This window comes from Pipistrellus kuhlii, unplaced genomic scaffold (genome assembly GCF_014108245.1).
Source record: "Pipistrellus kuhlii isolate mPipKuh1 unplaced genomic scaffold, mPipKuh1.p scaffold_m20_p_16, whole genome shotgun sequence".
Lineage (NCBI taxonomy): Eukaryota > Metazoa > Chordata > Mammalia > Chiroptera > Vespertilionidae > Pipistrellus > Pipistrellus kuhlii.
Genome location: NW_023425471.1, coordinates 19,449,443 through 19,521,531, shown reverse-complemented (window position 1 = coordinate 19,521,531; position 72,089 = coordinate 19,449,443).

The window sequence follows — 72,089 nt, the reverse complement described above, 5'->3', positions numbered from 1 at the left end:
AATTTATTTAATATTTTCTCCTTAATGTTCAAAGCTCTGATGATATGCTTTGAAGTAAACTGTCTTTTATGCAGCTGTGATATCCCAGGCACACATCAAGGAACAAAACATGAATTCTTTTATTTCACTAAAAACAGGCCCCACCCACTTGGGGGTAAAAACATGTGCATTACCATGAGAGGAAAACAAGATGCAAAATATCAACAGTGAATATGCTTATTAAAGAACAAAGCCCTTTGAGTGCTATGATAAATAAGTGAGGAGAGAGTAATTTTAACCCATTTTGAGAATTTTGAACTTAATAAGGAAGTGTATTACTGCTTGGGAATCTTCTCTCTCTCTTTTTTTTTTTTCTCGCCTCGACTCAGCACATGTATAGAAATGAAAATATTCAGGTATATCTATTTTGGAAAAAAAACACAAAACTTAATTACTTCTTTTTAAGATAATTTTCTGATTTAGTATTGAAAGGAAACAGAGTTTTGCCACTCCCAAATATGTCTCTTTTTTGGATATTGATTATTTTCAGCTGGTTATTTTCAAGAAACAAAAGACTCAAGAAGAGCCTTTTACTCTCCCCTTACCTGCTTAAAGTTAATTAAGATGGAAGGAAACTTATTTTCCCTCCCCTATAGTATGAAATATTCACTTCTGGGCATATTGGAGCTATTAAATATTGTTTGTAGAATCACACTACAGGGTGTCCCAAAAAATGTACACTTTAATTGCCAATAGCTCAATTTTGAAAATAAAATGTATTTTAATAAACTCTGCCTTTATTCAAAGTGTATGTATACATTTTTGGGACATCCTATATAGGTAATAGACACAGCAAGAAGACAAAAGTATAATCAGACTCTTATGCATTATTTACTTAGAACTCACACTACCTTTAGACAATAAAATTATTTGTCCCATGAACAAATGGTCACAAACTAAATTTATTATTGGTCATTTGTTAATTCCACTGATATTTCATTTTTTATTGATTTTTTTACAGAGAGGAAGGGAGAGAGATAGAGACCTAGAAATGTCGATGAGAGAGAAACATCAACCAGCTGTCTCTTGCACACCCCCTACCAGGGATGTGCCTGCAACCAATGTACATGCCCCTGACCGGAATCGAACCTGGGACTTTTCAGTCCGCAGACAGAGGCTCTACCACTGAGCCAAACTGGCTTCGGCTCCACTGATATTTCAGTTGAGGAAATAGGTGTCCCAGCCAGCAGGGCTCAGTGGTTGAGCATTGACCTATGAGCCAGGAGGTCTTAGGTTTGATTCCCAGTCAGGGCACATACTCAAGTTGTGGGCTTGATCCCCAGTATGGGGCTTTTAAGAGGCAGCTGATCAATGATTCTCTGTCATCATTGGTGTTTCTATCTCTCCCTCTCTCTTCCTCTCTGAATTAAATTATATATATATATATATATATATATATATATATATATATATATATAAATATAAATATATAAAGTGGTTAGGTGAATGTCAGAGCAGCAAGAGTACTGTGATTCTGAGTCCATATATTTTTCTGAATTCTCCTCAACTACACCAACTGTCAGGGCAGGTTTCTTCTTGCCATACTAACTGTTGGGTCTGAGTCCTTTGCCAGGGCTGGACCTTCTTGGATGCCGGATCTTAAACAAACAAGTTGTTGATGTATATAAAAAAGCCTTTATTGTAGAAGCCAGTGGCCATATAGCCATCAAACAAAACAGTTCTTTACAGCAAACTTCCATACAGAGAGTTGCACACTGGCTGCTGAACAAAATACATCTTTCCATAAAAACAGCAGTATATTCTGTACCCACAGCTATTGTCTGAGCAGCTGCGTGTGGCTCTAGACCAGTGGTTGGCAAACTCAGTCAACAGAGCCAAATATCAACAGTACAACTATTGAAATTTCTTTTGATAGCTAAAAACCGACTTCTGCACATCGGCCACGAAGTTTCAATTGCACTGTATGTGAGCACCCGCACGTGGTATTTTGTGGAAGAGCCACACTCAAGGGGCCAAAGAGCCGCATGTGGTTCGTGAGCCACGGTTTGCTGATCTCTGCCCTAGACTCACCGCCTTACAGTAGCGGCACCTGAGCTCTCAGCTCTTGCCTCTTTGGCTTCTCCTCTGTCTCCAGCCTTTCTTGTACTCCTCTCACAGCAGCAGCAGCAGCAGCAGTACACTTGCTGGTCAATAATGTATTATACAACTTAGACAAAAGAGGCCAGTTGCCAACAGTGACATCAATCATATGGGCTACAGACAGGCATGTGTGTGCAGAATACTGTGAGATTGTTGTATCCTTGCACCTGTGTATGTCATCTTAGCCTTGAACATTCTGTTTAAGATTCCCATGTTCAGAGTGGCCTTGGCCATGTGGCAAACTATCAACAAGTCCTTTCACACTCTGTTGCCTTGACTATCCAGTGACTCTGGCATGGTTCCCACAGTGAGTTTTTTAATGATACTTGGCTGGTTAATAATAAAGTTAAGCTCAAATGCTGACTAATAATTTTAATATTGCTACTGTTTGGGTAATTCATAGTAAATTATTACTGTGCCATTTATATTGCATTATAGTAGCTTTTCTCAAGTAGGTTTTTTTGACATTATTAAGCCTTACATCCACTGAACGTAATGGATAAAATTATCTTCTATATATAGAAAGACTGATGCTGTATCATCTTTGGGAGAATTGCTAAAATATTAGTAACTAAAATAATTTTCTGAAGGACTTAATTCTTTTAAGCAATCCTAGTTGAGAAAGGCTGTTGGATTACAGTTCGAGACTTTGATAAAGAAAAGCAACACATGAAAAATCTTACTGAAACTAGGGCTCCTAGGCTCCACTTATGAGATTTTGATTTATTAGGTTTGATATGAGTCCTAGGAATCATATTTTAAAAATTGTACTTTAAAAATTGTCTCAGATCATTATAACTGAAACTCTGTTTTGTTTTGTTTTTTGGCTTAAGATAAATTTATTTTCTCACATTTCTGGAGGATAGAAGTCCAGGATCAAGGTGTTAGCAGGTTTGGTTTCTTTTGAAGCCTCTCTTTTTGGGCTGCAGGTATCCTCCTTTTTGTCTTTACATGATCTCTCTTCTATATGCTCACATACCTGGGGTCTCCCTGTGTGTCTACACTTTCTCCTTTTATAAAGAAACCAGCCAGATTGGATTAAGGCCCACCCTAAATGACCCATCACCTCTTCAAAGGCCTATCTATAAATACAGTCATTTTATAAGGTTCTGGGGATTAGGAGTTCAACATATTAATTTGGGGATGGGACACAATTAAGCCCATAACACCTGGCTAACTCCAATTTGGTTTTTATATGTCAGTTTCAAAGCCACTTCCTCTGGTAAACCTTACTATCCCCAGACTATACTAGATCCCCTTGTTATTACCTTTCATAGACTTTATCATAATTGTAATTATGCCTATTATCATCTGTGCCAGTCCCTCCTTCTATCCCATTCACAAACTATACTGAAAGTTCCATGAGGGCAGTGGACAGGTCTGTTAACTTCTGAGTCCCAGAACCTATCCATTTGCTTAGACACCCATAGGCACCAAAGTATATGGAGTGTTGGGTTAATGAATGATCTCCAGAAATGGAAGAGATCCTGGAGGTCAAATCAATGCCAATTATTTATTCAATGATGACTATGTAAAGAAGCCTTTATAAAATTCCCAAAGGTTTAGGAGAGCTTCCAGGTTGGTGAACAGGTGGGGGTGTAAGAAGAGGGAGTAAAATCTCAACACTTCTCCCCACATAACTTTCCCTAATTAAGTCTTCCATCTTAATGTTCAGCTGCATCCTTTATTTTACATGTTCTTTTATAACAAACTGTAAACAGTATGTAAACATTTTTCTTGAGTTCTGTGAGCCTCTCTAACAAATTAATTGAACCCAAGGAAGGGTTCATGGGAAAGTTAAATTTATAACAGTTGGGTCATAAGCATATATGATACTGAAGACTTGTGATTAACATTTGAAAGGGAGGTCAGTCTTGTGATGCTGAACTCTTAACCTGTGGGAAATGACTATCTCCAGGTAGATAGTATTAAACTTGAGTTTAATTGTAGGACACTATCTGGTGTCACAGAAAATTGTTGGATGTGAGAAAAAAAAACACAAACCCACCCACTTTTGGTGAACAGAAGTGTGGGAGTAAAGTAAAAGCAAAGGAGAAAGACACATAGGAGGGAAGAATTAAATTTTTTCCTAATATTCAGTTGGTGGCAGCAGTTAATTTTTTATTCATAATTAAACACATCCATCACCTCAAATAATTGTTATTTTTTTTTTTTGTATGTGTGGTGAGAACACTTAAGATCTACTCTTTTAGCAAATTTCAAGTATATGAACTAGTATTCTTCACTATAATCTCCATGCTCTACATTAGATGCCCAGAATTTATTCATCGTTTAACTGGAAATTTGTACCTTTTGACCAACATTTCCCATATCATTCAAACCCCAGCCCCTGACAACCACTATTCTATGCATTGGTTCTATGATTTTGGTGTTTTTATTTTATTTTTTATTATATATATATATAATTGATTTCAGAGAGGTAAGGAGAAGGGAGAGAGAGAAAGATCAATAGAGAGAATCACTGATTGGTTGCCTCCTGCATGCCCCACACTGGGATCAAACCCACAATCTGGGCATGTGCCCTTGACTGGAATTGAGCCCAGGACCCTTCAATCCGAAGGCTGATGCTCTACCCACTGAGTCAAACCAGCTGGGCTTCGCATTTTTAGATTCCACAAATTTTGCCATCTACTGTCCTAAGTGTTATATGTCTTAAATAGAGGCCTGGTGTATGAAATTGTGCATGGGAGGAGGGGGGTGTCCCTCAGCCCATCCTGCACTGTCTCCAACCTGGGAATTCTCCAGAGATGCCCAACTGCCTGTCAGGCAGTCAGACATGCCTCTCACAATCCAGGACTGCTGGCTCCCAACCCCTTGCCTACCTGCCTGCCTTCCTGATTGCCCCTAACTGCTTCTTTCTGCCAGCCTTATCACCCCCTAACCACTCCCCTGCCAGCCTGATCGACTCCTAACTTCTCCCCTGCTGGCCCAATTGCTCCCAACTGCCCTCCCCTGCAGGCCTCACCAACCCCAACTGCCCTCCCCTGCAGGCCTGGTCCCGCAAACTGCCTACCCCTGCAGGCTTGGTCACCCCCAACTACCCTCCCCTGCAGGGTTGATTGTCCCCAACTGACCTCCATTTCAGGCCTGGTCCCTCTCAACTGCTCTCCCTTGTAGGCCTTGTCCCTCCCAACTGCACTCCCCTGCTGGCCATCTTGTGGTGGCCATCTTGTGTTCACATGGGAGCAGCCATCTTTAACCACATGGGGGCTGCCATCTTGTGTGTTGGAGTGATGGTCAATTTGCATATTACTCTTTTCTTAGATAGGATTTGTTTAATCCACAGAACACTCATCTATGTAAATTACCATTAATGATGAATATAAATTAGCATTCATGAGGAAACAACAACTAGTGGGTAGAATATGAAATGTATATTTTTCTCAGTGTTTAGTTAGTTATGCTGTTGGTTAATGCTGGGCTTTATTTATACCAAAAATGAGAGAGCAGGAAGGTATTTAAAAGCATCTTCATCTCCTAATTTACAGGTAAATAAACTGATGTCCACAGGTGACAGGTAAATCACAAATAATCACATAAAATTTCTGAATCAGCTGGCCCAATTGTGATACATTGTTGTAAATTTTATGTAACTTATTGTTTGTCTCATCTTATTTATACAGCCAAGGGTTAAGAAATAAATAGACCAGTGAAATCATAACAGCTTAGAACTAGACCTGCATGTCAAAATGTGGGATATGACAAGTGGAGGTAGCATTGATTGCTTAGTTCAGAAATTCTTAAGGTTGGTCTACAGAAACATGGGGATCTCTGATACTTCTTCAGGAGGTCTGTAAGGTCAGAAACTCTTCTAGTTAAATTTATAAATAAATAATTATATGATTTTATTTTACATTATACTGGGGCCCAGTGCACTGAGGAGGGGTCTCTTAGCCCAGTCTGCCCCCTCTTATCTACTGGGAGCCCTCAGGGGATGTCCTGCAGATGACTTAAGCCCGCTCCCCATTGGGAGGGGACCCAAGCTTCAGTCTGGCCTCTCTTTGCTTGAGGTGACCAGGCTGATCAGGGGAAAGCGCCAGCCCCATCACCCCACGCTGCAGCCACTTCCAGTCACGGTAGCCACCAAGGTATTTTCATCAACACAGACTCTAGTCCCTTCACCATGAAAAAATTACAACTTTCTTTAAGCATTTTTAAGATGAGTCTTTCATAGGCTATGACATTTCTTTCTTTATTTTTCTATTTATCCTCACCTGAGGATACATTTCCATTGATACTTTTCCCTTCCCTCAGATCCCAAACTCATCCCCTTCCCAGGCCTAAAGCCTCCACTCCAGGCTTTAGGCTTGGGAAGGAGTTCCTCCCAGCACCTCCCCAAGCTTAAAGCCTCGACCCCAGGCTTTAGGCTTGGGAAGGGGTCCAACCCCAGAACCTCTGATCACAGGCTCAACCCCTTCCCACACCTAAAGCCTTTGCCCCAGGCTTTAGGCATGGGAAGGGGACCTCCATTCCTCCAATCGCAGGGTTTGCCCCTTCCCAAGCCTAAAGCCTCTGCCTGATGGTCGGCTGGGAGTGACCTGGGTGCTGAGGAGGTTCCCTGGACCCAGGTATGTATGCAAATTAGCTGCCATCTTTGTTGGGTTAATTTGCAGACTCACTCTGATTGGCTGTGGGCGTAGCAAAGGTACGATCAATTTAAATGTTTCTCTATTATTAAGTAAGATTATAAATATTTCTAGAGAAAACCCACATGGACAAATGATTTTTAGTTTTCACAATTAAAAAATATTGGGACTTGCTGAGACCAAAAATTTTGAGTTCTGGCTTAGCGATGCATTGATTAGTTTGAGGAGAAAAGATTGGTTCAGTCTTTAAAGAGAAATAAAACTAGACTCTACATGGAATTTACAAAGGAAAAGACTTACAAACACAAATATGACTATGTGTTTTATAAGCAGATTCAAGATGTCAGAGTAAGTGTGTGTGTGTGTGTGTGTGTGTGTGTGTGATGAGATAATTTTTAAAATTTGCAGGGAACTTAGCAGTGTACTTGGATTCTTATTATTGTAGAATTTCATTTAGGGATGGCTGGAAACAACTGAGTTAGCAATTCCAATTCCTCTGCCCATTGACTTTAGCTATGCTCCAGTACATGAGAACATATCAGAACAGTGGTCCAAGGTAGAAACATTTGTCCTAATTCCCTGTAGCAAATGAAAGGCAGTGCAGTTTAAAGGCCTGATAGTACTTAGCTTTCTTTATTGCTCCTAAAGTGTTTTGTAAAAATTTATTTCTATCATCTGATCATGTTAAACCTGTTTCTATTCTACCCTAAACTAATTTTTCTATTATTTTTATTGGCATAGCTATCATTTTTATTGTCTTCTGTTTCATTGGTTGATTAATTGTAAAAGCTTTATCAAGGTTTAATTGATATACAAAGTGAAAGCTTTGGAGTGGGCTAGGGTCATGCACCTATGATATAAGGCCATAATGTATCAAAGGAGATTTTTACTCCAGGCACCTGGGTGCAGGTGGGCTGGGTCTGACCAAACGGAATCAGGTAAGAGAGCAGGGAGAGATAGGTTTTTATTAATCCTTGCTGGCAATAAGCCATTTTGCTGACATAAGGGTCTGGTCTGTCCTTGGTTCCTCCCCGCATCAGATGAATAGTGGTTATCTGAGCTATGCAGTGCTCAAGGTTGTAAGCTTTCTTCAAGATATCTGCTAAGCACAATAAGATTTCTCTGCCCTGTTTTATTCTCGTTAACCATTTCACAAAGAACTGCACATATTTAATGTCTATAGTTTGATAGATGAGTGGATTCGGATATATGCAAATACCCATGACACTATCACCACAATAAAATCAGTAGAAATATCTTCTTTTTTTATTTCAAAGAAGTCCCATATTTGTGGAAATCATGTAAATTAGATAGCAGAGAGGGCAAAAATTTATAAATAATAAAAAATAAAAAGTACTGATTGAGAAGGGAGGTACAACTGCCCATTTATTAACCGAAATAACCACTTTTAAGTGATCTAGACATCCTATATAATAAAAGCCTAATATGCAAATTGTCCCCTCGACCAGGAGTTCAACCACTCGCTATGATGTGCGCTGACCATGAGGGGGTGGTGTGGAACATAGAGGGTGTCAGCGACGCAGTACTGGCAGCGTGCAGCGTGGAGCTGCTGCCAGCCAGGATGGGCCCCAGTGACTGTGGGACTGCAGCAGGATGGTGGGACAGGTGAGTGGTGGCACCAGGCCCAGATGGGTGCAAGCAGGATCAGATTGCCCTGCTGATCGCCTTGCAGACAGTGACCAGTGGTGGCACTGAGGGAGCTGGGCGGGGGCACAACGATTCAGGCAGAGGTGGTTGTGTGGGGACTCGGGGGCCCAAGTGCTGCCCAGAACCCAGAAGTCAGTTGGGACCTGTCCGTCCATGCCAGACACTCATACTTTGATTGCAGGCCAGGCATAGGGACTGCACCTGTGCATGAATTTCATGCAATGGGCCTCTAGTTTAACATAACTGTCATATATACCCAGTAAAGATTTATGAAACTTTCTTTAAAATTTTTAAAAAATATATATTTTATTGATTTTTTTTTTTAACATAAAGGAAGGGAGAGAAAGAGAGTTAGAAACGTTGATGAGAGAGAAACATTAATCAGCTGCCTCCTGCACACCCCCTACTGGGGATATGTCTGCAATTAAGGTACATGCCCTTGACTAGAATCAAACCTGGGACCCTTGAGTCCTCAGGCAGACTCTCTATCCACTGAGCCAAACCGGATAGGGTGAAACTTTCTTTTTAATAGCACATGATGCAATGTTCAATCTCAAATTAATTGGGAAGGGTTTGTATCTACCTATGAAAATTTTGAGATACCACTAAATTACTTCCTAAAATCACAAATACAGATAAAGTTTTCTTTAGATTATGTCTGAGATATTTCCTTTTTTGTCATCAATTATCATAAATTCAGTTTAGAAATAAGATAATATTAATCAAGAAATATTATGAAGATAAAAAACAGGATACAAGCCGGGACCGGTTTGGCTGATAGAGCGTCGGCCTATGGACTGAAAGGTCCCAGGTTTGATTCCAGTCAAGGGCATGTACAGTGGTTGCAGGCACATCCCCAGTAGGGGGTGTGCAAGAGGCAGCTGATCGATGATTCTCTCTCATGGATGTTTCTAACTCTCTACCCCTCTCTCTTCCTCTCTGTGAAAAAATCAATTAAAAAAAAAAAAAAAACAGGATACAGAAACTTAGTTTTTCTGACAAAACGAGATGAGCATATGGATTTTTAAAATATATATATTTATTGATTTCAGAGAAAGGAAGAGGGAGAGAGAATCACCGATCAGCTGCCTCCTGCATGTCCCACACTGGGGATGGAGCCTATGATCCAGGCATGTGTCCTGACTGGGAATTGAATCGTAACCTCCTCGTTCATAGGCCAATGCTCAAACACTGAGCCACGCAGGCTGGGCATGGATTTGTTATTTTTGGTGGCATGCTCCAATATCTGAAATAACTTAAGAATTTGAACAATATAACCTGGTTTATCTATGTTCATTCTAAAGTAGATTGTGAGCAGCTCAGAGACAGAGAGGAGGGCCTGTTAGATTTTATTTTTCTAGTGCCTAGTACAGTGGTTGGTATGGTTCCAACAACAGCAAAACACTAGTAAATATTAGTGGAATGAAGGAGAGAAGGAAGGAAGGAAGGAAGGAAGGAAGGAAGGAAGGAAGGAAGGAAGGAAGGAAGGAAGGAAGGTGGGTAGGAAGGTGGGAAGGAAGGTGGGAAGGAAGGAAGGTGAGAAGGAAGGAAGGTGGGAAAAAAGGTAGGAAGGAAGGAAGGAAGGAAGGAAGGAAGGAAGGAAGGAAGGAAGGAAGGAAGGAAGGAAGGAAGAAAGGAAGGAAGGGAGGAAGAGAGGAAAGGAGGGAGGGAGGGAGGGAGGGAGGGAGGGAGGGAGGGAGGGAGGGAGGGAGGGAGAGAATACTATTGCTATTGGAACAATTGGTCACATAACCCCATGGTATGTGGTGAAAGGTATAGCTACATTAAAGTAAATTCCCACATTTGTAGTAATTTCTCATAGGTGATTTCTGGCAAGGATACTGATGAATTGGCTTGTCAGTGGTTCTTAAACCTGGCTAAACTTTAGAGCCACCCAAGGAGCTTATACTGAATAAAATTTATAATTGAATAAAATTTTAATCTGACAACTTACCAATATCCCAGATTTATGGCTTTACATGAAACATGTCCACTTACACCCTCAGAAATACCATGTGCATGCTTCCAAAACACAAAGGTTTTCTTTTTTCTGCAGTACTTATATCAGAATTCTAAGATTGGGCACCAGGTATTGGTACTTTTCAAAGATTTCCAGGTTACTCTAGTGTGCAGCCAGGTTTGAGAACCCAGAATTATGAAACACCCTATAAATGTTTTGTTGCATTTTACTTTCTTACTTTCTCAAGGGTGTTCATCTTATCTGACATAATTACTCCCTCAGAAATCAGCAGTGTTGGTGTTATCTCTACTCTCTGTGATATGTCATCTCAGAAGGTCTTGGTTCATCTTCATTTTCTTGTTTCAAAGGCTGTCTGATTTTTCCTAATCATCTGTTTCAGAACAAGAATTTCCTGTGCTCTGTCCTTTGCAGAGAGGTGAAGGGTGATATATATTCACATAAAAAAAGAAAATGTCACTTTCATCAGGATCCCAAAACATGAACTAAACCCTCCTTTTTCTCCTGATGCCTGGGAAGAAGCTATCCTGTCAAGTTCATCAGAGAATCATACCCAAGCTTGCAGTTACAGAGTCTGAAGATCTAAAGAGTGGAATTCTCCCTCACACATAATTTGTCTTTTACCATATGAAGACTACTTTGATTTCACTTTGCTAAATGGAAGCATGCAGAAAAAGGAAAATCTCTATGTTTTGGAAGCATGCACATGGTATTTTTGAGGGTGTAAGTGGACATGTTTCATGTAAAGCCATAAGTCTGGGATATTGGTGAGTTGTCAGTTTAAAATTTTATTCAATTATAAACAACATAGCCATGGAATAAATTTGAAATATAGAAAATTTTATTCTAAACCTAACAAATACACAACTTAAATGCTAGATGATAAAATTTTATATCTTTATATAGAAATGTCTTTTTTTTGCAATGTGGTATTTTTCTTGTATTATTCATTTAAAATTTTGATTCACCAATCAAAATTATGTAAAGACATTTGCTGTATGTAATGACATTTATTAGAGTATCATAGATAGCTTTCTAAACCCATCAGAACTAATGCCTCAATTTTAAAACACATTTTTTCACCTTAACATTCTGAGGTAATAGAATCTAATTTTAACATAATTTTGTATGTATATTAATACATGAAGTCTAACATAAATACCCAAATAAATTCATAATAAAAATATTATGTTTCTTTCCCCAGTGCAACCAGACTGGAAAACCTAATGATTGCAGCCAGATGTTTATTTTTAGACTGAGAATCACTCTATATAACCATCTTTCCTGAAACAGTTGTGTTGAATTAATTATGATTGCCATATTCTTGGATGACATAATTATTTTAAAATAGTGAACCACTGTGCACTCTATTTCTTTGATAGAGGCTATATTAAGTTCTAGACTCAGATAACCAGAAACTGAATTTTTACTTGCAAGAATGCCGGAAGCCAGTTCCAGCATGCCATAATTACAAGTTTCATCAAAAGGTTGATGGAACTTGGGGACTCAACAAGGGCTGAGTCACATATGTTATTGCCTGTTGGGAATGGCTAAAAGCATTTCCCCAAATCTGAAAAGGATGATTGCTTGGTGCCAGACAGCTAAGGCATCTTAATCTACATGTTATTGCCTCCTGTTGGCCAAACACCTGAACAGCTGAAGGCAATTCCCCAATCTGACAATGGATTCTGTACATAACACTACCCTTTGAAGTGTATATCTCCACATTGCCTTAGGACAATTTGTATTAATAAAAATCAAGGGATCCTGAGACAAGGAGAACTTGGTTTCTTTAGCCAGGCTCCTGTGCCTCCCCCTTACACCCCCGCAATGCCTTTCAAAATTATGCTTCATCTCTGAACTCTTATTTAATTTACATACAGCCCCTTCTCCAGATTGCTGGACCCTTCTAGATGCCTGATCTGATCAAGACCCACCGGAATCACTGTGTATTACCATGTTTCCTGAAACAGTTGTGCTGAATTAATTATGATTGCCATATTCTTGAATGACATGATTATTTGAAAATAGTGAACCACTGAGCACAATATTTCTTTGATGAAGGCTATATTAAGTTCTAGACTCAGATTACCAGAAACTGAATTTTTACTTGCAAGAATATTCAGGAAGATGATTTAAATTCATGAAGAGAATGTGAGAAGTTTATGATGTGCATGTCTTCCCAGTGCACAGCATTGATGATTATTTCCACTAAATATCAACTGTACTTTCCAATCATTCTAGCAACAAAAATGTCATTACAACATTTTCCAAGCACCTCCTCAAGGTGATACCAATACTATTGGAAGTCATTGATGTATCTTTCCTTTTATTTCAAATGAAGAAACTCTGGTTAATTGAAAGTCAAATTAGGTTTAAAATGTGAATATGAAGGTATCTCAAAAGGCTATGGTCCACTTTAAATATAGAAAACTGTTCAACATGCAAGTTTCTCTTGCTCTCATGTTGTCTTTACTTGTCTTAAGTTCCTATTGCACTACATTCAATGACATTTCTTATGTTCATTCCTGCCCATGTCATTTCTATGTCATTCATGAGTCCCAATCCTTTCTTGGCCTATGTTCAAGTCCAAAGTCTCCCACTTTTTATTTTTATTTATTTATTTATTTATTTGTTTGTTTGTTTGTTTGTTTATTTGCTGTTTAGCTTGGACATATTACTTAACCTCTTGAATCTCAGTATACTCATATACAGAGATAACAGCAGTACTTATTTCATAGAATTTGTATGAAGACAAATATGACAAAAAGGCTCCAAAGAGTACAACTCAAAAAGATAGGGAGAGCAAACTTTTATTTTCCCAGTCTAGGCAGACAAATTCATCCGGATTTACTTTATCAGCTTGTTGTGTGGTCACTTTTCTTCCTTCTAAACTCCTGGCAACTCTCATTTGATTTTGTCTTTAAACTCTAGAGTTTGCTTTCAACCTTCTCAGAAATCAGGAGGGTTGGTGTTAGTTTACTCCGCTGTCTGTAATATGTCATCTCAGAAGGTCTTGTTTATCTTCATGTTCTTGTTTCAAAGGCTGTGTGATATTTCCTAATCATCTGTTCCAGAACAAGAATTTCCTGTGCTCTGTCATTTGCAGTGAGATGAAGTGTAATAAATATGCAAAAAATATAAAATAAGTACTTTCATCAGGACCCCCAAACATGAAATAAATCCTCCTTTTAGACAGAGGAAGCAGACACCTGAGAGATGACTCCCTAGTAAATAGACATGCATGAGAAGATAAACAAGAACAAAATTATCAAACCAGAGAATTATCAGAACACAAAAAAGTAGTTATATACTATGTAGTTAATGGCATTCATCAGTTTGAGTTAGTCATCAAAATAATGGGCTTGCCAATGGGACTTTAATGGCTCATATTCATTGGCCAAAATGGTGTCTTCCCTGGATATAGCTTAGATAATCTTTGCCCAAATTGGTCTCTCCTTGCTTTACACATCCATTATTGACCTGCTCCACCTCTAATTAATTCATATTCTCTTTATTATGTACCTTTGAGTAATATTCAGAGGACCATTATTATTTCCCTTATTTTCAAGGAGTATTTTCTGCTTCTCCCCATACACTGGTTACAGGTATCATTGCCACTTTATTTATAGGAGAAAATAGAGGTTTAACATCTGAATCTCAAACTCCATTCCTTTAGTCTTTCAATTAAACTGTATTAATTTCTAACAATGACTCTCATTTCTTTAGATGATGCTGTTGCTATTGGTCTGGGGAACATATTAAAAAAGCACTATACTATCGTCTGAGAGTAGGGGAGTTTCATTATTTAACAACCTTTCAGGTGCAATCATAGTACCTGTGATTATTAATCTGTGTTATAAGAAACTCAGTATGGATATTTCTGTATAAAATGGGAGCACCTGGCAAAGTACCTTAGCCAATTGAGAAATAATTAGCAAAAGCTTCTGAAGAGTTGGTATTGTGTAGAGATCTGAGGGTTAAAAAAGTTGGTCAAGTATTAATATGAGGAAAAAATGATAAGAGGGCACTATAGAGAGCTACCATAAGTAGTGAGCCTGATGTTGGGGAAGGGTAAAGAGCTTATGAATGACATAAACTCACACATAATGCAATGCATATGATAAAGGCACACTACTGGGAAATGTTTCTTATTACACTATAAATATTGATAGAGAAAACCCACATGGAGAAATTTAATGTAAAACATTAAATCAAGTCCAACAGAAATTAGGTCAGAGAAGGTGAAAGGAAACACTAGAGCTTAAAGACAAAATCAAATAAGAGTTACCAGAAGTTTAAGAGGAAGAAAGGCTACCACATAACAAGCCAATAAAGTGAGTCCAAATGAATTTATGTGACTGGTAGTTGCTAAGGCACGTTTAGATATTTGCTAAACACATTTAGGCCTCTATCACTCAAAGGTGACATTTTAAGCTTTGAGAATCTGACAACTTCTATTATTAACATTTGCTTTGTGGACTTTTGGGGAAGGCAGACACAACCAGGATAAAAATACAAACATTATGCCATTTTCTGACATCTTGTTAGTTGGACTCTTGAAGATCTGACAAATGTTAAAAATTCTACCTTTTTTGGCAAGCACAAGAAACTTTGGCTTTCTGTTTAGACAGTTTGGATTAAACATTAGGCTACTGAGAAGGAAAAACATGGTTTCATACATTATAAATTAAAATGTATGACAAGCTTAAGTAACAAAAATAAACCATCCTTTACAATATGCCACCACCCCTGAGTATTAAACAGGAGCTGTAATTGTACTGAAATATGAGTCAAAACTGGAACATGCCACAATAATTTGCTGAACTCTGGAAATATTTTTGAACTGTGTACTAAACTTGGAAATTAAAAAAAAAAAGCTTTGTTACTTGACCCTGTATTAACTAGATTTGAAACTATATTTTATCTATGCTTATTAAAATTTTTAAAACCCCAAAATAATGTCCTAACTAAGCCTAGAAAGAGCTAAAATATGTTGTGCTTGAGTGCCTAGTTTATAAATACATTTTAAATGATGTGAATCTATAGTAGATATAAGTTCAGTCAGGTAGGAACTACTAATGTCTTAGGTTCCTTGCTGAAAAATTAATTCTATCCTCTGAATGGCCCATTGCAAGGCACTGTCTCCAAAATGTTCCATGCCAGGGAAAGTTTATTGTTCATGGTAATAAATAAAACCCCTTTGATCAACTAATGGACTTTGAATAAAAGACTGTACAGAAACAGACAATCAGATGGATGGCTCATAGTCTCTCTTCATGGGGACATTTTTTCCTTTCATACATAGCTGGTTTAAGTTTCATTATACTATATTTTTCTTATCCTCCCTAGTCCTTTATTTCATCAGGCAGTTTCCCTTCTTCTTTTTCATAGGTCCAGATTTTTATCAAACCCCAGAATTAGCCTACCGTGATAGCTACAGGATAATATGTAGTAGTGGTAAAGGGAAATGGAAGAGGTGAGATAAATAGGCTGCTATATTTTGCTGGTATAGAGACAGTCAACAGACACAAGAGTATCTCCTTGCTTCCCACTCCCATTTCTCACTCAAGTACCCTTATCAAAATGTTTCTGTGCCATTACACTGCAATGCCAAGAACTAATTAATTCAGTTGTTTTTCTACTTAATGTAGTGAAATTATAGTTCAGTATTTTAATTTCCAATAAAATATAAGTTTTTACATTTTTCTCTTTAAATTTAAGCTTTAGAGGACCAAGGATAAGAAGAAACACTTTGGCAATCTACAACTACTGATGGCTTAGGGCAGTGGTCCATATACTCATTAGTTCAACAGAGTCAAATATTAATAGTACAATGATTGAAATTTAAAATATATATATATATATATATATATATATATATATATATATATATATATATAATTGATTTTTTACAGAGAGGAAGGGAGAGAGATAGAGAGCTAGAAATGTCGATGAGAGAGAATCATCCACCAGCTGCCTCTTGCACACCCCCTACCGAGGATGTGCCTGCAACCAACATACATGCCCCTGACAAGAATCAAACCTGGAACCTTTCAGTCCGCAGACCGACTCTCTACCACTGAACCAAACTGGTTTTGCTCAGCGGTAGAGCGTCGGTCTACTGCTAACTTTTTAAAACTTAAACTTCTTCTAATGCCACTTCTCCAAAATAGACTAGCTCATGCTGTGGTATTTTGTGGAAGAGCCACACTCAAGGGGCCAAAGAGCTGCATGTGGCTTGAGAGCCAGAGTTTGCTGACCACGGGCTTGGGGTATAGGGAACAGTAGATCATTCATTGGAAATAGTTGACAAAATAAAAGAAACTAGGTATTTAGGAAGCCAGTTAGAAGAGAGGGAAAGTAAGCTTAAGCAGACTATTCCATACTAATACTTCTCAAAGTTTAATATGTACAGAATGCATTTGTCTCTTCTTACAGCCTTCATTTTGAAGTCTATTTTCGATATCTGAAGTCAGATATGAGTATTGCTACCCCAGCCTTTTTCATTTCCATTCCTAGAACATTTCCCCCCCATCCTTTCACTTTCATTCAGTGTGATTCCTTTGTTCTGAGGTGTGTCTCTTGTAGACAGCATATATATGGTTTATGTTTTCCTATTCATTAATCAACCCTATGGTTTTTGCTTGGAGCATTTCAGCCATTTACATTAAGATTATTATTGATAGGTACTTATTTTATGCCATTCTTATTCTTTATGCTTGTGTTTTTCTCTTTTTTTCTATTTATTCTTCTTACAACATTCCCTTTAGCATTTCTTGAAGTGCTGGTTTGTTGGTAGTACACTCTTTTAGCTTTTTTGTCTGCAAAGTTCTTTATTACACCTTTGATTTTGACTGATAGCCTTTTTGAATTCCTTTGTTTTCATTACTTTGTATACTTCATGCCACTCCCATCTGGCTTGAGGTGCTTCTATTGGGAAATAAGCTGACAGTCTAATGGGAGCTCCCTTGTAGGTAACTTTCTGTCTTTCTCTTGCAACCTTTAAAATTTTTTTCATGACTTTAATACTTGTCATTTTTATTATCATGTGCCTCAGTGTGAGTCTTTGGTGTTCATATTGATTGGGACTCTGTGTTTCCTGAAATTTAGTTACTTTTTCTTTCAAAATATTAGGGATTTTTCTGCCATTCTTTTTTCAAATATGTTCTTTATTCCTTACTCAGATTCTCCTCCTTTTGTTATCCCTATAATGCAAACATTGTTATGTTTTATGTTGTCCCAAAGCTCCCTTATATGCTCCTCCTTCTTTTAACTTTTTTTCCATTTTCTGCTCTGAATGGGTGATTTCTCTACCTTGTATTCCCGAAACTGTTTTCCAAAATAAAGTTGCTTATGTCTGCAAAAACCGTGGTGAGATTTTAATAAGAATTGCATTAAACCTATAGATCAATTTGGAGAGAATTAAAATCTTTACGAGATTTTAAATTCATGGACACATTATCTCTCCATTTATTTAGGGTTTCTTTAATTTCTTTCATCACTAGAAGAAATTAAAAGTAGATTGGATGAAGCAGAGGATCAAATCAGCAATTTGGAATACAAGGTATAAATAAATGCCCAAATAGAGCAGCAAATGTAAAACAGAATTAAAAAAACAAAACAAAAAAAACAAACACAGGAAGATAGCTTAAGGGATCTGTGACAACAAGAAATGTAACAATACCTGTATCATAGGAATACCAGCAGAGAAACAAGATGAGCAAGGAACAGAGAACCTGTTTAAAGAAATAATGAAAGAAAACTTCCCCAACCTGGTGAAGGAAAATGATACAAGTTCAGGAGGCACAGAGAGTCTCAATCAAGATGAAACCAAAGAGACACACACCTAGAGACATAATAATTAAAATGGCAAACGTTAAAGACAAAGACACTATCTTAAAGGCGTCAAGAGAAAGACAGAAAATTATCTACAAAGGACTACCCATTAGAATATAAGCTGACCTCTCAATAGAAATACTTCAGGCCAGAAGGAAGTGGCATTAAATATTTGATTAATGAAAAAGAAGGATATACAACCAAGATTACTCTACCCATAAAAGCTATAATTTAGAATAGAAGGTCAGAAAAAGAGTTTCCCAAACTGCAAAAAGCTAAAGGAGTTCATTACCACCAAACCAGTATTACATGAAAAGTTGAAGGGTATTCTTTAAGAAGAAGAAGAAGAAGAAGGAATCAAAACATCAAAAATATGAAAATAAAATGACAATAAATACCTATCTATCAACAATTGTATCTAAAAATAAAAATAAATGAATCTGAAATCTAATGAACAAAATAAACTGATGAATAAAATAGAACCAGAGTCCAGGAAACATGGAACAGACTTATGAATCAGTAAGGGGAAAGGGATGGTGGAAAGAGATTATCTAAGGATTTTATATGCATATATTTACCTACTGACACAGACAATAGGGTGATAAAGGTATGGGTTAGGGTGGGATTTGGGTTGGGTGGGGCAATGGGGGGGGAGTGAGACATCTATAATACTCTCAACAATAAATGCTTCAAAAAATATAAAAAATAAATTAAATTAGTAAAAAAAAATAATATAGTTACAAGTCTCCATTTGTGTGTGTGTGTGTGTGTGTGTGTGTGTGTGTGCATGTTCCTGAGTACATTGAGTATACATATAGCTGTAAAGGAAAACAGTGCTAACAGAAGATCTATTAGGTTATCTATACTAATAAAAGGGTAATATGCTACTTAGACTAGACATCTTCTGTATTTCTTTCCGGACATCCTTTGGACAAAGCTGCAGCAGCTGCAAGAGCCAAGGACTGGCAGCTGTAGTGGGGCAGCAGAGGCAGTGGTGCCACAGGTCTGGGCTTGTCCCACCCATGCTGTGCATCCTCTCCTTCTGCAGAGGTGGCGCTGGAAGCAGCAGCAGACCCTCCTTCTACAGAGACAGTGCTGGGAGTGACATGCCAGTAGATCTGAGCCAGTCCCACCTGCAGAGGTGGCTCTAGGAGAGGTGGCGGTGCCACAGTCCACAGCCTCTGCAGAGGCTGGATGAGGTGTAACTGTGATGCCTTAACCTCCCACAGCCCCTATCCCAGCCAGCCTGGTCCCAGATAGCCCCTACACAGAAGTGGGCAGGGGGCAGGGCCAGTGCTAAGAAGCGAGGGCCAAGGGTCCACAGCCATGGCAGTGGCTTTGGTAGCAGCAGTGGGGTGATGGGGCTGTGACTTCCCCAGATCTTCCAGGTCACCTCCCACAGAGGGAGGCCATCAGTAGGACAACTTCTGAAGGCTCCAAAAATGTGAAAGGGGGCAGGCCAGGCTGAGGGAAACCTCCCTCCAGTGCACAAATTTTTTGTGCACCAGGCCTCTAGTAAGATATATTTGTTCTCCAAACTGTATGGTTAGTGTTAAAGACTGGATAGATCAGGGGGAATGCATAGAGATATAGTATACCTTAATTCTTTCAGAAATCCTGATGAAATTTCATTATTTCATGGACAATGTGGAAAATATGCTGGCAGAAAGAACAACACATCCAGTTAACCTTAAGACTGATTGAGCAGCAAGATTGAGAAATGTTCACCCTGGAGCATTCACCAGTGTTGTATATCCTTGAAATGGTATTAAAAAGACAGATTGCAGAGTTGGTAAAAGTCAAGCCATGGGGAACATATTTGGGCGGAGTAGTGTCAATGATAGTGAATAGCATGAAATTTTACCCTACTTACAATCTGACAAGTTAGTATGCCACATTGGCATAAATGCTGGCAGAAGATAAACTAGTTTTGGACCAGAGACAAAGAACTTACTACCCACAGCTCAGTAACCAGCATGATCCTTATGATTATATTGATCCCCTTTCTTCCCCAAGTCCCATTGGATTGATGTGGAATGGCTACAGTGGATGCTGCACACACACACACAATAGGACTGTTCCACAGCTAAAGAACCTTTATAGAATCCTTTACAGAAAACTGCCAACAAACTGGCCTAATCTTTGCTCCAAGAGAGACAATATCTTTACAGTTGTAGATAACTAAAAAATATGGCTATGGACCAAGAGATGAGACACTATGTCTGTCAACCAAGGCTGTTTGCTTATACAAACATCCTTGAAATGAGAGTCCAGGGCAAAATATCTCAGTGCTTCTGTTCAAATGACATGCAGAAATGTAAGAGTTCCATGGAAAGTTGTTTTGCAACAGGTGGCTCTGCCATCAGTCATTCATGAATGAGCATATATTGCTCCAAATGAACTTCCACTAATTAGACACCTTTTAAATTTTGCTAGGCCATAGAATGGGATCTAACAGCTAGTATCTGCTTTCAGGAGCACTTGTCTAAAAACAATAAACCTTAAATCCTGCATATTACTTCACAAGCCCTCACAAAATCCCTCACAAGCTTTAAATGCCCATGCCCATCATTTTTACAAGTTCCTCATTCTGCACTGATAATACAAGAAAAGGAGGAAAAAATAAAAAATGTTACTTCATAATCATTTTATTGTCTGGTGGTTGTATGAATTTAAATATATATATTATTGAGTTTTTACAGAGAGGAAGAGAGAGGGATGGAAAGCTAGAACCATTGATGAGAGAGAATCATTGATCAGCTGCCTCTTGCACACCCCCTACTGGGGATGTGCCTGCAACCAAGGTACATGCCCTTGACCGAAATTGAACCTGAGACCTTTTGGTCTGCAGGCCGATGATGCTCTATCCACTGAGCCAAATTAGTTTTGGCTAAAATATATTTTTATTGATTTCACAGAGAAAGGTAGAGGGAGAGAAAGAAACATTAATGATGAGAGAGAATCATTGATTGGCTAACTCCTGCATGCCCCCTACTGGGGATTCAGCCCGCAACCCAGGCATGTGCCCTAGACTGGAATCAAAACCAGGACCCTTCAGTTCGCAGGCTGACACTCTATCTACTGAGCCAAACCAGCTAGGGCCGGACTTTTTTTTTCTTCTTTTTTTTTTACAGAACTTTTTCTGACAGCAAAGATGGAGCTAGGGTAGGTCACATGGAGTCAATTATCTGGCAATTTTTTTGGAGGAGGAAGGGAATTTAATCTGCTTTGATGTGTGAAGGATCTGGCATACTTTTAACTTGATTGCAACATGGGTTTACTCAACTTTTTTCCTTGCTTATTTTCTGTGTCGGGAGGTATTAGGGGGAGCAGCATAATGAGGGAAGAGTTTTTCCAAACTAGCCAGGGAATCAACTCCCAATATAATCATCAACAACCAGATCTGCTTTGGTATTACATACAACAAAATTGGAGTTAGAAGGCATTCAGAGTTGAAAATAAGTATTCCATCCTTGAAACAGTGGTTTATTAAAAGTTTCCTACATATTTTCTGATTTTTGGTTCAAGGGTTAGAATTCTTAATTATTTTCCTCTGACATAGGAGCAATTAGTTTACTTTCCAACTTAATTATAGAGGAGAGAATTCATATGCAAAAAAAAAAAAGTGACTCTAAAGGCCACTTGTCTTCTGATAGTATTTTTAAATCTTAAAAACTCTCTGCTTATCATTATAGAGTATTAACAAGCAAGAAAAACATTTTTTAAAAATATATTTTGTTGATTTTTCACAGAGAGGAAGAGAGAGGGATAGAAAGTCAGAAACATTGATGAGAGAGAATCATTGATCAGCTGCTTCTTGCACACCCCCTACTGGGGATGTGCCCGCAATCAAGGTACATGCCCTTGCCCGGAATCAAACCCAGGACCCTTCAGTCCGCAGGCCGATGCTCTATCCTCTGAGCCAAACCAGTCCCGGCAAGAAAAACATTTTTTTAACTTTAGCAGAATATAGCATCAAGGAAGGATTAAGTTGAAAGTTCCCTGCCTTATTTCATTCTTCGCTCTTCTCAGTGAGGACATGCTTAACATTATCCTTATAACTTAAGGGGGAGATAGGGATATTGCTTCATTACTAAGTCATAAATCACATATAAGGTATGTTTTTTAAATTGTCATTACTAGAGGAAAATTGGAAATGGGGTGGGGAAAGCAGGAGATGGTAAAGGGGAATTATTAGTGATTGAAAGAGATATGACTTGAGGTGATGAACATACAATACAATGTACAGGTAATGCATTATAGAATTATATACCTGAGCTCAGCCAGTATGGCTCAGTGTTGAGTGTTGACTCATGAACCAACAGGTCACTGGTTTGACTCCTGATCAGGGCACATGTCTGTGTTGTGGGCTTGATCCCCGATGTGGAGCATGCAGGAGGAAGTCAATTGATGATGTTTCTCTCTCATTATTGACGTTTCTATCCCTCTGTCCCTCTCCCTAAAAATCAATAAAAACATATGCCCTAGCAACTTTGGCTCATTGGAAAGAGTGTTGGCCTGTGAACTAAACAGTCCTGGGTTTGATTCCAGTAAAGGACATGTACATCAATTGCAGGCTTGATTCCCATCCCTGGTCAGGGCAAGTATGGGAGGAGACTTATTTATGTATCTCTCTCACATGGATGTTTCTCTCTCTGTTTCTCTCCCTCTTCCTTCCAATCTCTAAATATCAACAACAAAAAAGGATTAAAAACAACAAAATAATAAAATTTAAAAAATTGATAAAAACATATTTTAAAAAGGGATTGGACACCTAAAAACCATATAATTTTATTAACAGTGTCATCTCAATAAATTCAATAAAAAGAAAAGAGGGTTTATAAGATCATGAAATAGGTAAATGTTAGTACTCGCCACCTCTCACAACCACATCAAAATTACAGTTAAAATACAGAACAACTGTAACACAGAACCATCTGGAAACTGGTTGAATGAAAATTCTATAACTAGAGAAGTAAAGAAGAAAACACATTGAGACTGGTAGAAAGGCCAGAGGCACAAAACAGGATGATCTGGCATCCACATATAGCATTGTTTTTTAATTGGGAGGGATTTCTCGGCTGAGTAGGTCTCCCATGAGGATCAAGGGGTCCCATAGAAGCCATCTGTAAATCACTCTGTAGCTTGTGCCAGATGGCTCCATATAGAGCACAGACAGTGGCTGACTTTTCACCTTCTGGGGAGCAGGGTGGGGGGGCGGGGAGACACAGGACCAGTGGACAGCTTTAGAACATGCCAGATTATAACTCTACACATCCACAGGTGACACACTAAAGGGGCACTCTCATTGAGCACCAAAGACCCAGTGAAGCAAGCCCTGCTCCATAGGAGTGTTTCCTGAATAGCAGCTCTTCCATTGTAGTCACAGCTGGTCCTCACAGCCAAATGGCCTGGAGGTCAATTCCTCCCAATTATACCAACAGCAGTCACAGCTCAACTACAACAAGACTGTGCACACAGCCCACACAGGGGTGCACCAAAAGTACCCAGCTCAGGTTACTGGGGAGGCTGAGCCACTGGACTTTATAGAACACCTACTATGCAAGGCCACTCTAACAATTCCAGGAGGCATAGCAGTTCTACTTAATACATAGAAACAAACACAGGGAAGCAAAGAAAATATAAGACAAAGGAACATGTCACAAATGTAAAAACAGAAGAAATCTCCAGGAAAATAACTTCATGAAATGAAAGTAAGCAAACTACTAGATAAAGAATTTTAAAAAAATGGTTATAGCCAAAACCGGTTTGGCTCAGTGGATAGAGTGTCGGCCTGCGGACCGAAGGGTCCCGGGTTCGATTCTGGTCAAGGGCATGTACCTTGGTTGTGGGCACATCCCTGGTGGGGGCTGTGCAGGAGGCAGCTGGTCCATGATTCTTTCTCATCGATGTTTCTGGCTCTCTATCTCTCTCCCTTTCTCTCTGTGAAAAATCAATAAAATATATTTTAAAAAATGGTTTTAAAGATTCTCAAGGGAATTAGTGAGGCTTTCAAAGATTTAGTAAGAATTTCAAAGACATGACAAAAGGACAAGTCAGAAATGAAGGATACATTAACTGAAATAAAGAATAATTTACAGGGAATCAACAATATAGTAGAGGATGCCAAGAATCAAATAAACCATTTGTAATATGAGAAAACAAAAAACACCCAATCAGAACAGCAAGAAGAAAAAAAGTATCCAAAAATATTAATATAGTATAAAGAGCCTTGGGGACAACTTCAAGCTTACCAACATTTCATTATGGGATTGCCAGAGGAGAAGAGAGAAAGCAAAATATTGAAAACCAATTTGAAGGAATAATAACAGAAAATGTCCCCTACCTGGTGAAAGAAATAGACTTCCAATCCAGGAAACCCAGATAGTCCCAAACAAGAGGAACCCAAAGAAGCCCACACCAAGACACAGCATAATTAAAATGCCAAGAGTTGCCCTACCCAATTTGGCTCAATGAATAGAGCCTGCGGACTGAATGGTCCCAGGTTCAATTCCAGTCAATGGCATGTACCTTGGTTTCAGGCACATCCCCAGTAGGGGGTGTGCAGGAGGCAGCTGATCGATATTTCTCCCTCATGGGTATTTCTAACTTTCTATCCCTCTCCCTTCCTCTCTGTAAAAAAAAAAAAAAAATCAATTATATATATATATATATATATATATATTTTAAATGCCAAGAGTCAAAGACACAGTTAATATCTTAAAAGCAGCAAGAGAAAATAAGTTAATTACATACAAGGGAGCACCTATATGACTGTTAGCTGATTTCTCAACAGAAACTTTGCAGGCCAGAAGAGAGTGGCAAGAAATATTCATAGTGACAAATAGCAAGGACCTACAAACAAGACTACTCTACAGAGCAAAGCTATCATTTAGAATTGAAGATCAGATAAACAGCTTCCCAGACAAGAGAAAGCTAAAGGAGTTCATCATCACAAAACCAGTGTTACATGAAGTGTTGAAGGGTATTCTTGATGAATAGGAAGAAGGAGGAGAAGGAGAAGGAGAAGGAGAAGGAGAAGGAGAAGGAGAAGGAGAAGGAGAAGGAGAAGGAGGAGAAGGTGAAGAAGAAGAAGAAGAAGAAGAAGAAGAAGAAGAAGAAGAAGAAGAAGAAGAAGAGAAGAAGAAGAAGAAAAGGATGAAGAAGAGGAAGAAGAGGAAGAAGAAAAAGAAAAGGAGAAAAAGAAAAAGAAGAAGAAAAAAGAAAATATATGAATAATAAAATGGCAATAAATACATATCTATCAAAATTATATCTAAAAATAAAAATAAATAAACAAATGAACAAAATTAACTGATGAATAAAATAGAACCAGAGGCATAGAAACATGGAACATGCTGATGAATCTTAGAGGGAAGGGGGGAGGAGGGCAGGAAGAGATTAACCAAAGATCTTGCATGCATTCTTAGAGGGCCAGGGCAGAGGTCCCTTCAAACAAGCCTGTGCCCTCTTGCAGTCCATGAGCCCTCAGGGGATGTCCAACTGATGGCTGCCTGCAGTTGGACCTCCTTAGCACACTGCCATGGTGGTGGGAGAGGCTCTTACTACCACCACTACACTTGCCAGCTTCTGGATGAGCAGGGCTCCCCCTATGGGAATGCATTGACCACCATAGGGCAGCTTCTGCATTGAGTGTCTGCCCTCTGGTGGTCAGTGTGCATCATAGCGACAGATTGTTCTGCCACTTTGTGAATTTGCATATTAGTCTTTTATTATATAGGATATGCGTTACCTATGGACACAAACAATAGAGTGGTAAAGTCTTGAGGTAGAGTTGGAACTGGGTTGAGGGGCAACTGGTAGAAAAAGTGAGACATCTGGAATATGCTCAATAATAAATGATTTAAAAAAAAACAAACAAGAAATCTGCAAATGCCAAAAAAAAAAAAAATCACATTTGGAATACAGAGATACTTTTGCATCTGTGTGTGTCCGTCTTTCATATCAATTAGCTCTTATGTGTTAGATTCAAGCTAAGTAATTTCTAATGTGGCCAATTACTGGAAGATTTACTTTTAAATGACATGTAGGGAGTTCTAAGTTGTTTTCTTGACTGGTGTCTTGACTTTATATTGGTACATGCTGCTTTCAGAAGGACAAGACCTCTTTTTAGAAGATGATCTTCATAATCATTCAGTTAATCTTGCTTAAAATCTATTTTACACATGAAGATAGAAAGTATCCAATATATCTCAGTTACAAAAAAAAAACACACAAAAAAACAAAACAAAAAATGAGAGCTAAATATTTATTGAATTTCAAGATATGAGCACCCTGGATTTATCTAAATTTTTAGAAGCCTCACCCCATAGCACCTGAAAGTGTTCATCTTTGAAAATAAGTACTCATCTCTGTTTGCTTCATGTTATCACTGTGTGATAACACAAAAAATAGAGAAAACTGGGTAGAATTATGTTTTCAGGGTTTTTGTTTTGTTTTTTTGTTTTGTTTTTCTGTTTTTGTTTTGTTTTTGCCAAATAACAAATTCAGGAATAGATTATTAGACTGAAACAGATTTTCTGTGTGGTTTTGTGAAACTCCTCAAGTGTTTTATTGTCCTCATCTACCAGCATAAACCAAGTTATCAAATTGGATTTGGGGCATAAGGCTGGGATTTAGCCATATTTTGTTGTCAACCTTAGATGTAAATACACTGTGTAGTTGGGAATATTGATGAAGTTTTGCATGAAAAAGGTAGGGAAGTCTGTATCCCAAAGGCACAGAGTGATTAATGGACTCCTCAAAGTCTATGTAAGCAATTCTGCTTTATATCTACTCAAAATTTATAACTACTCAATGTTGATCTACTTTTAAAATGACATAATAGTATGATAGATGCAAATTCAGTTTCAAAATGAAATAGCAAAGAGCATACTTAAAAATCTCTTGTATGAAAGTGATTTTGCTAGTTTCATCTCTTTTTTTTATTTAACACAACTTTAATAGATGAATTAGTTTCAACGGAGGTAAGGATTTGTTTACTTTGTTTAGCTGAAATCAGTGCTAATAGCCCCTATTAGCTATATTTTATGAGCCATTTTACAAGTTTACAATTCATTATACCTACCCTTTACTATTCTTTCTCTAAAAAATTATCTGACATCACCTTAATTAAGGGGGAAGAAACTTAGAGTGCCAAGTCATGTGCATTTTTATCCTAATGAATCCTTTTAGAAAAACCCTTTAGGGACATTTTTTTATTTTTCAAGAGGTTGGTGAATTGCCCAGGATCACATAGCCATTCTGTGTAATAATCTGGATTCTCTCATGGTTTTAGTGGTCTCTAAAAGCTTGTTCTCTTTCCACTTTCTTCATTTTCCAAACTGTCTTTGCTCCCATCTTATTATCTGAGCTGCCTCTTGGCTCACTATGCTCAGACAGAATTTTCTGCTCAAAAAAGACATACAGAAAGATTCTCAAAAAGGCTATCTTCAAACCACATTTCTTTTGTGTTTCCTTTAAAATTTTTAACATTGTAATCCTAAACCTTGTCCACAAATTATGTTTTTAAATTTTAAACCTTAATGTTCCAACTGATAAAAATGAAAAAAGATGGTTATTTGATTTTATTCAAATGTTAAAAATTTCTAAGTAAATACATTTGCTTTACATAGTGCACTTTTATTTAATATTAAAATAATACAGCAGTGGTGAAGTTACCCAGCTTGAAGCCAACAATAAAAAAAAATCAGTGCAATCTCTTTTAAGTGCAGCTCTGATCTCCATTAATCAGCCCACATTGCTGTATTCTGCTATTGTTCTTGGAGTGGAGAGAACAGAGACATTCAGGAGAATCAATAGTTGTTACAGTGTGTTCTGCAAAGAAACTTCCACTGCCTGTATTTACTGAAGGAAGAAAAATTGACTGCAGGAATAGAGGGTTGCAAAATGTGGTTTAAATTAGATCCAAACACATTCCAATTCTTCAGAATACTATTAAACAGGCCAGTGCTGAGTAAATATATATTGTACACCTGTTGGGAAAGGCCCTAGGTGGGTAGTCGGTTGACAAGAGTAGTATCTCCCCTTGAGGATCTAATGTTTTAGTGGGGAATTAGCCAAAGTAAGAAGTATAAATATTTAAGAGTCTTGTGATGAAAGCTTGTTCCTTCATGCCCAGGGCTCACACAGCTGATATTTAAAGACTAATCCAGCAGAGAAAGAAAGTGGAGCAGCAAAAAGGCAAATCCAAGTTAGAAAAAAATTCACTAAATTGGGTAAAAATAAACTGACTAATGTGTCACTCCTGGGTAGTTTTCCCTGAATGTGGAATCAGTCTGATGTTCCTGATTTGTAATTTTATCCTAAAACTCTGTATTTCCTAAATTGTGCTACTAATCAATACCTGTGACCCTATCCCAGACCCACTGGATCAGAATCTGTGTGTAATGGACCTAAGAATCTCCAATATTATTAGCAAGTGCCCCTGAGGAATCTTATTGGGAAGTTTAAGAAACAGGGCTACAGCTAGTGTATAAAACTCCACCATTTTAGTTTATCCCTTTGTTTGGGCAGCAGATTTCAAACTTTCTTTTGCACAAAATAATCTGATTCTTCACTATTTGAGCCTAATCCTTTCAGTTTGACAGATCTCAAGGTTGGGAAATATTCATGGTAAGAATGTTAAGGTTCCTGCACCCACCCTCATCAAGCTTAATTGAGTGAACCTTTTCTGGACCCCATTAGTGTTTGTTTTGATTAGCATGTTAAGGGATTCTGATGAAGGTGATCCTTGGAAGGCACTTGGAGAAACACTGGTTCAATTAGAATTTATTCCTCTTGAAAATAAACACATTTCACTCTTATACTTTGAAGTAAAAGAAGGATTTCAAAATTGGGTTTAATTACAAATTACAAATACATTAAGCTATAAACTCTGAGAGAGGATAGTTTGTGTGTGTGTCAGGAGGGTGTTTGTTTGCTTTTGTTTGTGTGTGTGTGTGTGTGTGTTTGTTGATTGTTTGTTTTTTGCAGGAGAGGAGCTGCATTGTGGTTTTTTGTCTTTTGTTTAGTGATGCATGCCCAGCACCTAGAAGAGTGGCCTTTACACAGTAGATGCACACAAACTATTTGTTGACCTTTAAAAAACTAATAAAAACAAATAATAGTAATAACAAGGTTTAGGTTACAATTTATATATACATAAAAGGCTAAGTTACTGACCATCTGTCTGACCGACTGTCCAACGGACCAGCTGGTACATATGACACACACAGGCAATTTAAAAATAAAAGTTGACTCGCACATGCACAATGCATATAAAGCTCTTGATGGCACCAATGACATGCGTGTGTTTAGGTCTTTCATTGTCACTCATAAAATTGGTTGACACTTGTATTATAAAGAAATGGGAAATAGCAATATTAAAATATTTCTTCTAATTAATTTCCTTTCAATGGATATGAATCCGTGCACTGAGTCACTGGTAAAGAATAAGAAGTGTTTATTTGAGCAAAGAAGGGAATGCAATCTAGGACACAGATTCAGGTAAAGAGGTAAAATGTGCTCCAGAGGGAACAAAGAAAGACATGGTTATAAAGGCCCAAACCAAAAAGGCTGTTCTCATTTCCGTCCTCCAGGTGAATGAAGGACTTGGGCTAGGCCAGCAGGGATTGGTTAGGTTCATCCTGTACATGGAGGATGTTTGATTTTGAAACTGACTGGATGAAGACTACAGATGGTCTGGTCACCATGACGAGGAGGAAGTAAGGTCAATGTATATCCATGTAGCAATCCTTGATCTAGGATGTTTGGTGTTGGCCTTGCACTAAGTTTAGGAACAGGTCAGCTTAACACTAATTTAACATTAGTTCAAGATCTAAGAGGAAATGTGCATGGATCTCATTTCCTCAGTGGCCTCCCAACTTTGTTTTAAGTGATCCTGTTAGTGACATTTATTTCATTTTGTTTTTCTATGATAACTTAATGAGTGAACTCAAGGTATAAAGACTGCATGTCCCTTATACTTGTATTCCTCCCACATCTTTTTAATGGCTTGTCATAACCAGAAGAAATTCTCAAATGAATTTGCAAACCAAGAGTGGGGTGGTAGTAACAGGAGTAGAGAAGAAAACTCTAAAATACAGGAGAACTTCAGGAGGAAGAAGAAAGTCAATAAAGAAAAGCCAGAGCGCCAGCGGGCAGTCCTGGTGAAGAATATTGGCCTAGGCCTCACATACCCAGAGCAGCAGCTCACATGGACAGCAACATGGCCTAGCTGCTGCTGGACTTTGAGGAGCGGAGTGGCCAGTCCTTCCTGCTCACCATTTGCTTCTACTAATTCCCTGCGCTCCGCCCAGCCGCCCAAGGGGGCGCGGCCTGTTAGCACGTGTTCCTTCCACCTGGAAGTGGAATCTTGTTGATGACTTTTTTTCGTTAACTAATAAATAGTTTAACGTACCTTCCTCCCCAGTAGCTCTTTCATTGTACACTTCTCTCACCCCCTACCTGGCTGGGGTGCAGGAATACCCGGAGAAAGCAGCTGGGCTGCATCTATTAGGAGAAGACCTGCAATTGTCCCATAAACAGATGCTGCTGGGCTTTTTAAAAAGCCAGAAAGGATGGGGCCCAAACCGTGCAATTCGGCTGACCCCATAGAGCTGTCTAGGAGGACTGCGGTCTGGGACGCCCGCTGTTGGCCCCAGGCGCTTTGGGGTGCCTACTGATGAGAGATGAGCCTGAGAGAGCCACGGCGTGAACATTCAGGGGGCAGGCTGTGGCGCTGTATGAAGTACACACGCAGGGACCTGTAGGAACTGTGCAGGTAGCTCTCTCCTTCCCGTCCTTCCTCTTTTTCTGAGCTTCCCCTGTGCAAGTTGAATTGTAAAACCTCATTTGGTGTCAACAGGTGGAGGGACCATGACATCACCTCAGTTATTGACGGACCCCTATGGAATTGCGTCTCTTTATTCAGTGCCTGTGTGGTCACTTGTGCTTATGTCAGGGAGAGGGAAACCCTGAGAGTTAGTGACTCAGGAACTGAGAAAAGGCCAGCCTGTGGAGGGCACCTCTTATGCCTCCTGCAAGGGCTACTGCCAGGAAGGAATGACTCCAAGGGGTTAGAATGGTCCCCTGCAGAGACACACCTCTCCCTGCCTTAGCTCAGGATGTGAGAATGTTAGGGGGACACTACACTGGCTCCTCCCAGCTGTTTCTGGATCTGGCTTGATGTCCTTTGAGAGGGGCACATTTCCTGGGGCTGCAGGTATTGATGTTTTAACAATGAGATTTTGGGACTAACAAATGAAATGCATTGCACTGTGTGTTGTAATCACAGGAGACAGGTTTTTCTCCAATTATTAGCTGTCATGTGAAAGGTGGAGGGTAAACAATGGAATGGGATATAGTCAATGAATCATGTCCACGCAGCTCTATTCTAATGCTTTCTGAATGTATTGGTGCTAAGAAAAATTCCACAGATTGTTATTCCTATGGATTTTCCACAACAGGGGCTGGGGTTGCTCTTGGAATATGTAGGATGCCCCAGATCTGCACAGTGTGGGTGGCTCTACAGGGCTTAAACAAGGCTTATGTCAAAGCTTAATATGGTATTTCTTTTTTTTTTTTTACCTATGACAGAAGAGTTTTAGATAACTAGCTTCGTCGGTGACCCAGGGAACCCAGATAACTCAACTTTTCTGAAAACAGAATTTAGTCTTCCATAATTTCCCTTTTAATAGCAACTGAGGAGAAACCACTTACTGTGGCACAATTATACTGTCTGTAGAGCACTGATCATTTACATCTTCATGTGTGTTTTCAGCCCCAGGAAGGATTTATTATTCACTTTTTATAATACAAACGTGAGGTCCACAGACTTTAACGAAATTTCTAGAGCACATGTGTCAAACACAAGGCCCGCGGGCCAAATCCGTCCCGCCAGGCCTTGCAATGTAGCCCGCACCACGCTGTCATCACTGCACTCTGCTGCGTTTCCATCACAATGACAGTTTATGACTGTTCAGTAAACCATTCGGCCCGCGATTTAGGCTGGATTTTAGATTTTGGCCCCTTCTCTGATTGAGTTCGACACCCCTATTAGAGAGTGGCAAAACATAAAACAAATACAATCTTATTCTAAATCATATATTTTTCTCCCAATAGCATCTTGTGACTCTCACAATGAATGCAGAATAAAACCCTAAATTTGGAGCAAGAGGTTTGGGTAGAATGTACCTGTCTTGCTGATGCTGGCATTTAGATGCCAAGACAAACCAGGAAATCACTTTCATTGTTTGGCTTAAAGTATTGGTTCTCAAGGTGCACTCCCCAGACCATCAACCCCATCAGCATCACCTGGGAGCTTGTAAGAAACAGATTCTCAGGCTCCAACTCAGACCTACTGGATCAGAAATGCTTGGGAGGAGCCCAGAAATCTGTATTGTGATCCTGATGCCTGCTGCTGTTTGAGAAACACTGGTTTAAAGGTACAATCTCACACATGCCCCTTCCATCCCCTTATCCCACATTCCAACCTTTAGTTTGAAAGCCTTTTCTGATGCAGAATAAGCATTTCCTTGTCACTTCCTGTGTCAGGATGGTTTTCTCTATAACAGTGAGGGAGAAACAGCCACAGGTGCTGTGAGAGTTTGGACGAGTGATGAGGTGAAGGAAAACATTGCTAGTTGAGAGCATAGCGTTATTCTGGAAGGCTGTTAGGAGTCTCAGGACTTGGGACTTCAGAGTTGAGAATAGAAAGCAAGAAAGAAAATCAAGAAAGGGCTGAATTTATACTTTTAAATGTACACTTTCCAATCATGTGTAAGGCTAGTTTTAGCACAATCAGTTACTTTTCCCGAAGTGCTATTGTCATTTAATATTGATAATTCCAGCCCATTGGTTCAACTAATCAATTGATACCATGTACTAAGTTTAAAAAGCAAGCATGGTTAGTAACTCTCAGAGAAAATCAAGGAATGGGGCATCCCTACATTATGTCTGGAAAGGATCTGGGTAATGCAGAGTAATATGTATTTGTCCAATGGAATATGCCTGGACCAACTGCTAAGACACCTACAAATGTATCCCTCATAAAAACTCCATGGGTTGGAGGAACTACTTACAGAATACAAAGTAATGCAAGTGTTTATTGCTCCTCACAAAGCCCAACGTAGTTTCATGAGTATTTTCTGCACAAGTTAATAGTTACAGCCAACAGGTTTAGCAGGTAGAAATCACAGAATGCTTGCTTTGTCCATTTAACAAAGTCAGAAGAGAGATGGCATGTTCCTACATAGTAGTGAAAATCCCTTTCCTGCTGTTTACTTTTGTCCACATTTGGGCCAGAGTAGGATAGTAACTTCCACAGAAATTGCCACAATGGCAGGCAGTAGCCCCATTCTTGAACTTTAGGAAGAAGAATTGGTGTGTGCCTTGCTAGACTCTTTGATTCTCTAATGCTAAATGAATGCACTTAGAAAAGTACATTTTTACCTGATAGTATAGAATGGGAAGCCTTTGCTATATAAGTGTTTTTCATTTCTTGCACAAACATGTGGAGAGTAATTTCCCTCAAGTCAAATGCCCTTAGTTTCAGAAGCAGGCTCCACTCCTTTTTAGAGCAGGAGAGCCTAACTGATGCTGTTGTAATTTCAGACTTCCCCCCTTTTAATCTTGGCCACTGGTGTGTATCTATGACCATGCACTTCACAGAAAGCCCTCCAGGGTCCAGCCTATTTTTCCAGATTTATTGTTTGATATTTCTCTGAAAGTCATTTTCCTATAGGCCAGACTTTTTTTTTTTTTTAACAGTTTTATTGAGATATCGTTGATATAAAAAAATGTGCATATTTGAAATGTAGCCTTGATGTTTTGATATACATACACATTATGAAATGATCACCACAATCAAGCTAGTTATCATATCCATTACCTGTACACAGTTATGATTGTGAGTGTGTGTGTGTGTGTGTGTGTGTGTATGTGACAGTTAAGGAGATTTATTTTTTTGAAATATATATATTTTATTGATTTTTTACAGAGAAGAAGAGGGATAGAGAGTTAGAAACATTGATGAGAGAGAATCATCTATCAGCTGCCCCTACTGAGGATGTGCCCACAACCAAGGTACATGCCCTTGACCTTTCAGTTCGCAGGCCAACGCTCTATCCAATGAGCCAAACCAGTTTCGGCGAGTTAAGAAGATTTAAGGGCTATCATATTAGCAGATTACAAGTATACAAAACAGTATTGTTAATGGACACGATCATCGCTGTACATAAGATCTCTAGAACAAGACAAGTTATCAAACTATTTCTCAATCACATATTTTAAAAATTATTTGGATATAGAATTTTGGAGGAAAAAAATCTTAGGTTTAATCGAGCAACAACAATAAAACCTCTGCTCCTTTGAACCTCATACTAGTCATCTATGACATTATCTAGGACTCCCATCATCCTCTCTCCTCCTCATCCTGTCCAATCACTGAGACTTTTTCACCTGGAATCTTTGTTTTCTATCATAACTCCTCCATCACTCTTTTTTAAAAAAAATATATTTGATTGATTTTTTTTTGATTTTTTTTTTTACAGAGAGGAAGGGAGAGGGATAGAGAGCTAGAAACAACGATGAGAGAGAGACATCGATCAGCTGCCTCCTGCACACCCCCTACTGGGGATGTGCCCACAATCAATGTACTTGCCCTTGACCAGAATAAAACCTGAGACCTTTCAGTCCACAGACACTTGCTCTATCTACAGAGCCAAACTGGTTTTTGCCCTCCATCACTATTGATGATGCAAACATCCTTATAAGTAATATCTCCAGGCTCCCTTGATCCAGCCTCCTATTGCCTTTACAGGGTGGGAGGTCAGTGACTAATACATCTAGGGGTCACTAGGGACCAAACTCCAGTGTAGAGAGGGAGGGATGCTTATAAAAATGCAGTTTAAAATTACATGAGGTGTTTGCTTGACTTTATCATCTTGAAGCTGTCATGGCCCCTGATTGATTGATATTGAGGATGTGTTTCCTCAATCAATGAGATTCTAGAAAATCAACTGCATGTCAGAACACCAACTCTGGTACCCACCAGTGGGCCACCTTGTTCCGTGGCCCTATAACCAGCTGGACTGTGCTGTCTCATAGGGCATGGGGTCAGGTTGGTGACATGTGTTCTATCCAGGTGGTTTTTTATTTATTATTATTATGTTCCAGCTCATTGTTTCTGTAGGGAAAGTGATGAAAATTGTTCACATGGGTTTTGTGACAGAACAGATCCCTGAAAATGATTTAACTCCCTGTAGTTGGTTTTTACAGCCTGTTATTGTGAAGGTTGTCTCTGAAGCCAGCTGCTGGACAGCAATTAGTATTATATTGCTGAGACAACAGAACGGAGGAGGAAATGAAGGTGGAAGGTTGTGTCCAATCTGGTCAAAGTACTTAAAGTTTTATGCTAGCTACTAACTGAACACTTATAAGTATAGGGCATACTTACTTATTTTTAATTCTGTGCCTACAAGGTATGAGGTCTTGTTTTGTCTTGGTGTTAGTGGTCAAAACTGTGGCAGAGAGAGAGAGTAAATAGCTTGCCTGAAATTGTGGGGCTGAAACTCTAATGTAGGAATGCTTAAGCCCCAAACTGATGGTTTTAACTACTCTGCTCAATTTCTGCTACCCCTGCCCCACTTCCCTCCTCAACTCCCAAACCCTCAAGATAATTGAGAAATTACATTTGATCCATCTTTGTCTTTCCTGCATTGCTTCACTTGGTGTATATATAGTAGGTGCTCAATATTTGACTGTAAAATGAATACAACTTTATAAAACAGATCTACATTAGGTCCTAATATTTGCAAGAGGCTTGTATACAAAATGGGGGGGGGGAACTGTATCAAAAATAAAGTCTCTTTCCTTCTTGGTCAATAATGTTTTAATAGGTACAATGAAAAGATAAATATTTAATTCAGGTAGAGGTAACAGTATTTTTGGTTTCTGGGGAGAATATGACAGCTGAGTTACAGGCTGTAACCCTTACTGCCCCCATGGCCATACAGTTACCTCATCGTGGGCAGCGGCACCTCCCTGCCCTTGACTTTCACCTTGACCTGCCGACTTGTCTACCCTATGATATGTGGATGAAGTGACTGAGAATCAATTTTAAATCTAGACCTTACAAGGCCTCACACATTTCTTCTTCCTTCTTGTACCTCAAGCATTAGCATGAGGAGAGCTTTGGTCAGATGTTGCACTTTCTTTTTTTTTATTATTTCTTTTATTATTATTATTATTGTATAAAGTTTTACATATGTCTCATTTTTCCCCAATTGACACCCTGCCCCACAGCCATTCCCACCCAGGGCAAGCCCCCACCTTCCAGTATCTGTGTCCATTTGCTTATGCTAATATGCATGCATCCAAGTTCTTTGGTTGCTCTCTAACCCCCCCTTCCCTGCCATTTGTCTCTGGATCTCCTCTTGTTCATTAAATTATGTTGTTCATTATATCCCACATATGAGTGAGATTATGTCATATTTATCTTTCTCTGACTGGTTTATTTCACTTAGCATAATACTCTCCAGTTCCATTCATGCTGTTTTAAAATGGTAAAAGTACATTCTTTCTTGTAGTGGCATAGTATTCCATTGTGTAGATGTAACAAAGTTTTTAAATATACATATTTTATTGAGTTTTTACAGAGAGGAAGGGAGAGGGATAGAGAGTTAGAAACATCAATAAGAGAAACACCAATCAGCTACCTCCTGCACACCCCCTACTGGGGATGTGTCCACAACCAAGGTACATGCCCTTGACCAGAATGGAAGCCAGGACTTTTCAGTCCTCAGGCCAATGCTCTATCCACTGAGCTAACTGGTTTCGGCATTTTTTTTCCCCACTCATCTGCTGGTGGACCTTTAGGCAGTTTCCAAATCTTAGCTATTGTAAATTGTGCTGCTATGAACATAGGGGTGCACATATCCTTTCAAATTGGTGCTTCTTATTTTTTGGAATATAGTCATAGAAGTGGGATCAATGGGTCAAATGGGAGTCCCATTTTTAACTTTTTGAGGAAACTCCATACTGTCTTCCACAGAGGCTGTACCAGTCTGCATTCCCACTAGCAGTGAAGAAAGGTTCCTTTTTCTCCACATCCTCGCCAGTACTTGTCCTTTGTTGATTTATTAATAATAGTCATTCTGACAGGTATGAGATGGTACCTCATTGTTGTTTTGATTTGCATCTCTCAGATGATAAGTGACTTTGAGCATGTTTTCATATGTCTCTTGGACCTTTGTATGTTTACTTTTGAAAAGTGTCTATTTAAGTCCTTTGCCCATTTTTTATTGGATTATTTATCTTCATTTTGTTAAAATGTATAAGTTCCCTATAAATTTTGGAGATTAGGCCCTTATCAGATATAACATTGGCAAATATGTTCTCCCATTTTGTAAGATTTCTTGTTGTTTTGTTGGTGGTTTCTTTTGCTGTGCAGAAGCTTTTTTATTTTTATGTAGTTTTATTTGTTTATTTTCTCCTTAGTCTCCATTGCCCTAGGAGTTGTGTTTATCATGATGTTGCTATGGCATATGTCTGCTATTTTGCTGCCTGTGGAGTCTTGTAGGATTTTTATGATTTCCGGTCTTACATTTAAGTCATTTATCCATTTTCAGTTTGTTTTTTGTATGGTGTAAGTTGGTGACCTAGTTTCTTTTTTTTTTTTTTTGCATGTATCTGACCAAATTTCCCAGCACCATTTGTTGAAGAGACAGTTTTGACTCCATTGTATGCTCTTGCCTTCTTTGTCAAATATTAATTGAACATAATGGTTTGGGATGATTTTTGGGTTTTCTGTTCTGTTCCATTGGTTTTTATGTCTGTTCTTGTTCCAGTATCAGGCAGTTTTGAAAACCTTGGCTTGGTAAAATAGCTTGATATCTGGTATTGTGGTCCCTTCAACTTTGTTCTTTTTTCTCAGGATTGCTGTGGCCATTTGGGGTCTTTTTTATTCCTGATTAATTTTTGCAGAGTTTGTGCTAGATCTTTGAAATATGCCATTGGTATTTTAATGGGGATTGTATGAATCTATAGATTGATTTGGGTAGTATTGACATTTTAATGATGATTCTACCAATCCATGTACACAGTATGTTCTTCCATTCATTTAAGTCTTCCTATATCTCTTTATTCAATGTCCTGTGGTTTTCTGAGTACTGGTCTTTTGTGTCCTTAGTATATTCCTAGGTATCTTAATATTTTTGGTGCAATGGTAAATGATATTATTTTTTTTTCTTCAGTTCTCTTTCTGTGAGTTCATTATTAGTGTATAAAAAGGCCATAGATTTGGGGTGTTAATTTTGTATCCTACTACATTGCCAGATTCATTTATTTGGTCTAGTAGTTTTTTGAAGGAGTCCTTGGGGTTTTCTATGTATAGTATTATGTTATCTGTGAATAAGGCCAGTTTTACTTTTTTTTTCAATTTAAGTGCCTTTTATTTCTTCTTCTCATCTGATCACTATGGCTAGCATTTCCAGTACTATATTGGACAGGAGTGGTGAAAGTGGGCATCCCTGTCTTGTTCTTGTTCTTAGGGAAAATGAGTTTAGTTTTGCCCATTGAGTATGATCTTGGCAGTATATTTGTCATATAAGGCTTTTATTATGCTGAAGTATGATCCCTCTATCCCCACTTTGCTGAGAGTTTTTATCAAGAAAGAGTATTAGATTTTGTCAAATGTTTTTTTTTTCCTTATTGATTGATATGATTATGTGATTTTTGTCTCTGGATGTGTTTATGTAATGTATCACATTTATAGATTTGTGGATATTGCATCCCTGGAATAAACATCACTTTGTCATGGTGTATGATCTTTCTAATGTAATTCTGAATCCAGTTTACTAGAATTTTGTTGAGGATTTTAGCATCTACATTCATCAAGGATAGTGGCCTGTAGGTCTCTTTTTATGTAGTGTTTTATCTGGTTTGGAGATAAAGGTAAGGCTGACTTCATAAAAAGAGCTTGGAAGTGTGCCTTTATCTTGAATTTTTTTTTTTGAATAGTCTATGGAGGATAGGTTTTGGTTCTTCTTTGAATGCTTTGTGTAACTCTGCTGTAAAGCCGTCCTGACTAGGGCTTTTGTTTGTTGGAAGATTTTTGTTCGTTGCTTCAATTTCTTCAGTATTTATTGACCTATTCAGGTTTTTTGATTCTTCTTTATTGACTTTTGGGAGATTGTATTTCTCTAAGAATATCTTATTTTTGCCTAGATTTTCTTTTGTTGGAATAGAGTTGTTCATAGTATTTTTTCATAATCATTTGTATTTATATGGGATTGGTTATTACTTCACCTTTTTCATTTCTGATTTTGTTTATTTGGGTACTCTCTCTTTGCTTCTTGGTAAGCCTGGCTAGAGTTTTTTCAATATTGTTTATCCTTTCAAAGAGCCAGCTCTTTGTTTTCTTGATCTGTTATATATATATTTTTTTTCTGGTCTCTATGTTGTTTATCTCCACTCTGATCTTTATTATTCCCTACCTTCTGCTTATGCTGGGCTTTTCTTGTTACTCTCTTTCTAACTCTTTGAGCTGTAGTTTTAGATAATTTATTACCATTTTTTTGTGTTTTTGAGGTATGCCTGTAGAGTAGGGGTGTCGAACTTAATCAGAGAAGGGGCCAAAATCTAAAATCCAGCCTAAATCGCGTGCCGAATGGTTTACTGAACAGTCATAAACTGTCATTGTGATGGAAACGCAGCGGAGTGCAGTGATGACAGCGCGGTGCGGGCCACATTGCAAGGCCTGGCGGGACGGATTTGGCCCGCGGGCCTTGTGTTTGACACATGTGCTGTAGAGCTATAAACTTCCCTCTCAAGACTGCTTTCACTGTGTCCCATAGATTTTGGATTGCTGTAGTTTCATTGTCATTTGTTGCCATGATGCTTTTTATTTCTTCTTTGATCTCTTTAGTAACCCAATCATTGTTTAGTAGCATGCTATTTAGCCTCCAGGTGTTTTTTTTTAATTACTTTTATTGTAGTTGATTTCTAATTTTATGCCATTGTGATCTGAGAAGATACTTGGTATTATTTCTAACTTCTTGAATTTGCAGAGACTTTACCTGTGACCCAATATGTGTTCTATCTTTTAAAATGACCCAGGTGCACATGAGAAGAATGTATATTCTATAGTTTTGGGGTGAAATGTTCTGAAGATGTCAATTTCATCTGATCTAGTGAGACATTTAGGATTGATGGTCCTTTGTTGAGTTTTTGTTCAGAAGATTTTTCTGGTGGTGTTAATGAAGTATTAAAGTTCCCTACTATGACTGTATTACTGTCAATCTCTCCCTTTATATCTTTTAGAAGTTATTTTATGTCTTTGGGTGCTCCTGTATTGGGTGCAAATATGTTTACCAGAGTTATATCTTCTTGTTGAATTGCTCCCTTTAGTATTATGATGTGGGCTTCCTTTTGTCTTCTTATGGCCTTCACTTTGAAGTTTAATTTGTTAGATATTGCTATTCCAGCTTTTTTCTTTATTTGTTTCTTTCTTTTTTTATTTCCATTCACCTGAAAAACAAACAAACAAACAAAAAAAAAAAACCCAAAAACTTTTTCTAATCCTTCACCATCAATTTGTGTGAGTCATTTGTTCTGACCTGGGTCTCCTGTAGACAACAGATATATGGGTCATGTTTTCTAATCCACTCAGCTACCCTATATATATTGATTTGGGCATTTAATCCATTTACATTTAAAGTTATTTTTATAGGTACCTGTTTGTCATTGTTTTTATTTTTTATGCCTGTGTTCCTTGCTCCCTTCTTATTTCTTCTTTTTACAGCAGTCACTTTAGCATTTCTTACATTGCTGGTTTGGTGGTAACAAACTCCCTTAGTCCTATTTTGTCTTTAAAGTCTGATTTCCCCCTCACCTTTGATTAATATCCTGCCTATGTACAATATTCTTGGATTCAGAACCTTGCTTAGAGTGACTTTGTATATTTCTTTGTATTCCCTTTTGAACTGATGTATTTTGTTGAAAAGTCAGTCAATAGACTGATTGGATATCCTTTGTAGGTAACTTTCTGTCTCTCTCTGGAAGCCTTTAAGATTCTTTGTCATTGGTGTTTGCCAATTTAATTATAATGTGTCTTGATGTCAGTCTTTTAGGGTTCATCTTATTTGGGACTCTGTAAGCTTCTTGGACTTGTGTGAGTTTATTCTTCCCAATGTCAGGGATGTTTTCTGTCATTATTTCTTTAAACAGGTTTTCTATTCCTTGCTCAGTTTCCTCTCCTTCTGGAATGCTATTATGTGGATGTTGTTTTGTTTCCTGTTGTCCCAAAATTCCCATAAGCTCTCCTCCAGTTTTTTAAGATTTTTTATCTAGATGCTGCTCTGCTTGTGTATTTTTTCTAACTTGTTTTCTAGCTCACTGTGCAGTCCTCCACTTTGTCTACTATACTGTTGATGCTTTCTATTGAGTTCTTTAAAACAACGATGTCATTTTTAATTTCTTCTTTGTTCTTCTTCAGTTCCTCTTCCTTCTTACACATATTATTGAATTTGCCTTCTATCCTTTTCAATGTCCTTATTACCATTTCTCTGAATTTTATCTCTGAAATATTGTTTTCTCCATTTTTTATTTCCTTTATTAGGTGATTCCTCCTATTGTTTCATATGTGGGCTGTTTCTCTATCCCCCCCTGCCCCCGATTGCTCCTCTCAGTCTGGTTATGTAGCTCTCTCTCTCCTGCATTAATTTAAAAACACAAAATACAAACTGTGAGACACAATGCACAGGGTACCAAATACAAATGTATTCATGATACTATTAACCCCAAATAAAGTTGAGAATTAGGGTATAGAAAAGAGTGCCAAAATGGTATTGGGAAAAGAAAAAAATGTAAGATAGAAAATAAAGAGGAGTAAAAGGAAGGGGGATAAATATATGTATATGGGAAGAAAATTCCAAGAAAACAATTAATCCAAGAAATGCAGTGACAACATCTAAACAACAAATACCCAGATGAATCTGAGGAGGCATAGCTTATTTCCAGAGGGCAAAGTGAAGGAATTGAATGTATGGGGAAATGGCCACCATTCAGTATAGAAGAGGTAAAAAGAGAATGTAGAAAAACAAAAGTAAAAAACAAAATACATAAAAAGAAAAATATATATACATATATATTTTAAATATATATCTCCTATCTAATAAAAGAGTAATATGCAAATTAACCATCACTCCACTACACCCACAAGCCATGCCAACAAGCCACACCCACCATCCAATCAGGATCAAATATGCAAATAAACCCAACCAAGATGGCTATGGCCACAGAGAGAAGGAGGGAGACTAGGTTTCCCCGGCAATGGAGGAAGACAAGCTTTTCACCTGCCCTTGATGGCCTAGGCCTCCACTCAAGGCTACAAAGTTTCAATAATAGAAGATACATAAATCCAAACAGAAATGGCAGCAGCCACTGAGCTGGAAAAAGCTGGAGGCTAGGGTTGCCCCCAGTGATGGAGAAAGCCAAGCTTTCCACAAAACCTGGCCAGCCCAGGACTTCACTTAAGGCTAAATATTTTCAATTATAGAAGATGCATGAATCTCAACAGAAATGGCTGCCGCAAGAGAGCAAGCAGAAGGCTTGGCTCCACTCCAGGCAACAAAATTTCAATTGCAGAAGATAAATAAACCCCAGATATCAGGGCATCCACTTGGGTCGACAAGGGGTGTGTCCAGCTTGCAAAACACCACAGACCCCTTTCCCAGGCCCTGCCATGTCCCAAGGGAACTCCCACCCTGATCCAGGACATCCTTCAGGGCAAACCAGCCATTCCCCACCCATGCATCAAGCCTCTATCCTATCTAATAAAGGAGTAAGAGGTAGATTGACCATTACTCCAACACACAAAATGGCTGCCCCCATGTGGACACAAGATGGCCAATACAAGATGGTCAGCAGGGGAGGGCAGTTGTAGGGGACCATGCCTGCAAGAGAGGGGAGTTGGGGGCAATCAAGTCTTCAGAGGAGGGTAGTTAGGGGTGACCAGGATGGCAGAGGAGGGAAGTTGGGGACGACCAGGCCTGCAGGGAAGGGCAGTAGGGAGGGACCCGGTCCTGGAGGGGAGAGTAGTTGAGGGGGGACCAGGCCTGCAGAGGAGGGCAGTTAGGGGCAAATAGGCTGGCAGAGGAGCAGTTAGGCATCAATTAGGCTGGCAGGAGAGTGGTTAGGGGTTGATCAGGCTGGCAGGGGATTGGTTAGGGGGTGGTCAGGCTGGCAGACAGAAGCGGTTAAGGGCAATCAGGAAGGCAGGCAGGCGAGCAGTTGGGAGCCAGCAGTCCTGGATTGTGAGCGGGATGTCTGACAGCCTGTTTAGGCCCGATCCCTGTGGGGTCCCAGATTGGAGAGTGTGCAGGCTGGACTGAGGGACACCCCCCCACACATGCATGATTTTCATGCATTAGGTCTCTAATATATATATATATATATATATATATATATATGTATGTATATATGTATATGTATATATATATACACACACACACACACACATATATAATATATACATATATATGAATTAATATATACACTGATTAACTGAGTAACATGCTGGTCAAACTCCTGGTCCTTGGGGCAATTTCCATGTTAGACTTTTATTATATAGGATATACATTGAGTGGACAGATTATTATGTGTTCAGATATCATAATAATCTGTCCACTCAGTGTGTGTTTGTGTGTGTCTGTGTGTGACTATGTGTGTCTCTGTATGTGTACTCCTTTTTTTTATTTTATTTTATTTTTTAAAATATATTTTATTGATTTTTTGCAGAGAGGAAGAGAGGGGGACAGGGAGTTAAAAACATCAATGAGAGAGAATCATTGATCAGCTGCCTTTTGCACACTGGGGATGTGCCTGCCACCAAGGTACATGCCCTTGACTAGAATCAAACCTGGGACCTTTCAGTCCACAGGCTGATGTTCTATCTGCTGAGCCAAACCGGTTTCGGTTAGAACTCTGATTCTTCCCAATAAATTCTCCTCCTTTTTAAATAAATTTTAAATTACAGGCTGCCATCTTATCATTTTTCCATATATTTTCAGACTCCCAGGAACTTGAAATATTCAGCTAATTAGATTACAGGAGGGCCACACTTTTGTACATATCCAAGGCTGCTTTCAATAGATTATGAAGTCAATATGTGTAAAGCTCCTGGAGGAATTTTTCAGGGACAGAAGGCACCAACTGGAAACTAGAACTCTTTCTACTATAATAGATTCTAGAATGAAATTTTCTTACAGTTTAATTTTTTGGGTTGTTTAAGGTAAAGTGATTCCTTCAGTATAGATTATGTAAATTCACTTTATTTAAAAAAATAGTATGTTGATATATTTTTCAAGTAGTTGAGGTTTAAATGAAAATTTTAGATGTTTTGGAAAGTTTATTTTATACTTTAAAATATGCTATTAAATTGCGAAAAAACAAATTATAATACATGAATGAATAAATAATTTATAAACTACAGTTATATAATTCATACTTTTTACACTTTGGTCTTCTATATCCAGGCTTATCTTTTATTTTTCTTATAACCTTTCTACTATAGTCTGCATTTACATGAACTTTAGAACTCTGAGGTTTCTTCCTTCAACATTCATCTCATTAGTATTTCAAGACAGGCTCCCAGAGTGGCAGCCTGGGTCAGAGTGAAGTGAATATTGATGCTAATATTGCATGGTTTGTCCTGTGTCAATCAGAATATTACCTTCCCAAAGATAAAGAGATAAAAATATCTGGAAAGAACACAGACCAGAAAAAAAAATAGATGAATAATATGTCTAAGGTGAAAAAAGTTTAAAGAAATTATAATGATTTACTATAAAGGAGCAAGGCTGAAATCAGAATTCTCAGGTTTGGTTTCTTTTTGAAATCTCATAAATTGCATGTTACTTTTTTAATTTTGAAATGATTTTAGACAGTTGCAAAATAGTACAGAAAATATGATACCTTTTCACCTAGTTTCCCCCAACTATAACAAGCCATGCAACCATAATGTGACAGTCAATAAGAAATTAACATTGGAAGTTCAAGAAAAAGGTAAATGAATAGGCAGGCCTGTCTTGCACCTTGTCTGAGGGCCAAACTGGAAATACAATTAAATTATTTTTAATTGGAGAACAATCACCTGGAATTACCAACTGATGTCCAGCTGATGAGGAGACTTACATCAAGGAAGGACAGAAAACACCTGGAGACAGGCAGGAAGGGCGCTGTCAAGAGAGGAGCTGACCCAATTTCCAGGGGTGACAGGTCAGCAAGCTGAGAATAAGGAGGGAGCTCCTTGCTACAAGAGGGTCTGTTCCCTCAGAAGAATGAGGATTGAGGCCACAGCCCTGATCACCAGAGCCAAGGTCAGTGGCCCGTGTAACAACCAGCTGTGATAGGTAGCAGGGCTGCTGGCTGGTGGAGGTTGGGGCCAGTAGACCAGAGTTGGTCATAGAGAAATCAGCAGTCTCATTATTTTGTTTTTTTTTTTTTTTTTTTTAAACCCAGAGCACAGGAGTTTTCATTTGCAACTTCTCACCTAAAGCTTTGGTGCAGGGAGGAAGATGAGGACTTGAAGTGACTCAGGAGAGAGAGGCTGGGGTAGGAAGTATTTCAGGGAGATGTGGAAAAGCAGTAGCCAGGAGTATTTGGTCATAGGCCCCAAAATGAAATGGCCATTTTTTCCTGAGAGGAGCTAGCTGCTTATCCCATCGTCAGTAGCCCTGCATACACATTCTGCATTTTTATCTTTCTGGAGGTAACAAAAGGAGAGACCAAGCCTACAGGTTTGAAAAGTCACCAGGAGCATACATAGGTCACTGGATTGGGGGTGGGACCATCTGCTCCATTATCCTGGGAACAAGACTTGTACTGGTACTTTCCCCACACAGTAGAGCTGATAAAAAACAACAATAACAACAACAACAACAAACAAACAAACAAACAAAAAAACTCCAGGACTCCAGCCCACCCCACTGGTCTCCATAAAAGGATCTCTGTCCAGCTCAGGGCAGAGTAATATTTTGGGTCACTCCCAGAGGAGTACATATGGGACAGGGAAACACCCACCAAATTCCCTGAAAACTAAACAGCACCTCCCCTGCCTAAAGCCCTTTCAGAAACACACTGTTGAGTGACTAAGATTGACACCTGGCTAGCAGGCAAAAGGGGGCAGAAGTGGAGCTTGAGGAACCAGGGGAAATTTACTGACCCAGCCTTAGGCCCCATGCTGCTAACAAACAAATGTTAGGGGTTAGATTGGCCCCTCCTGCTTGAAGTCAAGGCCTATGGAGACAAATACAAATGGTGTATCAGTGGATTGCTTGGAGCTTCAAACAGGTTGCTGAGAGCCAAAGGAGGACAGTTTCTGATAGTGGTTAGCACCTATGTACCATACAGGAAGCCCAGAAGTGGCAGGCAGAACAGAAGGTCAGCAAAAGGGAACTTCCATAACATACTAAACACTGCTAAAAGGAATGCCACTTCACTTTTTTCTCCTTTTTTCTTCTGTTATCTTTTTTATTTTCTCTCTTTCCTTTCTTTTTGTCCCATCTTAAATTTATTTTCTTTAACTATCTATCTTGTTTATTGATTTTTCAAATTTATTCTAGTCTCCTGTTTTGTACCTATATCTAATTTTCCTCTTCCATTTTCTGATTCATTGTTTTTATTTTTGCTTTTTTTTCACTACTCAATTTTTAAAAATATTTTTATTGATTTCATACAGGAAGGGAGAGGGAAAGAGAGAGATAGAAACATCAATGATGAAAATCATTGCTTGGCTGCCTCCTGCATGCCCCCTATTAGGGATCAAGCCTACAACCCAAACATGTACCCTGGCCAGGAATCTAACTGTGACCTCCTGGCTCATAGGTCAATGCTCAACCACTGAGCCAGACCAGTCAGACCATTTTTATTTTTCCTTTTCATTGTCTCTCTTTTTTTCCTCCTGTTTTCTCATCTTGTTTCCTTTTTTAAATTTAGTTCTACCTGCTTTCTCCTTTATTGTACTTTTAAATTCTTTTCTTTTCTCTTCTCTTTTAACATCCTTTATTTTAAACCATTTTTCTTTCCCTATTTTTCTAATTATTTTTCCTAGAGAAAAATTATTTATTTTTTAATCTTTATTGTTGAGATTATTACAGATGTCCCTCTTTTTCCCCCCATAGCCCTCCCTCCAACTGGTTCCCACCTTACCTCAGGCCCTCATCACCATATTGTCTGTGTCCATAGGTAATGCATACATGCATATAAGATCTTTGTCTAATCTTTTCCGGCATCCCTGCACATACCCTCTTCTCTCTGTGACTCCTCAGTCTGTTCCATTTTCATGCCCGTGATTCTATTCCATTCACCAGTTTATTCTGTTCATAAGATTTTTTTTATTCATTTGATTTTTTAATTCACTTGTTGATAGATATGTATTGGTTGTCACTTTGTTGTTCAGATTTTTTATCTTTATCTTTTTCTTCCTCTTCCTCTTCTTAAAAAATAACCATCAGCATTTCATATAATGCTGATTTGATGGTAATGAACTATTTTAGCTTTTTCTTGTGTGGGAAGCTTTTTTTATCTGACCTTCAATTCTAAATGATAGCTTTTCTGGATAGAGTAATCTTGGTTGTAGGTTCTTGATATTCATCACTTTTAATATTTCTTGCCACTCCGTCTGGCCTGCATAGTTTCTGTTGAGAAATAAGCTGGCAGTCATATGGGCACTCTTTTGTAGGCAACTAACTGTTTTTCTCTTGCTGCTTTTAAGATTCTCTCTTTGTCTTTTGCCCTTGGGATTTTAATTATGATGTGTCTTGGTATGGTCCTCTTTGGATTCCTCTTATTTGGGATTCTCTGCTTCCTGGACTTGTAAGTCTATTTCTTTCACCAGGTAGGAAAAGTTTTCTGTCATTATTTCTTCAAATAGGTGTTCAGTATCTTGTTCTCTCTCTTCTTCTGGCACCCAATAATTTGGATGTTGGTATGCTTGAAGTTGTCCAAGAGGCACCTTATATTATCTTCATATTTTTGGATTATTTTTTCTTTTTGCTCTTCTTGTTGGGTGTTTTTTTTTTGCTTCCTCATATTTTAAATCATTGATTTGATTCTCAGGATCCTCTATTTTACTGTTGAATCCCTTTATATTATTTTTTTTATTTCAGTCAGTGTATGCTTAATTTCTGACTGGTTCTTTTCCTTTTTTAAAATTTTTTTATTTATTTTTATTTATTTATTTATTTATTTATTTATTTATTTATTTATTTATTTATTGACATTCTCACTAAGATCCTTGAAAGTCTCACTAAGTTCCTCAGAGATTGCTAGAAGATTCTTGAGTAACTTTATTACTGAGGTTTTGAACTCTATATCCCGTAGTTTGCTTTCTTCCATTTCTTTCATTTGTGACATGTTTCTTTGTCTCTGCATTTTGACTGCTTCCCTGTGTTTGTTTTCCATGTATTGGGTAGCTACAAAGTCTCTTTGAGTTGATAGTGTGGCTTTATGTAGTATGTGTTTTATAGGACCCAATAGCTCAGCCTCCCCAATCACCTGAAGTGAACACTCTAGGTGCACCCCTTTGTGGGCTGTGAGCACAGTCTTGTAGTTGAGCCTTGATTACTGTTGGTGTCACTTGGAGGATTTGACATCCAGGCCAATTTGCTGTGGGGACCAGCTGCGATTCCAGTGGGAGAGCTGCTGCATAGGAGACACCTTTATGAAGACTTGATTCAGTGGGGCTTTGGTGCTCACTGAGTCTGCCCCTTGAGTGTGTCACATATACATGTAAAGAGTTGTAATCTGGTATGGTCTCACACTGACCACTGCGAACACTGGCTCTTGGATCCCCAGGGAGGTGTAAAGTCAGCTAGTGCCTGGGGCCAACCAGCAGGAGCTACATAGAGATTTTCAGATTCCTACTCTTTGTATTATATTTGGAAATGCCAGATGAGGTCCAGCTGTAAAGCAAGGCAAGCTGGTGCTGGTGCCAGGTCTTGGGCCTTTTATTGATAGACTAGAGTTATATGAAATTTGTGCACAGAGGGAGGTGTCTCTCAGCCAGGCCTGAACCATTTCACAATCTGGGACTACTGGCTTTTAACTGTTCACCTGCCTGCCTGCTAGATTGCCACTAACCACTTCTGCCTGCAAGCCTGATCACCCCTTAACCACTCCCCTGCCGGCCTGATTAATGCCTAACTGCTCCCCTGCTGGCCCTATCTTCCCCAACTTCCCTCCCATGCCAGGCCAATTTCCCCCCACTGCCCTCCCCTGGTTCCCCCCTTCTGGCCTGGTCGCCCCTAACTGCCCTCCCCTGCCAGTCTGTTTGTCCCCAACTGTCCTCTCCTGCTGGCCTGAACTTATGCATAACTGCCCTTCCCTGCTGGCCATCTTTTGATGGCCATTTATGGCGGCCATCTTGTGATGACATTATGCGAGGGCGCACATAAGTGCGTGAAATCTCCTAGTCTTTTATTATATAGGATTTGGGGCTGCAGCTTATTTGACAAATTTTCATCCTGAGAAAGAACTGACCATTCATATGCAAAAGCTGCTGTGCACAGCTTGGAGGGGTTTTGTAAATTGTGTGGGGTGGGGTCTCAGGGAATCACCATGGCAGAGCAAACAGAAATGGCTGCCAGTCAGCCCTGCACATGGGAGGACCCCTTACAGGAACAATGACTACTGCAAGGCACCTCCATCTGGAAGTAAGCCACCCTCATGTTCCTTGTATGTGTCTGGGTTCCCCAAAGCCTCAACTGGCATTGGATCTCAGAGGCAGTGGAAGTTTGTAAATTCAGTTTGCGATGCCAACCTTTTAAGAGGAGCAGTAGGATCTCCAGCAGCCCGTGTGTCACTCAGCCCCAAGCCACATTGGTTTTTACAGTCTGTAGTTCTTACTGCCCATATGAACTTCTTTCCCCAGTTCTGGAATCCTGGGCTGGGCATTTGGTATAGGACTGGGACCCCTCTCTCCTCCCAACAGCCTCTGCATAGGCAATCTCTCTCCTGATTAAAATGTAGCCACTTTTCACATCTCTGCACCTTCTATCAGTTTCAGTATGCTTTCTTCTTTACTTTTCTAGCTGTAGTACTTCCATTCAGTCAGTTTTCCGGTAGTTCTGGATGAAAGTTTTTCTGAATTTTAATTGTAATTTTGATGTGGTTGTGGGAGGCAGTGAGTACAGGCATTTATCTATGCTACCATCTTCGTTCTCCATTTCCCTAATTCTTTATTGTTATTTTCTTTATTTCAGCTCTGCATCTACACATTCCTCCTTCCCCCTTAATTTTTTGTTTGCAATTTTTTTGGTTGGTTTTATTTTCTCCTTATATTTTTTTCTTCTTTTTTTTCTATCATTTTTGGTCTCTTTTTTCTTTCCTTAATTTAACTTCTCTGTTCTTTGCTTTTGTTGGTGCTGTAGGAGTCTTCTGTATATTTTTGTTTTGTTCCATTCATTTTGTGTTTTCTTGCATTATATTTTGGTGATCTCCACCACAACATGGTCAGGGTGAGTTACATATTCACCCAGCCTGAGAGGAGACTCTATCCACAAGTAGAACAATAACATTCACGATCCAACTACAGCCGGAGGATACAAATAGATCAAGTAAGGGGCTTTCATAGAGCACCCAGCTCAGGAGATCTAAGAGACTACACAACTGGGTCCCACAAAACACCTTCTACAAAACACCACCTCACATCCTGAAGGCATAACTGTTTGATCTAATACATAGAAATAAATACAAAAGGACAGGAAAAAAAAAGGGGAAACAAAGAAACAATCCCCAAATGAAAGAAAAGTAGAATTTTCCTGATAAGGAAATAAATGAAATGGAGGCAAGCAATTTGTCAAGTAAAGAATTCAAAGTAATGGTGATAAGGGTGCTCAAACAATTCAGTGACCACTACAAGAAAATGAGAATTATAAGAGATTTAAATAGAGTGAGACCAACTTGAAAGAGACTTGAAACATTAAATAAGCATCAATTTGAAAGGAGGAATGACATAGATGAAATAAAGAATACCCTGGAAGGATTCAATAGTAAACTAGAAAAAGCTGAGGACCCAATCAGTTAATTAAAAGACAAGGTAGGAAAAAACCACCCATTCAGAGCATCAAATGGAAAAAAAAAAGTATTCTGAGAGCCAAAAGGAGCTTTGGGACAAGAAATGTAACAACAATCATATCATAATGGTACCAGATGAAGAGGAATACAAATAGGAATAGAGAACCTGTTTGAAGAAATAATGACAGAAACTTTCCCTAACCTGGTCAAGTTAAAAGTCATTCAAGTTCAGAACAACATGGACAAAATGGATATACAGACAGTCCTCAAGTTATGTCGGACTCAATGTATGTTGTTTCATGGTTACATCACCTTCTCCCATTTATTTATATATTTAAAAATTACATCATTTCGACATAACTTTTTTTTTTTTTTTTTTTTTTTTACTGTTTTACTTTATTACTGCTGTGTATGTGCTCCATGTGAGTGACATAGGTGGGTTCCGACTTACAGCGTAAATCTCATTACATCCTGTGGTAGGAACGGATTTCCAAGGTAATCCTAGGACCTACTGTATTAATAAAAAATACAATATTCCAAAGCTCAATAAGGAATAATCAGAAAACTTGAGTATGCCAATAACTACTGAAGAAATTGAAGCAATAATAAAAAAATTCTACCTGCAAACAAAAACCCTTGTCCAGATAGCTTCACAGGGGAGTTTTACCAAAAATTAAAATAAGAAATAATGCCTATCCTATTTAAACTATTCAAAAAAGTCAAAGAGGAAAGAGCACTTCCAAGCTCTTTTTATGAGCTCAGTATTATCTTAATTCCAAATCCAGATAAAACACTACGAAGAAAAATACATGCCAATATTTAATATAGATGCTAAAATCCTCAACAAAATATTAGCAAATTTGATCCAGCAATACATTAAGAAGATCATACACCATGACCAAGTTGGATTTATTCCCAGGAATGCAAAGCTGGTGCAATATTTACAAATAAATAAATGTGATGCATCACATAAATAGATTGGAACACTAAAATCACATAATTATATCAATTGATGCAGAAAAAGCATTGCACAAAATCCAAAACCCATTTTCTATAAAAAATCTCAGCAAAGTGGGAATTGAGGGATCATACCTCAAAATAATAAAGGCCATATATAACAAACCTACAGCTAACATCATACTCTAGTGGCAAAATTTAAAACCATTTCCCCCTAAGAATAGGAACAAGCCAGGGATGCCCAATTTCACCATTCTTATTCAATGTGATACTGGAAGTCCTAACCATAGCAATCAGATAAGAAGCAAAAAAATAAAAAATAAATAAATAAAAGACATCCAAATTGGACCTGAGGAAGTAATACTTTCATTATTCATAGATGACATGATATTATACATAGAAAACACTAAAGACTCCACCAAAAGAATACTACATTTGATAAATGAATTTGGCAAGGTAATCAGATACAAAATTAACATCCAGAAATCAATGGCATTTTTATACAATAATGAACTCTCAGAAAAAAAAAAAAAGATAAAACAATCCCATTTACCATTACAAGAAAACAAAATTAAAATACATAAGAATAAACTTAACCAATGAGATAAAAGTCATGTACTCAGAAAACTACAGGTTGTTGGAAAAAAGTGATAGAGGAAGATATAAAATAGTGGAAGAATATACCATGTTCATCAATTGGCAGAATCAATATCAATAAAATGTCCATGCTATCCAAAACAACCTATAGATTCAATGCAGTCCCTATTAAAATACCAAGAGTATATTTCACTGATCTAGAATAGATACTCCAAAAATGTATATGAAACCAAACAAGACCCCAAATAGTCTCAAAGAAAAACAAAGTTGGAAGAATCACAATACCAGATATCAAGTTATACTACAAAGTCATTGTGATCAAAACAGCCTGATATGGGCACAAGAACAGGCATATAGTTCAATGGACTAGAACACCCAGAAATTGACTCAAACCAGTATGATCAATTAATATTTGACAAAGGAGGCAAGAGCATACAATGGAGTAAAAACAGTCTCTTCAATAAATGGTGTTGGGATTTTTGGACAGATACCTGCAAAAAATAAATAAATAAAAATGAAACTAGACCACCAATTTACACCATACACAAGAATAAACTACCCTGTTTCACCAAAAATAAGACAGTGTCTTATATTAATTTTTGCTCCAAAAGATGCCCTAAGTCTTATTTTCAGGAGATATCTTATTTTTCCATGAAGAATGATACGGTACACATTTATTGTTAAATGAAAATAAAGGAAACTTATTACCTGTATACAGTACAGTTGTACGGTAGTTGTCAACACAAACCAGACAAACTGTGAATCCTTCAGTATCAAGAATTTATTCATTTATTCAATGACAATCATGTCATCATCTTCTGGAACATCATCATAACAGTCCAATTCCTGAATTTCCTGGTGAATTTCTTGTGACTCCATTTCTTTCAGAATCAGTGGACCAAATCTCTCATGTTTAGCAATAGCACTGTCTTTAAGTGAGTACTTCTTGTCAAGGAAGCCTGCTCGCAGTGCATTTGCAATGCAATGCTCAGTGATTTTCTCCCATGAATTCTTCACCCAAAGTCACAACTTCTTGCAGTTTAGGTTTCACAAAGTTTCCACATTGATTTATCTCCATTCTATTTTCAATGTTGTCATTCATTTCCATGCGCAAATTGTCTTTGAATGGCTTGTTTATTGCAATATCAAGAGTCTGGAGATAGGCCATCATTCCTGAGGGAATCATTATCTGATCTATTTTTCTTTCATGAAGAAATGTCTTCATGTCTTTAGCGCTGTGAGTGCTGGCTGCATCCCAGACTAGCAGACCTCCTTGGCTCCCTCGCATAACAAGCAGCAGCATTAAATCGACCCACTTCCTGATAATTGCTTGTGTGGCCCAGGCTTTTTCAGTTTCAAGAATAAAAACGCCCAAAACACATTCAATCTTTCTTCTTGCCCTTAGAAATGATTAAAGGTGGGATTTTAGTGCCATCCAGATGAATTGCCAGAATACAGAAAACAAGTGCACTTTTGTAAGCAGTGGAGGGAATGTACAGTAAGGAGGCACCCCACTTTTCAATTGTTGTTTGAGATGATTGGCCCATAAACACTGTAGTTTCATCCATAGCAATAATGTTGGAAAGATTGTATTTAGAGAAGTCAGCATCATCAATAAAGGACTTGAATGCAAGTGCTCACTTAATAACTTGAGTATTTCCAACCTAAACAATGTTGTAGATCTTCTTAAAGACAGTTCACTTTGCTGAAGAAAATTATCCAGCCAGTGTTGTGATGCTTTGAAGTCTTCGGGGGCTATGTCAAACTGTGGTGCCATTGCAAGGGCAAATTCTTGAATCTGAGCCCAATTCACAACCAAAGCCTTTGCTCTCCTGTCAACAACCCACTCACAGATCAGGTCTTTCAGCTCAGAAAATAATGGTTGCTGACCTGATCCACACTTGTGCTTTTTAGCATCTCCCTTGTCCACTTGTTCAATGAGGTTACCATACTCTGCTCGCCATTTTCGGACCAATTGGATACTCAACATCTTCTCTTTGCAGAAAGCAGTAAGATTTTGACCCCAAGAGTCTTCCACAATTCCTTTCTTATACTCCACGAAGTAGCTTTTTCTTTTTGCGCTTGTTTCTAGGGGAAAAAATGGAATTGGGGTATCAAGGTGGGGGGAGGGGGTCACTTAAAATGACACAGGGGGGGATCAGAGGGGGATTACAATTTTATTTATTTATTTATTTATTTATTTATTTTTAAATATATTTTATTGATTTTGTACAGAGAGAAGGGAGAGAGATAGAGAGTGAGAAATATCGATGAGAGAGAGTCATCGATCAGCTGCCTCTTGCACACCCCCTACTGGGGATATGCCCGCAACCAAGGTACATGCCCTTGACCGGAATCGAACCTGGGACCTTTCAGTCCCCAAGCCGATGCTCAATCCATTGAGCCAAACCGGTTTCGGCAGGGGGATTACAATTTTAGTAACCCCTTTTGATCCTCCTGTGTCATTTTTATTGCCCCCTCTGATCCTCCTGTGCTATTTTAAGTGATCCCCTTCCCCCCACCCCTGTGCCACTGAACACCTTCACCAGACATCCCCCTACCCCTTTATCAGACATTTACCCGCTGGGGCCTGCCTGAGGACTGTCACTGGGCTTGCTGGGGCCTGGATCTGGGCTGGAGCAGGGTCTGCCACTGACTGAGAACCTTCAGTCATCATGAGGGCGGCCGCGAGCATCAGGTAGTGTCACAGAGATAGACCAGTACTCACCAACTTCACCCCTTCCCATCTGCTCTAATCGTCCTGTTCTTCTACACACATCTGTGAAAGTCTCCTCCTCTCTCCCACCTAGTGCTCACTTCTCACTCTGACCTCTGCTCAGCCTCCACACAGCAGTGACTTCAGGACTCCGAGTAACTTCACTGGTTGCTAGATGCCCTAGTGACCAGTTTATGGTAAATTAATTTTCATTCTGAGACAGAGCCTAGGGGGGCCTTATTTTTGGGGGGATGCCTTATATTTCACTCTGAAGGAAACCTGTAAGTAGGTCTTATTTTTGGACGATGTTTTATTTTCGGGGAAACATGGTAAAAAGCAATAAGAGACTTAAATGGGTAATGAAACCATACCAATCATAGAAGAAGCCACAGGCTTCAAAATCTCAGGCATCTCTCATATATATATATATATATATATATATATATATATATATATATATATATATATATATATATATGTATGGTTTTTTTTGTTGTTGTTTTTTTACAGAGAGAAAGGGAGAGGGATAGAGAGTTAGAAACATCGATCATCTGCCTCCTGCACACCTTTTACTGGGGATGTGCCCGCACCGAAGATACATGCTCTTGACCAGAATTGAACCAGGGACCCTTCAGTTCATAGGCCAACGTTCTATCCACTGAGCCAAACTGATTAGGCCGCAAACTTTTTAAAGTGGGGGCCAGATCACGGTCCCTCAGAGCGCTGGAGGGCCGGACTATATGAACTACTAATTCCTACTGTAACACCTTGGTTGTGCTCACTGCCCAAAAAACCTGGCGGGCCGGATCAGACTCCTCTGCGGGCCGCATGTGGCCCGCGGGCCGTAGTTTGAAGACGCCTGGATTAGGGTGTCAGACATCTCTTGTAGTAATGTTTACCAATACATCTCCTAGGGCAAAGGAAACTAAGGAGAAAATAAACAAATGTGACTACATCAAAATACAAAGCTTCTGCACAGCAAAGGATAACATCATTAAAATGAAAAGAGAGCCCAATGCATGGGAGAACATATTTGCCACTAATAATTCCAGTAAGGAGTTAATTTTATATTAACCTGCATCAATTTATATATATAGTAATAATTAATGCCGTTTTTTAACATTCGTTTAAAATCTTGCTTGGCGTTGACTTGTATTGACATAATCTTCAAACACGTGGTATCTACAGAACGTGTGAAGTGCAATTAACAAGTTTTGCTTGAAAAAGTTTGTGTTTGGTTTGGTTTTTGTTGCAAAACTAGGGCTAAGAAGATGGCGGATGAAGAGCATATTTGGCACTGCATGCTTTACGAGTTCCAATTAGGAAGAAAAGCAAGTGAGGCTGCAAAAAACATCTGTAGTGCTCTTGGTCAAGATGCAGTTAGCACCAGAAAATGCCAGCGTTGGTTTGAGAAATTTCACGAGGGAAATTTTTCGTTAGATGACAAGAGTGGTCAAGGCCGTGTATCCAATTTTGATCAAGAAGCTCTTCAAGCTCTTTTGGTGCAAAATCCTCAAATTACCCAACAAGAGCTTGCGACAACTTTAAATTGTTCACAAAAAAAACAATTTCCAATCAATTACGTGCACTTGGCAAAGTCCAAAAGTTTGGAAAATGGGTTCCTCATGAGTTGACCGACAACAACCATAATCAAAGAGTCACAATTTGCAGTTCGCTCCTCTCTCGTCAAAACCGTTTGCCGTTTTTAGAGCAAATTGTTACCGGAGATGAAGAATGGGTGCAGTATGTTAATTTGAAAAGGCGGCCTCAATGGTTGGACAAAAATGAGGCTCCGCAGCCCACGCCAAAACCTGACTTGCATGCGAAAAAAGTGATGTTGTGTGTTTGGTGGAATTTTAAAGGAATTCTTCATTATGAACTTTTACCATCTAACCAAACCATTACAAGTGCAGTGTATAGTGCCCAGTTGGAAAGGTTAGCCCAAGCTTTAAGAGAAAAAGAACCCGCGCTGATTAATCGGAAGGGCGTAATTCTTCACCACGATAACGCACGACCGCATACTGCAAGAATCACTGCTGAAAAACCGCGCCAGTTGGAATGGGAAGTTCTCCCTCAACCTGCATATTCTCCTGATATTGCCCCTTCCGATTACCATTTGTTTCGTTCTTTGCAAAACTTTCTTCTTGGAAAAAAATTTAATAATGAAGAATGCCTCAAAAATGCATTGACCGAATTTTTTGCATCAAAATCACAAGAATTTTACAACAGAGGGATTAAAACGCTTCCTGAGCGTTGGGCACAAGTAGTAGAAAACAACGGCAACTATATTGTTGATTAAATTTTGTTGTATTGTTTAAATAAATTCGATTTAAAAAAGTATTAGAAAACGACATTAATTATTACTAGACCTAATATATATATATATATATATATATATATATATATATATATATATATATATATATATATATAAAGAACTCATAGAATTTAACAGAAGGAAGGCAAACAACTTAATTAAAATTGGCAAGGGGTCTAAATAGACACTTCTCCAAAATGGACATACAGAAATCCCAGAGACATATGAAAAAATGCTCAAAGTCACTTGTCATCTGAGAGATGCAAATTAAAATGACAAGAAGGTATCATCTTACACCTTTCAGAATGACTATCATCAATAAATCAACAAAGGACAAATGTTAGCAAGGATGTAGTGAAATGGGAACCCTAGTACACTAATATTGGGAATGTAGACTGGTACAGTCACTGTGGAAAAAAGTATGGGGGGACCTGAGCGGAGGGTTGTGGATTGAGGTGGCATTGAAGGAAAAGTAGATATCAAGAAAAGGGAAAGAGAATGGGACAGAGGGAAAGAAAAGAAAATGAGAGAAAGGGAGAGCTGAGATGGAAAGAAACCCAGAGAGATAAAGCTTCATATGAGAAATAGTTAAAGGGGCAGTGTGTGTGTGTGTGTGTGTGTGTGAGAGAGAGAGAGAGAGAGAGAGAGAGAGAGAGAGAGAGAGAGAGAGAGAGAGAGAGAGAGGGAGGGAGAGAGAGAGAGAGAGAGATCGAGAGAGAGAGAGAGAGAGAGAGAGAACTAGGAGAGAAAGAAAATAAAACAGAGGGAAGTGAGTGTGCACAATTGTGTGTGTATGGGTAGTTGTGGGAAGATGGGGCAGTGCTTCCTGGGTTTCTTCCTCCTTAGCCTGTTCCTGGGGCACAACCAGGAGTGGGCAGAGGGCAGTTGGACAGCATGCTGAGTCTCCTAGTGTATTTAAATTAGCCAGATCTAGCAGTAAATTCAACATCTTAGTTGGGTTGAGCCTTTTTTTTCAACATCATTATTTTTTGCTTATAATCTATTACAGACTTATGGGACAACTGTTGTATATGTGGTCCATTACTGACCAAAATGTCACTATGTGGCATATAACTTAATTAGATGATCTAATTTATTTCTTGTTAGCACTTTTGACCTATAGTCTACCTTGTTTCCCCGAAAATAAAACATCCTCCAAAAATAAGACCTACTTACAGGTTTCCTTCAGAGTGAAATATAAGGCATCCCCCCGAAAATAAGGCCCCCCTAGGCTCTGTCTCAGAATGAAAATTAATTTACTGTAAACTGGTCATTAGGGCTGCTCAAACTGGCATCTAGCAACCAGTGATGTTATGCAGAGTCCTGAAGTCACTGCTGTGTGGAGGCAGAGTGGAGGTCGGAGTAGCCATGAGTGCTGGTCAGGAGAGAGGAGGAGACTTTCACAGATGTGTGTAGAAGAACAGGAAGATTAGAGCAGATGGGAAGGGGCGAAGTTGGTGAGTACTGGTCTGTTTCTGTGACACTACCTGATGCTCGCGGCCGCCCTCATGATGACTGAAGGTTCTCAGTCAGTGGCAGACCTTGCTCCAGCCCAGATCCAGGCCCCAGCAAGCCCAGTGACAGTCCTCAGGCAGGCCCCAGGGGGTAAATGTTTGATAAAGGGGTAGGGGGATGTCTGGTGAAGGTGTTCAGTGGCACAGGGGTGGGGGGAAGGGGATCACTTAAAATGGCACAGGAGGATCAGAGGGTGTCCCGACCCTCGGGGCAACAAAGGGGGCACGCAGGAACCACCTAAGAGAATGAAAGAAACAAGGAACGCGGAAGAATGGAGGCAAGACAAGGTTCTGATCAAGCCTCAATTTTATTGTCTGAAATGGCTGTATTTATACAGCAGAAACAAAGGGGGGCAGGGTTGCTTATGCAGAGGGGTCTTTGGCATCTGGCAACACAGGATTGGCTAACTGACAGGGAGGTGTAACTGTCCAAGGTGCAACATTCCAAGGCTGGGCTATCTAGGGGGGAGGATCAGGAAGGGGAAGTGGCAGGAAGATGCTAAGCAGGAAGATGCTAAGCTGCAGGTTAATCTTATCTTCTGGCCAAGCCCTCAGGACACCGCATAACTTCTGCTAGAAGGAACTTAATTCTATTTCCTTAAGACTGAGTTGCTTGCCTCAACTCTGCTGGCTCCCAACAAGAGGGGGCAATCAAAATGACACAGGAGGATAAAAAGGGGTTACTAAAATTGTAATCCCCCCTCTGATTCTCCTGTGCCATTTTGATTCCCCCCTCTGATCACCCCCTGTGTCATTTTAAGTGACCCCCTCCCCCCACCTTGATACCCCAATTCCATTTTTTTACCCTAGAAACAAGCACAAAAAGAAAAAGCTACTCTGTGGAGTAGAAGAAAGGAATTGTGGAAGACTCTTGGGGCCAAAATCTTACTGCTTTCTGCAAAGAGAAGATGTTGAGTATCCAATTGGTCCGAAAATGGCGAGCAGAATATAGTAACCTCATTGAACAAGTGGACAAGGGAGATGCTAAAAAGCGCAAGTGTGGATCAGGTCAGCAACCATTATTTTCTGAGCTGGAAGACCTGATTTGTGAATGGGTTGTTGATAGGAGAGCAAAGGTTTTGGTTGTGAATTGGGCTCAGATTCAAGAATTTGCCCTTGCAATGGCACCACAGTTTGACATAGCCCCCGAAGACTTCAAAGCATCACAACACTGGCTGGATAATTTCCTTCAGCGAAGTGAACTGTCTTTAAGAAGATCTACAACATTGTTTAGGTTGGAAACACTCAAGTTATTAAGTGAGCACATGCATTCTAGTCCTTTATTGATGATGCTGACTTCTCTAAATACAATCTTTCCAACATTATTGCTATGGATGAAACTACAGTGTTTATGGGCCAATCATCTCAAACAATTGAACAGCAGGGTGCCTCCTTAGTGTACATTCCCTCCACTGCTTACAAAAGTGCACCTGTTTCCTGCATTTTGGCAATTTGTCTGGATGGCACTAAAATTCCACCTGTAATCATTTCTTAGGGCAAGAAGGAAATGATTGAATGTGTTTTGGGCGTTTTTATTCTTGAAACTGAAAAAGCCTGGGCCACACAAGCAATTATCAGGAAGTGGGTCGATTTAATGCTGCTGCTTGTTATGCGAGGGAGCCAAGGAGGTCTGCTATTCTGGGATGCAGCCAGCACTCACAGCGCTAAAGACATGAAGACATTTCTTCATGAAAGAAAAATAGATCAGATAATGATTCCCTCAGGAATGATGGCCTATCTCCAGACTCTTGATATTGCAATAAACAAGCCATTCAAAGACAATTTGAGCATGGAAATGAATGACAACATTGAAAATAGAATGGGGAGAAATCATCGTGGAAACTTTGTGAAACCTAAACTGCAAGAAGTTGTGACTTTGGGTGAAGAATTCATGGGAGAAAATCACTGAGCATTGCATTGCAAATGCACTGTGAGCAGGCTACCTTGACAAGAAGTACTCATTTAAAGACAGTGCTATTGCTAAACATGAGATATTTGGTCTACTGATTCTGAAAGAAATGGAGTCACAAGAAATTCACCAGGAAATTCAGGAATTGGATTGTTATGATGATGTTCCAGAAGATGATGACATGATTGTCATTGAATAAATGAATAAATTCTTGATACTGAAGGATTCACAGTTTGTCTGGTTTGTGTTGACAACTACCATACTACTGTACCGTATACAGGTAATAAATTTCCTTTTTTTTTCATTTATCAATAAATTTGTATCGTATTCTTCTTCATGGAAAAATAAGACATCCCCTGAAAATAAGCCCTAGGGCATCTTTGGGAGCAAAAAATAATATAAGACACTGTCTTATTTTTGGGGAAACCGGGTATTTTGCCTGACATAAGTATGTCTGCCCCTGCTCTCCTTCCCCTGTCCCTCCCTCCTGCTTTTGTCTGGAACATCTCTTTTCATACCTCCATTTTCAGCCTATGAGCATCTTTAGAATTTAAGTGAATCTCTCATAGGCAGCATTTAACTGCATCTCTATTTTTAAAAAATCCAGCCAGTTACTCTGTTTTTTTAAAGGGAGTATTTAAACTGTTTACAATTAGATGAATTATTGATAGGTAAGGCATTACTTTTGCCATTTTGGTAATTGCTTTTTTTTTTTTTTTTAGTTCCTTTGTTTCTTTCTCTCTTGCTCTTTATTTTTATATATTTTATTGATTTTTTACGGAGAGGAAGGGAGAGAGATAGAGAGCTAGAAACATCGATGAGTGAGAAACATCGACCAGCTGCCTCTTGCACACCCCCTACTGGGGATGTGCCCGCAACCAATGCACATGCCCTTGACCGGAATTGAACCTGGGACCTTTCAGTCCACAGACGGACACTCTACCACTGAGCCAAACCGGCTTTGGCTCTCTTGCTCTTTTTTTGTGAATTGAGGATTTTATCCTTTGATTCTTTTTTCTTCATCATTTATGTATTTATTATAGGTCTTTGCTTTGTTATTACCATGAAACTTCCATATTATATCTTATAACAGTCTATTTTAAGCTGAGAACAACTTCATTTGCATCACAAGGTACACACATTTACTTTTCCCACAGGCTTTTTATGTTGTTGTAATTTACATATTTTTTATGTTGTGTAATCATTAACAAAATGTTACTGCTACAGTTTTTAATACTTTTTTTTTTTCTGATTTCTATGCTAGAGTTTATTGTGATTTAAACACCACCATTGTAGTATTATATTATTTTAAATTTAACTATGTGTTTACCTTTACCAGTGAATTATATTCCTTAATATGTTTTTATGGTACTAATTATTTTCCTTTCATTTTAGCTTGAACAACTTCCTTTAGAATTTATTATAAGGCATGTCTAATGGTGATAAATTCCCGCAGGGTTTTTTGTTTTTGTTTTTTTGTTTTGTTTGTTTGTTTTTGTTTGTTTGTTTTGTCTGGGAAAGTCTTTATTTCTTCTTCATTTCTAAAGAACAACTTTGCTTGGTAAATGATTTGTAGTTGGTAGTCTAAATATATCTTCCTACTTTCTCCTGGTCTGCAAGCCTTCTGCTGAAAACCTGCTGATGGCCTAATAGGTGTTACCTTGTATGTGGTAAATCTTTTCTCTCTTGCTGCTCTCAAATTTCTTTTTCTGTTTGATTTTTGAGATTTTAATTATAATGTGTCCTGGTGAAGACTTCTTTGGGTTGAGTCATGGTTAGCCATATCTCTTCCTAGATTTGGGTTGTTTACAGCCATTATTTTTGTAGCTAAATTTTCTGTTCCTTTCTCTCTCCCTTTTTCCTTCTGAGACTTCCTTAACACAAATATAGTTTTGCTCCATGGTGTCTCATGACTTACAAAGGCTTTCTTCATTCTTTTTTATTCTTATTTCTTTTTTCTCCTCCAACTGGATAATATCAAGAGATCTGTTTTTTAATTCCACAGACATTTTCTTCTGGCTGATTGAGGCCACTGATGAACTACTCTATTTCATTTTTTGTTTAATACATTTTATTCTTTAGCTTCAGAATTTCTATTTGGTTCTTTTTATGATTTACATTACTTTGTTGAACTCCTGTTTTATTCATGTATTGTTTGATGAGTTCATTGAATTTTTTTTTTTTTGTGGTCTTTTGAGTCTTGCTGAATTTCCATAAAATAATTATTTGAATAATTTTCAAATAACTCACAGATCTCCATTTATTGGGGGGGGGGTCTGTTTCTGGAAAATTATTTGTGTTATTTTGCTGGTGTCACGTTTCCTTGTTTGTTTGTTTTTATGTCTCTAATGGCTTTGTATTAATATCTGCACATTTCAGTGTAGCAGTCACCTTTAAGTCTTCTCAGGCTGGCTTCAGTTAGAAAAAACTTGCCCTTAAAGGTGGCTGCAAAGGCACCAGCTCGGTGGGGTGTAGTATCTCAGTTTCCTAGGAGAGCACAATGGTGTAGTCTACATACATCTATATCAGCTGAGGTCAATGTCAGCAAAAACTGTGAGGTTCTTTTGTGGTCAATACTGTGGAGGTCCTGCAGTTGATGGTGGTATTCTGGCAGTCAGAGCAGTAGTGGAACTGGGCCTGGGTTCAGGCACATGCAAAACTATCACAGCACCTGAGTTCTGGGACACAGACACACTTTGCTGTGGCAGTGGCCCTGGTGTCTGATGTGCCAGCCTGTGCAAATCTCCTGAGACATCTCCACAGTGACTCAGACCCTAGGGTGAGAGTGAGGTAACACAGCATTGCCACAGGCCCTGAGATAACAGAATGCAGCAATAGCTTGGGCCTAGGTGGCAGGTTGCAATAGTAGCACACCCTGGGGATGGTGGTTCTAAGTTTTGCCTCTGGCCTCAGGGTACATTTACATAATAGCAACCATTAAATTACAGTGATGTGAGGACAAACCACAATTTAGAACCTGAAGAATGGGATGTGGAACAGCAGCAGTGCTGCCTCAGTGATAGAAATCAAAGTTATGGTTTAGGACTCAGAGGTGGGACATAGAGTAGCAGCAGCCCAGCCCTGGTGATGGCAAGTCAAATCCACAACTTGAGTCCTGGGTGTAATGCACAGGGTAGTAGGCACTCTGGTTCCATAGATGGTGAGGTGTTGTAAATACTGATCCCAGAGAGCAGGGCCACAGCAGCAATGGGGCCTCTTGAGACAGAATCACTACAGTGACCACTGCTGCCTTGGGAGGAAATGTAGCAGCAGGGATTCTGGGTAACTCAGTCAGATAGGTTTAGCATTAGTGAAGACTATGGTGGTAGTAATAAAGGCTGCAAATATCCATGGTGGTGAGATTCCCTGGGATTCTATTGCTCTTCTTTTCCAGGTGGAGTGAAGTCACTCTGAGGGATCTATCTTAGTGCCAAGCTGCTCTGGACTGGGGATGGGGTGATACAAGTAAAATACTTTCTACACTTTATTATGTGTCCACCCTTGGTTTTTAGCTTTGTAGTATTTTTGCTGCGTCTCTGTTATAATACAGAACTTTGCCAGAGCTATTTTTATCATTTTGCAGTTGTTTATTTTTTGTTGGGGAGACAAGCATTGGGAACTCCTGGGCCTCCACCTTGCTGACATGACCTTAATTAAAATTTTAATTGAAACATTTTGATTAAACCCAGACTAGATGACAGATGAAAAAAGAAAGAGTAAAGGACTATGATTGGTTCAAGATTTGCTTTTCCTGTGGCAGGGAAACAGAGATAAATTATTCTTCCCATGGTAGCTTGAATCCCTGGAATTAGGTTAATTCCATTTTAGCGGCATCTTTCTTCTATTAAAAATATATTTGTTTCTCACTTCATTTTCTTTGGAAATACAGTTAATGAAATGACACTTTGATCTTATTTCAATGCCTTTCTGATCTTTATCTTAAGATGCTGTTGCCAGTTTGGTGCTCTAGATATATTTCAGGGTAATTTAATGAGAAAAGGTGTTGTGTATCAACCATCACCAGAATGGAGCTCTGAAGTTTATCTTTTTCAAGCCACCTTCAATCCTTGTATATTTGGAACATTTTATTGAGTGCCAGTTGACCTTGTGTGTAGTTCATGAAGTGAGAGGTGATTCCTCAAGCAGAGGTTAGGACCTGACTCTAAAATCAGTACAGATGTTGTACGAGTATCTTAACTGATGTTTATAGTTATGTAGTTAGTAGAGTCTCTGATAAGGTCAAATAAGCCAGGGAGAACCAACAAACCTTAGTCAAGGCAAGGGAGACTTGAGCCACATGAGCCACTTTAGCTAAAGTGGGTAAGGTATAGTCAGATGAGTAGAAGGTACTGCCCCACATACCAAAGAAGAGAACAGGGTTTGGCCATAAGGACCTTAACCTTTCTGCTTTGCCAAGATTCAATATTAAGAAAAAGAGCCAGGGCCAGGAGGGCAGGAGGAGCTGGGACTAGAAAAGTTTTACCATACATAAAAGGACAATATAAGTTATTCAAATCACATAAATTTATACCATATTAAACACACACACACACATACACTTGTTTTCAAGTGCTTTTAGTTATTTCCCATCCTCGACTGAACTATCACTGTAAGTTTTAGTTTCTAGAATAATCAAATATACACGTCTGGTACTAAATAATTTCTAAATAATGTACTAGTTAATATTTATTCTCATTTTTAAGATGATAGAGCTGAGTTTGAATTGTAATTTTTATTGCTACATAGTTAAACAAGATACAAGATAAAAATACCTCTATGCCAGGAGTAGCGAACGTTTTTTTTTTTTTTTTTTTTTTCTGCTATGGGCCATTTTCTTATTTATAACATCATTCACAGGGCATACAAAATTATCAACTTAAAAATTAGCCTGCTATATTTGGTCAAAGATTTAATTAACTCACCCCTAATGCCTTGGTAGGGCCCAACCAAATGATTTATGTGGCCCGCAGGCCAGATGTTCCCCACAACTGCTCTGTGCTCTCCCTTTTACAATATGAATAATGGCAGTTTTTGGAAGGAAGGAAAGTCTCTACTCTTCTGTATAACTCCACTGTTAAAGGAGCCTTGTCCCAAGGTGAAATATAGGTCCTTAGAGCACAGGGGCAGTGAGAACAACTCCAAGAAGATAAAACACATAAGCTCAGCTTTCAAAAAACCTGATTTCATGCAGCCTCCCTGAGTCTTGAGGGTGAACAACCATTGTTGAGTTTACATCTTCAGTGAGGTAAATATGCAAAGGCACTCAGCAGTACACTGAGCACTTATATTGGCTGCAGGCCCATGAATCAATTAGTCTCGTGAGCTTGGCTGTCTTTGCATAAAACAACTTTCAAGGAAATACTGACAAGAAATGCAATAACACTTCTCTTCCCTCACACAATTACCAGAGGGGAAATCGAGTTTTAGCAAGAAGCTGACAGCTGTAATGTATATTATTTATTAAACATGCTATCAATCATCAGAAATTTTCATAGGGAGACTTCAAGAATATGTCAGAAAATTTTATTAATTGAGATTAATCTTGATAAATCTTTCCAAGAGATTTGAAAGTGTTTTATTATGGCAGAAAACTATGATTTATATGCATAAACTCAAGTTGGCTGAGCTCTTGAAGCAGATCCCTTTCTTCCTGTAGGAAGTGAAAGATCCTTTGATAGAATTTTCAAACAGAACAGATCTTCCATTGCAGTTCTATACAGTAACTGATTGCTATAACTCTTGGGTGCTCAGGCATTTCACAATTAGATTCTAATTTGTTGCACTATAAATCACTTTAAGATAGACATATGCAATAGGAAAAGCTAATAATTCTGTCAGATAAGTGTCAGTACTCTACTACCTGATACTTACGGTCTCCAGCTTGTTAAGCATCACTACATTATCAAGGATAGCATTATTAAATGAATGAGGAGATGAGGTACCCAGGGTAGAACTGCTAAGATACAAGCTCTTGAATTTGATGCCTTAAATAGTACACATCAAGGAAACTTGTAAATTTAATAAATTGCACTATGTTCAACAAATTGGGAAGCTTTTTATCACTTTTGAAAGACAATTTTACATGATTTACCAGAAATGAAAACAAAGCTGTACAAAAAGAATGTGCTTGTGACAAACTGTCAAAACAATAACTTTTAATAAAATGAATATAGTTTTTAAAATCTACCTCAATGATAAAATTTGATTTATTTAAGGTGAAAAGGTACAAATCACTTTAAGACTTCTGCCAAGTAAAAATAAATTAATATCTTTATTAGACAAATGTATTTTTAGGGTGCAGATGCTTCTTTTAGAAACCTTCCCTGAATCAAGATTTCAAAGAATGTAAGAAAGGGTGAAAAATCTTTGTATGCTTTTATAGACTTTAGAGTGTCAAAAAGCTTCAAAGATCCTAAGGAGTCATGTCATTACACCATTTTAATCTTACACTGTCTGTAATAATTCTGAATGTCTGTAATAATGTCTGAAATAATTCTTTAATGTATTTGTTCATTTTCCTAGTAGTTTATAATAAGAAAGCCATATTTCTAACTGTTATTACTTTTACAAGGTCTTTCTTAGTTATTTTGATATGCCACATATTACATCAAATTCTAAGTTTAGCCCTGACCTGCGTTGCTCAGTGGTTAGAGCATTTCCCTGGCACCGAAGGGTCACAAGTTTGATTCCTGGTCAAGGACATGCACCTGGGTTGTGGGTTCAATCCCCAGCCCCGGTCGAGATGTGTGCTGGAGGCAACCAATAGATATGTCTCTCACATCAATGTCTCTCTCTCTCTCTCTCTCTCTCTCTCTCTCTCTCTCTCTCTGTCTCTGTCTTTCTCTCTCTCTTTCTCTCTCTCCCCTCCCTGCCTTCTACTCTCTCTAAAGATCAAAGGAAAAAATTCTCAAGTGAAAATTAACAAATTTTTAAATTTTATTTCTGCCACTACTAGCTGTGTGATTTGAGTAAATTGTTAAATTTTATTTAAATTTATCTGGAATAGCTATTTTAATAGTATGGAAGTGTGTCCAAAATTGATATAAAATGTTGGTTAAAAAGTGAAAGTCATTAGATCCCCAGTAAATTAATGAATATTTTCTGTTTCTGGTTCCATATATTTTTAACTTGTGTGTGTGTGTGTGTGTGTGTGTGTATATATATATATATATATATATATATATATATATTCTGGAATAAGAACTCTATGTTTTTAGTATTTTAAAATTTTATGGTGTTTTTATGCTGTTTTGTACCTTTAGTATTCCTGCCCATATTCTCTTATCTGTGGATTCAATTTTTCCATGACCATTTTAACCTCAAGGTATAAGGGATTTATCTTTTCTTCTATCAATTTTGTCTTGACCCAATCTGCCCCTTGCCTTTATAGCACCACATTTTGCCCCTCCCCAGCACAAAACCAATATGTATTTTATTATCATTTTAAACTTCTTTTTTTTAAGTCCTAACTCAAGTTTATCATCAATTTTCCTAAATTTCATTAAAGAAAGCTATATAAGGATCTCGGCAACAGTCCAAATAGCATGTGTTAGAATGACCAAGCTTTGGATAATATTATCCATTCTTCTATGTTGGTACTTAAAACTCATGATGGAGGGAGAAGAACTCAATAGGCATCATGTTTCTATAGAGTGGAAGGAAGGGTCACTCAACCCTAAAGTTAAAAGCAAAACAAATTAATTTGGATACAAACATAATGACCATATGATGTTTCTAGTTAACCAAAAAGGCTTTTCTCAAGAGGACCTTCTTACAAAAGATTTAGCATACTTTTTCCACATGCTTATTCACTCTGTCATGCTTTCAAGTCTTATCCATATCCATTCCCAATTTCCTGAGGTCTTCAAGTTATTAGAGGGGAATTCTTATAACTACAGTGTTAGGGGAGAATTTAACATATAATAGCATGAATGCTTTTGTGTTAAAAGTTCTATATGTTTTTCATATATATGTTGAGAAATGGGTTAACATTATATAAAAATTGTGAAATAATGTCCTATTATTCTCTAACTACACTTTTGTTTGCAATTGCATATTTATTTCTATTATTTTACTGAACTTGGTCTCATCTCTTATTTGTCATGCTTTCCTGTACATGAAACCTGTTCATGAGTCATACTTTGCCTCTATTGCCACCTTATGACATAGTATTATTTACAGGATGCTGAAATCTTCACCTTCTGTAACTCCTCATCCTATACTAGGCCTTCTTTATACACAAATTCCTTAGATACTGCTGCTGCCTTTCATGTATCTACACCTTTTGTTTTTATGAGTTTTAATTTGCATTGATGCTGTTCTGATAGGAGTATCTCTCAAAATTCATACTCTCAGGGCAATATACAACATGATGTATTTCTAGCTTTAGTTTATTGTCCTCAATAGAATGATATAATTCTATCATTTATATCACATTGCACTTCAAGCTGGATGATTATGTCAATTTCATTTAATTTAGTTTCTTCAGTCTTAATATTCTGATTCAGATTCAGAGTGAACTACCATTTGTAAAATCACAAACATATATATTCTTCAGGAAAATAAGGGTTCAAGTTCAAGAAAAGAAAAAAGGCATTTGTCTGTGTCCTTTATTCTCTTCTTAGTTTCAATGCCTAAAAACATCTAGATATTTCCCACATTATATACTAGCTTTTATTTAAAAGAGTAGAAACTTTATTAAAAAATTATCAGTTTCTTGCCTAGGTTAGAGATTATGGGCAAATAGCTAATCCTAATGTAATTATTGTCTTACATGTGAAACAAAAGGGGCCAAGCAAAGAAAGTTAAATATGCTCTCTAAACAAAAACATAAGGCGTCTCACTTCCCATTGGCCTGCCTCCAGTTTCCTCATGCCAAAAGTTCTAATCAGAACATACTTGTAACCTTTCTTTTTGTAAACTAAAAAGATTTTCAGCTCTCCTACCTGCTTTTGAGTCCCTGCCAAATGCAAGTGATGATGGCTGACCTCCTTGTACGCTCTGAATAAATAGCCTCTGTATATTCTCATTGGGGTGGTCTTCACTTATTTCCACAACATACTATTGCCAACAGGTTTTAGGATTTATCTGGAGCCTTCCAAAAGACTCCTTATTGCATCATTTATTCGTATCAGGTCTAAAAACCATTTTTTTTCTGAAGTAGTTCCAGTATTTCACAGAGAAATGATTGCATCCTCATTTCAACTTATATTATGTGGGATCTTGTAACACTTGCCATTTCATCATGTAATCTCCTTGATGGTGAAACATGTTATTCATGTCTTTGTAATTCCAGTGTCATCATCAACAATGTTTCAAACATATTAAATGCTCAGAAATTGGACTAGACCTTGGGAGCATAAGACTCAGATCATGAAACCAGATTGTATCACCAGGCTACTTAATATTCCTAAACTTCCCAAATCAGGTGGTAATGCATAATACAATGCCACAGTGGGAGTAATGTAACCAACTATCTTGGTTTGCCTGGGACTTTCCTGATTTTAGAACAGAGTCCCATGTCCTGGGAAATTCTTTAGTTCTGATCAAATTAGTTACCCTAATTTGGAGTCAATTGGTTACCCTAATTTGGAGGAATAAATGAAATAATATGGGTAACACATTGTCTAGAATATTATACATGTCAAGAAAAGGTTATGTCTTTCTGCATCTCTTCAGTAAATATTTACTGAGAAGGTGAGATGAGATGACAATTTTAGAATTAAGCTATCATCTCCATCATTATGTAGTGTTGAAGCCAAAATGTCACCAAAGTTAAACAGGCAATGAAGTCTGTACTTAGGCTATTGAAATAAGAGAGAGAGATTGAACTCAAACCTGCTGAAATAAAAGGTAGGAGAGCTTTTTAAATACTGGGAAGAGCTAGTAGAAAAGTACTAGAGGATTTTAGGGAGGAACTTGATCAATGGTATGTGTGGAACAAACTTGAGTTATTCCTGAGTTTGTAAATGTTCTTCACTATGATTAGGCCATCTTTGTTTGCTGATTGACCCCTATTGAAGTTAGGTTCCTACCTTTCAAAAGAATCTGGGATGTAGGGGCGATCTCATTCTATCATTTTTGGTATTTACATTTCAAAAAATGATTCTTAGATCCTTGAGCAAGGTATTTTGGGGGTTGTAAAACTGGAGTGAAGCTGGGAGAAGATTTACATAAATTTCAGCAAGAAAATAATTCCTAGTTTTCTGAAGCAAATACTCTAAGAAAGGGAGATCAGGGGTCTATAATCAAGAAGAAACCTGTCTAAAGTTTAGTCAAGCTAATGGAAATGTTAAAGCAGTCTTGGTCATTAGATAGTATTGTTAGGCACATTCATGTGTCCATTAAGCCCCACTTGGGGCTCTCAGCCCTCCCGGCGATTTTCCAGTTATTCTCATTATAGGTCTCATGATTAACAGCCTTTGGGTTCCAATAAGCCACCAGTTTCTAGTCGACCACCTACACCTGGCCCCCACCAGCACTTGGTCCCACCAGTTACTCTGACTGACCTTTACAAGAAGCATAAATATCCTGCTCCCCCTACTCTGCCCTGATGATGCCATTTTGGTCTCAGCCCTTCTGCTAGCAGATGTAACAATAAATTTATAATTCTTTAACCCTTTTGGCCTTGTGCATTCCTCCTTCAATGACACTAACAAGTATCACGTCTTTCCATCAGAATCATTGGCCTTGTTTTCTAATTCTTTCTTGAAAAGTGCCCAAATATTACTACTTTGTCTTGTTAAAAGTGGAACATATTTTTAGCTGCAG